This window comes from Manihot esculenta, chromosome 2, assembly GCF_001659605.2.
Source record: "Manihot esculenta cultivar AM560-2 chromosome 2, M.esculenta_v8, whole genome shotgun sequence".
NCBI classification, from domain to species: domain Eukaryota; kingdom Viridiplantae; phylum Streptophyta; class Magnoliopsida; order Malpighiales; family Euphorbiaceae; genus Manihot; species Manihot esculenta.
The window spans coordinates 37,975,053-38,047,141 of NC_035162.2; the positions used below are offsets into that span (position 1 = coordinate 37,975,053).

General features: G+C 42.6%; 1 protein-coding gene across 3 annotated transcripts; it reads right to left on the minus strand.

Moving 5' to 3' along the window:
* Window positions 1-12,831: 12,831 nt before the first annotated feature.
* On the minus strand, window positions 12,832-22,205 carry LOC110609380 (phosphatidate cytidylyltransferase 1). Of its 3 annotated transcripts, none has more exons than XM_021748922.2 (12): window positions 21,782-22,205; window positions 21,129-21,269; window positions 20,523-20,776; window positions 19,127-19,278; window positions 18,826-18,967; window positions 16,640-16,796; window positions 15,385-15,432; window positions 14,744-14,830; window positions 14,405-14,533; window positions 14,254-14,310; window positions 13,438-13,521; window positions 12,832-13,340 (listed from the first exon to the last, which is right to left on the minus strand). In XM_021748922.2, the coding sequence occupies exons 2-12, from the start codon at window positions 21,198-21,200 to the stop codon at window positions 13,251-13,253; spliced, it is 1,272 nt and encodes a 423-aa protein (XP_021604614.1). In that variant the 5' UTR covers window positions 21,201-21,269; window positions 21,782-22,205; the 3' UTR covers window positions 12,832-13,250. The 3 variants fall into 3 exon arrangements, with proteins under 3 accessions (XP_021604614.1, XP_021604613.1, XP_043808437.1); XM_021748921.2 differs by having other exon boundaries at window positions 21,790-22,204; XM_043952502.1 differs by lacking the exon at window positions 21,782-22,205 and adding an exon at window positions 21,487-21,684.
* Between the last annotated feature and the right edge of the window lie 49,884 nt (window positions 22,206-72,089).

A 72,089-nucleotide genomic window follows, 5' to 3' on the forward strand; every position in this document is an offset into this window, starting at 1 on the left:
TGAATGTTTAGGTTAGTTGAACCTTGTTAGGTTTTATGTGAGTATATGGACAATGTGTGTTGGATATGCATGTTTGATGTGTTTGAGTTGGGGTTTAGGATGGTTTTAGACCCCTAAGTGTTGTTGCAAGTGTCTATGCATGATTTAAGAGAGTTGGATGCTTGATTGGAGGGTTTGGGAGGAAAGTGTGCATTGAAGAGCTGAGTTTCTGCCCTTTGGGAGAAACCAGGTTCGGCCGCCGAACCTGTCTGTGAGGCAGGCCTTTCGGCTGTCGAAGCCTGCCCCCGAAAATGGACTTTCATCTCTGGAGGGCACTTTCGGCCGCCGAAGGTGCTGCCGAACCTGCATGACTTTCGGCTCTAGAGGGACTTTCGGCCGCCGAAAGTGCCCTGTTGAGCCCTCCTTTGCATGATTTATGTGATTGTTTTAAGGTGTTTTAGGGGGTTTTTGGGGAGTATTTTAGAGTCATGTTTATGAATGTTAGGTCCCTCATTTGAGTCCACCTGTGTAGGTTTGGACCTGAGGAACCGAGGACCCCAGCAGTGAGTCAGCTGCTTCAGTGTCTGTCAGAGCTAGCCAAAGGTGAGTGGAACTAAACTTAATATTTTAAATTGAGAAATTAAATGAAAGTTTTAGCATGATTCACGCATCATGAATGCCATGAGATATATTAGGGTGTTGCATTAGAATTCACGAATATGTTGCATTACATAATATGTTGTTGATGTGGATGAATGTTGAATGATCCATTAGCCCTCATATGTTATGACATGATGATATGATATGGAAGTCCAGGCGTGCCTGCACTACGCCCCTGGCACTATGTAAGAGAAAGACCGGGTGTGGCCTGCACTACGCCCCCGGCACAATTGGTTATGTATGATATGTTATGTATAAGAGAAAGACTAGGTGTGGCCTGCACTACGCCCCTAGCATGATTGGAATATGTAGAGGGCTAAATGGTGACAAGTTCATCCTTGATGTGATTTGTTTGTGCTGTGACGCATTCCATGTTATCATATGTTTTAAATGCTATGTTTTATTATTCTGCTCACTGGGCTCTAGAAGCTCACCCCTCTCCCTTAACCTCCAGGCTTGCAGGTACAGGGTAGACCAGGAGGTCAGCAGGAGTAGAGTTATGTTGTATGTAATAGCTAGATGTGGACATGAATGTAATGTAATGTAAAGGTATAGCATAGAAATGAAATGTAATGATGTCTATTGAGGTTTATAGTTGTGCTTGACCCTAGTATGATGTTAATCCCTTGGAGTACATGATTTTAATGATGCTTATGTAACCAAACTCAATACATGTTATGTCACCCCATTGGGGCATTGATGAGACTCCAAGGAGGGGTTAATGTTTATGATTATGTTATGTTTAGTGCATGCACAGGTTGAGTTTGGTGAATGAATGAAAGAATGAATGAATGTAAGGGAAAGTTCAAATTTTTATGTATGTTGTTGATCATGTATGGGATTAAACAAGTTCACAGGATGAAGGTTTGGCTTGCTACGGGTCCCGGCGGCCTTAAGCCGATCTAGATCCTAGCGCCGGTAGCGGTTCGATTTTCCGGTCGTTACAAAGCAGACCTGCTTAGTCGGTTGTCCAAAGAAGAATTAGAACAGCTCCCCGATGAAGTGTACATACAGCCTAGGGCAATGTCAGGACGAAGGCACTGATGTCCGTCGATCTGCACGATTGACTAGAGTCCCACCCCAGGACGAAGGCACTGATGCCCATCCTCCTGCATTGCTTAGGGCAATGTCAAGTAGGTCCAGCAGAGAAAGAGCAGTAAGAGACCCTAGAAGGTCTTTGGATCTGGGTAGAAGCAGATGAGTGAGGGGAACAGTGCAAGGGGATATGTCAGAGGATATGGGGGATCAGATGGATGTGGATCAGAGGAGGGATGGCAGTCTCGGAATAAGTATGTCGGAAGAGGGAGTGGGAGAGTCCCAAGGAGGCACTCAGGCCTCGGGATTTGTTCAGCCACCTTACTACCCACCCTTTTCGCATAATCCCGGGTATTCGATGGGAGGTACATCGGATTACCCCAGTTTCAACCCTTATCACTCTCAGATGCCATACCCACCTTTCTACCCACCGTACCCACAGCACCCTATGTATCCACCCCCACCCTACCATCCAGGTACAACAAACCCCACCCCAGGGGATGCTGCACCTCCTCCACCACCAGCAGCACCTACTGTCCCAGAAACCCAAATGCCTAAACCTAGCTCATCTGGAGGGAGCAAGGTCAAGATGACCGACTACATGAAGTTGGGTGCTCCCCAGTTTGAAACCGGTGATGACCCGTTTGTGTACCTCGAGAGGGTCAAGATAATTACAGATGAGATAGGAGCTGATGACAGTAGAGCCATTCAGATGGCTGGATTCACACTAAAATGCAAGAAAGCCCGTGAGTGGTTTAAGAACTATATGAACCCGAGGTTGGACAGCCTATCTTGGGAGGAGTTTGCAAATGAGTTTGCAGGATGGGCTTTCCCTGACAGTTCAAGAGAATTGAAGATGATTGAGTTTGAGCAGTTGAGGCAGACAGATGAGATGAGCATGGATGAGTATACAGACACATTCTTGGAGCTGTTGCCGTTTGTTGGGCAGAATCTGGACACAGATCAGAGGAAGTCAAGGAGGTATATCATGAGGCTCCATTCCAGGTATTCCTCCTTGATTCAGTCAGCAGAGAGGGAGAGTTTCCATGCCATAGTGGATATGGCTCGGAGGATGGAGGCTAGTGCAATAATCGAGGGAAAGGTTAAATAGTCAGTGGCACAGCCTTCTGGTTCCAAGACCCCAGGTGGGGGAAGGTTAGACCCTTCTTCTCTGAGTTCAGGCAGTAAGAAGTGGGACAGAGGCCCCAGGAAGTCAAAGAAGAACAAGTTCTGGAACAAGTAAGATTAGTATATATATGATCTAAAATATTAACTTATATGTAAGGCTCCGCATGCATGCCATGTTCGGCGACCGAACCTGGACTTCCCTCACTTATGCCTTCGGGGGCCTAAAGTACTCCCGAAGTGCAAGCATATTCGGCGGCCGAACTTGATTCTTCCTTCCAAGACTATTTTCATTCAAAACTTAATTTCTTTCTTGATTAAACCCATGAAATACATTAAAACATTTTTTAAAAACGTGATTTTACCCTTCTAGAGTTTGCCGACATCCGAGATTCCATCAAACGGTAGGAATTCCGATGCTGGAGTCTAGCTAGGTATTACATGCTTCCTCATTTTCTTCCCGAGGTATTCTTTGAAATTTGATGGTAACTCCCCGATCTATGAGTTCAGCCTCTATAGCTTTTACTTTTGCCAGGTAGCTCTGCATGGTTGGATCTCTGGCCTGATATGCTCCAGTTATCTAATTGACCACCAGTTGTGAGTCTCTATTTACTTCGAGGTCGGTTGCCCCTACCTCCATTGCCACCAGCATCCCGTTTATCAGGGCTTCATACACCGCCATATTATTGGAGGCTTTGAATTCTAAGCGTAGGGCATAGCAAACCTTAAATTCTCAAGGCTCCTTAAGCATTATTCCAGCACCGCTGCCTTCGGCGCCTGAAGCCCCGTCTACATATAACTTCCAGCTGAACTTTTAGAAGAGTTCTTCCTTTCTTTCCTTCCCCGATACTTCTGAAGATGATTGTAATACCCGGCTAGACTCCGGTACCGGAATTCCTACCGTCCGGTGGAATCTCGGATGTCGGAGACCTCTAGAAGGGTAGAACTATGTTTTATAAAAATGTTTTAATGTGTTTTATGATTTTTAAGCATTTAATAAAATGAGTTTTTACATGAAAAGTCTTTGGAGGAAAACCCAGGTTCGGCCGCCGAAAGTCAAGTTCGGCCGCCGAACATGCATGCGTTTTGGAGGCACGTTAGGCCCCTGAAAGCATGAGTTAGGGAAGTGCAGGTTCGGCCGCCGAAAGTCAAGTTCGGCCGCCGAACATTGCATGGATGCGGAGGCACATTCGGCCCCCGAACGTGGCCTGGCCAGCCACCTATAAAAGGGGCACTTAGCCGAAATGGGCGAGCTTTCTCCCATTTTCGGCCACAGCAAGCTTCCGGCCTTCCTTTTGCAACCCTTGTGTTCTTCTTCCAAATCTCTTCCATTTTTCTTGAGTTTTAAACTTACATTGCAAGTTTTGAGCGTTTAAAGCAAGTTTTGGAGCTTTGGGAACTCAGGAGCTCATTTTTGTGGATCTCCAAGTTTAGGTCGTCTTCCTCTCGATCTTCAAGAGGTAAGAGCCGATCTTAAGCTCCTTATGTGTTTTAAATAAGTTTTATGCAAGATCTATGAGTAGAAATGCATGTTAGGGTATATGTTGAGTTTATGGGTATATATTGATGTTTTGAACAATGTGGCTTGCTTGAGTATGTTTAAAGTGTTGTAGTTGGGGTATTTGATGTTTTGAGGCCCCTAGGAACTTGTATGCATGATTTGGTTGAGATATATGCTTGATTTGAGGTTTTGGGAGGCAAGGGGTTCATGTGAACCAAGTTTCTGCCCTTCTGGCAGAAACCAGGTTCGGCCGCCAAAGGGAGTTTCGGCCGCCGAACCCCCTTTGTGGAAGCAGCATTCGGCTGCCGAAGTTGCCCCCGAAAAGAGACTTTCGTCTCTGTCTGGGACTTTCGGCCGTCGAAGGTGCCGCCGAAAGTGCCTGACTTTCGGATCTGTCCAGGACTTTCGGCCGCCGAAGGTGCCGCCGAAAGTGCCCTGTTCAGCCATTTCATGCATATCTCTATGTGATATTTTCAGGATGTTTTAGGGGGTTTTTGGGGAATATTTTAGAGTTATGTTCAGGTATGTTTGGTCCCTCATTTGAGTCCACCTGTGTAGGTTCGGACCCGAGGAACCAAGGACCCCAGCAGTGAGTTCAGCTGCTTCGGTGTTGTCAGAGTCAGCCAGAGGTGAGTGGAACTAAAACTTGATCTTTTAAATTAAATGCTTTATCATGTTTCATGCATCATGATTATGCAATAGGATGATTGCATTAGTTTTCACGAATATGCCGCATTGCATAAGTTGTTGTTGTTGTGGGTGAATGTCGGATGACCCAGTTAGTCCATGACAGGAAGACCAGGCCCCATGCTACAGGCCTGGCACAGAGTAAGAAAGACCAGGCCCCAGTCTACAGGCCTGGCACAGAGTAAGGAAAGACCAGGATCCCATCCTATGGTCTAGCGCGGTTATGGGACTTGAAGACCAGGAGCCAGAGGAGGCCCTGGGAAAATGGTAAGCAATGTATGTTCTTACAGGAAAGACCAGGACCCCATTCTACAGGCCTGGCACAGAGTTAACTTGGACTAATTGGTGACAAGTTCACCCAACCCTTATGTGAATTGTCTGTGTTATGATGCACTTCATAGAGCATGGTGTTAATGTGTTTTCCATAGTTCTACTCACTGGGCTTTTAGCTCACCCCTCTCCCTTTACCCCCAGACTTGCAGGTACAGGATATAGCAGGAGTCCGGATAGAGTAAAGAAGTCATGTTTATGTAATAGCTAGCAATGGACATGATCAAATTTCAATGTAATAGTGCAGTATAGTTATGTAATGAGTTTTATGGATGTTAGTGTGTGCTTGACCATAGATTGTTGTATCCCTTTTATACATGATCTTAGAGTTTTATATGATGTTTATGTATACCAACTCAACAGATGTTATGTTGCCCATTGGGGGGGGCACAGATGAGATCCCACAGAGGGATCAATGTTATGAATGTCATGCACAGGTTGAGTTTGGTTGATGTTCATAGAAAGAAAAGTTTTAATTTTTATGCATGTTGTTGATCATGTATGGGATTATACAGGTTCACAGGTTTTATGTCAGGCTTGCTACGGGTCCCGGCGGCCTTAAGTCGACCCGGATCCTAGCGCCAGTAGCGGTCCGATTTTCGGGTCGTTACAATGATTCTCCTTGTTCCTCACTGAATGTGCACTCTGCTATGAAGTCAGCAAGGGCCTGAGATTTTATAGCTGTTCGAGGTCGATACTCTAGATAGTAAGGACTAATCTCAATGGACCACGCTAGCATCCGGCCTGAGGTCTCCGGTCTATGCAGAATCTTTTTTAAGGGTTGATCTGTCATTACTACTCCTTGGTGGCTTTCCAGATAAACCCTGAACTTTCGGACTGCCAGTAGTAGAGCATATGCTATCTTCTCAATATTCAAATATCTGACCTCGGCATCTTTAAGCACCTTGCTGACATAGAAAATGGGCTTTTGCTCTCCTTCTTCCACCCTTACCAATACGGCACTGACTGCTTGTTCAGAGACTGCCAGGTATATCAGAAGTTCCTCACCTTCTATGGGACTACTAAGCACGTGAGGCGAGCTAAGATAGCTTTTGAGTTCTTTGAAGGCTTCTCGATAGTCTTCTGTCCATTCGAAGTTTGGCACTTTCCTCAACTTCTTGAAGAATGGTAAACACTTTTCTGCCGACCTCGACATGAATCGATTAAGTGCCACTACTCTCCCGGTCAGTCTCTAGACGTCCCTCACACAGGTCGGTTTCAGCATATTTAATATGGCCTCTACCTTCTCCGCTTGGGCTCGATGCCTTTCCCACTCACCATGTATCCCAGGAATTTTCCTCCTCTGATGAAGAAGGCGCATTTCGCTGGGTTCAGCTTCATTCTGTACTGATCTAATACTCCGAATACCTCCCTCAAATCTGCCACGTGCTGTTGGAAAGTTAGGCTCTTGACCACCATATCGTCCACATAAACTTCTACGTTTCTGCCGATCTGATCTTTGAAGATTTTGTTCATCAGTCTTTGGTAAGTTGCCCGGGCGTTTTTCAATCCGAAAGGCATGGCTCTATAGCAATAAGTCCCATCTTCTGTTATGAACGAGGTCTTTTCTTCGTCCGACCTGTCCATTGGGATTTGATGATACCCAGACATTGCGTCCAAAGATGACATATAATCAAAGCCGGCCATAGAATCGACCATTTTATTAATATCAGGGAGGGGATAACAATCTTTAGGGCAAGCCTGATTCAGGTCAGTGAAATCTATGCACATCCTATATTTGCCATTGGCTTTTTTTACTAGTACAGGATTAGCTAACTACTGTGGGTACATGACTTCCCTAATAAAGCCTGCCTCTTCTAACTTTTGCACTTCCTCCCTGGTGGCTTGTTGCTTCTCTCTTCTTACCACCCTCTTCTTCTACTTCACCGGCCTAGTTTCGGGGAGGACGTTCAGCTTATGGGTTATCACCTCGGGATCAATTCCGGGCATGTCAGAAGGCTTCCAGGCGAAGCTTGACACGTGACTTCGGATCAAGGCCATGATCTCGGTTTTCTGTTCTTTGGTGAGGCCGGCGTTAAGACTAAAGACTTTATCTGTTTGTGCTTCTGTTAAAGGAAAAATCTCCAGTTCCTCCACCGACTCTGTCCTGGCTTCTGTTTTCTCGTCTCGGACCTCTAGGACTTCTGAATCCAACCTATCTTTTGTTGAGCTCGACTCTGCTACCGTAGCTAGGTACACTGCCCTTGCTTCCTCCTGGCTTCCCCGAACTATTCCCGCCCCTGCCTCTGTTGGAAACTTCATTGCCAGATATCTGATACTGGTGATGGCCTCAAAGTCATACAGCGCAGGTCTTCCCAGGATTGCGTTGTAGCTCAGGGGGAGTTTAGCCACCAGGAACACCATATAATGGGTGCGAGTCCTTGATGCTTCTCCCAAAGTAAGGGCTAGCTTTACCTTCCCTTCCACCGTTACTGGCGTTCCTCCAATTCCTTTAATCGGGGCCTGATCTCGAACCAGCTACTCTTCGGAGATTCCCATTTGCTGGAAGACTCGATAAGGTAGCAGATTCACCTTGCTCCCGTCATCCACCAAGATCTTCTTTACCCGGTAGTTGTGAATGACAGCTTCAACGACAAGAGCGTCGTCATGGGGCATCTGAACACCCTGGGCATCCTCTGGGGAGAAAGTGATGACCGTCGGAGAGTGTACGACGACTTGCATGACCTCAGCGTTGCTGCTTTCTCCCTCTCTACTCCTCTTTTTCCCCCTTCGACTCATCCGACCTCCTGTGCCTCCGACGATCATATTGATGGTCCCACTGGACCCGTCGTTTACGGGGTTAGCTCCCGTTCCCTTCGGCGCTTGGACTGCCGGATTGGGCTGGGGTCTCTGTCCTTCCGGTTTCTTCACGAAGTTCTTCAGGTGTCCCCTTTTTATCAGCCTCTCGATTTCCGTGATCAACTGGAAACTGTTATTGGTGTCGTGGCCATGAGTACGATGGAACTGACAGTATTTATTAGGATTTCGCTGGTCGGCTTCCGTTCTCAGGGGTCTGGGCCACTGAAAGAGTTCCTTGTCTTGGACGGCCATGAGCACTTCGGCTCTAGAAACGTTGAGGGGAATCGGTGTTTCTGGGACCCACGGGGGGAGTGACCTTTGTTCTGAGGCTCGAGGAGGGAAAGGTCTTTGGTCCCTTCGCTCCCAGGGCTGTCTGTAAGGTTCAGGCCTTTTGCCATGTCTCTTCCCTTGCTTCTCCAGCCTTCCCTCCTCCGATGCTTTCCTCTTATCTGTCGCTCCCCTGGCGAACCTGCTTGTCTCCAAAGCATCGTCCTGTCTTATATACTTTTCGGCCTGTTTCATTAACTCGGCCAGTGAGGTCGGAGGCTTCCTGCTCAACAAGCCAAAGAACTCTGCTGAGGTCGTCCCCTTCTGCATGGCTTCTACAGCCCTTCCTTCATCGAGCTCGGAGATCTGCAGGACCTCTGTGTTGAAACGAGCTACGTACTCCCTAAGCGATTCGTCTCCTTTCTGCCTGATTGTCTCCAGGTAGCTCGTCTTCCTATCTGCGGGCACTCCGGAAATAAACCGGCTGATGAAGCGAGTGGCCAGATCCCTAAAACTGCTGATACTCCCAGCCTCGAGGCTGTTAAACCACGCCCGCGCTGGCCCCGAGAGCGTCGTTGGGAATACCTTGCACATCAAGGCATCCGATAAAGTTTGCAGCTCCATGAAAGTCTTGTAGTTCATGACGTGCTCCCTCGGGTTGCCAGCCCCGTCATACGCTGCCATAGAAGGCATCATGAACTTCTTGGGAATAGTCTCCTGCTGTATCCATTTTGAGAAGGGCGAGGAAGTGGGTAGGAGGGTTTGGCTCTGATCCTTCTTTCCCAGCTCGGCCAAGAGCTGCTCTCTCAACTTCTGCAGCTTTTGGTCCACATTCTCATCTTCCAGCCTGGGTTTCTTCTCCAGGTGGTATTCCTCCTCCTCTGCTTCACTTCTCGTCCACCTGGTTGTCCTGGCGGAATAGTTGTCAGCCTCATCATTCTCTATCATCTCCCTCACCCTCCTTCCATGGACTCGAGCCTCCGGTTCTTCCTCTTCCCTGGCTCTTTTCCCCTTTTCTTCGATATCGCGGCTGCTGGTTTGAAGGCGGTCAAGGGCAGGTTGGGGCTCATTGGTTTGGGGTTCTTCTACCACTGGGAGTGTATTTACCGGGGTGCTGAGGCCCCTTTGTTGCATTATCTGCCCTAACCAGTGGGCGGTATTCTATAGTTGGAGGGCCATGGTTTGAAGGTCCTGGTTAGATAAGGTAGCGGTGGGAGCATTCCCTGCCAAGCTTGGCGAGGGATTGAGAGGAATAGGTGTTTGGTTATTTAATGTTGTAGGACTAGAAAAGGAGAACTGCTGCCCCTCCTGGGCAGAGCTCAGGTCATTTGGGATGTTAAGGTTGCTTTCATTATGATTAGCCATCGTGGATCTCAGTGGGTTTTGTTAAGAGTGGAACTCCGGTGATGAAAAGATCTCCTTCGGTTCCTATAGACGGCGCCAATTGATGATCTGAGATTTAGAGAAATAGGGTTTTACAGAGGTTTTTGGAATAATGAAAAACTTAGAGCTTAGGGGAGGATCATTTTCCTTTTATCTCTTTTCCTCGTCTGCCAGTGACGTTCAACGGCCTAGTTATCATTGGACCACCTGTCTCTGCCATATTGATACGATCGTACGAGTATATCCGGTACCTGTCTCATGCGTAACGGCCCCTGATTCCCTTCGTGCATGTGTGGATGGATCTACAAGGCTGAAGGTGGGGCCTTCTTCTCGATTCCGGGTTGGGCCGGGAGATAGGAATAAGACTGAGCCCAAGGAGGATCATCCTGAGAAGCCGTGAGGGCTGGGCCGGCCTGATTGAGAAATCCATATGGACCCTGTATCAAGGTTCGAACGGGCTGGACCTGTTTGTACTGGGATCGTGTGGGCCTCTGAGCAATGGGCCGCGATCGAGGGCTTGGCTCCTGACCGGAGTGGAGAAATCTAGCGGTCATCACAACCCAAAAAGATTAGGTCAAGCTGCTGGATGTTGCACAATTTTCTTATAATAAAGGAGTGAATCTACGCAACAAAGTACAATTGAGCTTGCTACTAGACAACAACCTTTGACTCCAAATGCTATTGCTATGGGATAAATAGGTGTGATTCCTTCGACTTATAAGTGGGCGAAAGGTTAGCAAGAACAACTTGACATTACAAAGATTTATCTTGACAAGATTGCCAAGAAAATGAAGAAATAGACTGATAAGAAATAAAGACTATTGGAGTTTCAAGTAGGTGATATTGTCTTGATAAAGCTGCTATCCCAACAATTCAAAGCCTATAGTCAAGTTCATAAGGATTGATAAAGAGATATGAAGGGTTTTTTCCTATCACAAAGAAGGTGGGGGAATGTGTCCCATTAAGTTAAGCTGCCACTCAAATTAAAGGTGCATCTTGTCTTTCATGTTAGCTTTCTCAAATCTTATTATGAAGACAAAGAGGACTTAAGTTGGGTCAATCACATATAGCACCATCAATTGTGATATCCCTATATGATCACAGGGTGTGAGAAGTGTTGGCAAATTGGGTAATTTCAAATTATATTGAGTACCTCATCAAGTGGAAGGAGCTACTAGACATAGAGGTGAGTTAGAAAAAAAAGGCAGAATTGTGGCAATTCAAGGATACAATTGAGGCCATCAAAGCTAGTAAAAAGGACGAAGGCGTCAAGAGCTTTGTTGGGGAGGATTATTAATCCCCAAATATTAATTGTACTAAAAATCCTAAGTGTGCTCAAGGCAAGGGAACACCCAAGTAATGCCTTAGAAAATTTTTCTTTATTGCCGCAAAATTGCCTAAGAGGTGTGGGCGCAAGAGGGAAGATTGACACTGGCAATGGGTAATAGGCAGGTTGTTGAAATGTTTTTGGCTGACTATCAAGCGCCTGTGGGCATACTACTGCGTGATAGGCCGCTGGAAGATGTTGGCGTGCTATAGATGGTGTTATGCATGACTGGTACTATGTTGACAAGAATTGACTATTTTAGACGCTACAATGATAGGCTGGTGGAAATCTGCAAGCTAGCTTAGACTTGAACGTGTGTTGACGGGCCAAAAGCTGTTGGGCTGATTTTCTCTTGCTGGCTTGGTGCTTGCAAGCTATTGTCAAGTGATGGAACCTTCTAGGCAGCCAAAGAAACCTACACAACAAGCTTCAACCATCTCCTCAGAATTTTTCCGCAAAGATATCTTACCACTTTGTGTCCTCAAGAAGTTTCATTCCTATGCACAAATTAAGAAGGATCCCTTGAGAACTCTTATAAAACACTTGTTGTACAATCATTTTTTATTAATAGAACTCTTTCTCCTTATGCCATTCTCTACTTGTTTGCAAATGTGTGGGTGATATTTTATATATTTGGTTTAAGGGCCGATTGTTAAGGCTTGCTTGTATAGATTTTAGGGAGATCAACTTCACAAATACCACATGTTGATAAGTTGTTGAGTATTGTAGCGTGACAACAAGTGAAGCTTCATCCATACTAATGAGGCTAGCAAAAAGCTCATCTATTATATCTATATTTTTAATATTTTAATTGTTTGAAAACAAATCATGCATTTAAATTCGAAAATGATTTTGGAAAGATCAACCACATAAGCACCGCCATGTTGACAAGTTATTGAGTATTGTAGTGTGACACCAAGTCAAGCTCTAGATGTTGATAAATTATTGAGTATTGTAGTGTGACACCAAGTCAAGCTATAATGATACTCTTCATCCATCCAAACGAGGCTAGTAAAAAGCTTACCTATTCATTTTCAATATTCATAGTTGCACCTTTTATGAAGAAATCCAGCTCCTAAATGGCGTTAACCCTTTTATCCTTTTATGAAGAAATCCAACTCCTAAATGGCTTTATCTAGAGGCCATATCTTAAGGACCAGTGGCCTTTTCAAAAATCATCCAGCTCCTAAATGCTTTATCTAGAGGCCATATCTTAAAGACCAAGGGCCTTTTTCAAAAATTATTTCTTTGTCCTGAGGGTCCTCAAAAAGCAAGATAATGTCGTCTCCGGGTCCTTCGACCAGGTGGATCAATGCCACATTTACGTTTATACCCATTGTTACACCATAGTTGGCATGTTAACGACGGAATAATTGTCATCACTTGTTCAACAGCCATTACTGTTTAAACCTATCAAAATTTATTGATTACCGTTACTGGTGATGCAAATATTCGGATAAATCAAATCAGAGGGTATTGAAAAGTTCATTTTGAATCAATTTCCAGCAAACATTTCGGACAGTGAACAATATCACATCTAGGAATATTGCTCTATGGTTTATGCAGCACCAAGTGGTTTCATGCACACTCCAATATTGATAAGAGATGCAACAGTCAATTTTTGGTTACTTACGTTCAACCAATATCAGGTGTGATAAAGATGTGGAAGTTCTGGCCCTACTTTGATGAAAAGTCAACAAAAACACCATCATACAACTTGATATTACCAACAACAAACTGGGAAATAAATCTCTCTTTTTCAAGATCAGGGAATTGCAAGTAAACAAACAGATAATTGGAACCTAACTAAAATCAACTCATTTCTCTAGCAAGAAGATTGCCGCCTTGACAATGTTAGTTGCTTCTTATCCTGCTTATGAGTTGCATCTCCGGTTCTTGCTCCCTCGAAATGACAACAATGCACTACAAATTTCAGCAATTAACAATACATGCCATGCCACTGACAGTTTTATGTATATAAATCGGTTATGCTGTACATATTGTACTAGCTAAAGAATGCCTCCACTTAGAGAACCTTGAGACTGAAATAGGAAACACGATTATACACAAACAAATCTTCTTTCTTTCACTGCTAGGCTAACATGTACTGAGACAGCTTCCCGTACTAGAAAAGTCAAAGATGCGGCCTTCACAAATCTAAGATTGCCCAACCAACCTTTCCCGAATGATTTCCCCAAGCTTGACGTACAAAGCATGCTGTTCCTCGAAAGTAAGGTTCGTCAAAATCTACAACACAGTGATGAAGCAAGCAAATCATCATTCACTATTTCAGATAAATATACTATGGGAATATGCAAGAAATATAGACCAATTATAGGCCTACCTGATCTAAGATAATTTCAACTGAGATGCTTTGAGGCACAACGAATGATTGATGATAGATGTAAGCAAACACAGCCATCACCATCTACAGAAAAGATCAAATCAATCAGTGCAGAAAACATGAATGTTGCAAAATAAACTAGATGGCAAGAATGAACCGAAGCATACATCTGCTCATTTACATGCTTCTAATTCAAATCCTGTGTTACAATGATGAATAAAAAGACTTGAATCAAATGGATGGAGCAAAAAAAGAATGAATGACATGGAAGAGATTTCTAACAATCCTACATCCCCTGAAAAATATTAAGAACGTAATGTTATGCACACCAAATATATAGAGAGCAGCCATCTACTATAAGTGAAAACTGAGCTTGCTAGTCTTCAATGGACAGTTGAATAACTACCACTCTACAGCATCAAAAGATCACGTTTTATATAATACATCTTTGAATGACAATTAACTTGAAAATATAAATTCAATTCATAAGCAAGACGAATGCAGGGGCTTCCAACAAAAGCATACTCAATTCTACAGTCATGCACCCATTCACATCATCCTTATATTTACAATATTTTGCATCTGATGACACATGGATATAATCATGGAGTGTTATTCATAAGACCATGAATTAGACAAAAGCCAACTTAATTACAACATTAAAACCGTACAGTCAAATACCAGTATGTAAAGATCCTAGAGTATAAAAGCAGCCCCTAACTCAATTCACAAATTCAAGGGCTTGAGAGTTTAAGTTTGTTATATAAGTTTTCTAATCAACATCCTTCATGAACGTGGAACTTTGTTAGAGCTTACCTGACAATCCATTCTGTCAGTAATACCCCCATGTCCAGGAATGCTGTCACCAAAATCCTGTTGAAAAGGAGAAAAACTCAAAAAATCATCCAATTTCATATCAACCCCCACGTCTCTCTATTTTGCAATGCTAAAAGCAAAATGAGTGCACCTTGATTTTAAAAGCTCGTTTGAAACCACTTGCAAAAAAGCCTCCAAAAGGTGCAATTATTGAAGCAAACAAACCAAGGCATAGAGCATGCCATTGAACTGGCAGAATGGAGATTTCTTTCCAAGGAAACTGCATAAACACAACAGCAAAGCATTAAAATTTTGATACTGATAATTACAAAAAGAAACCAAGTTCCAAAAATCATGATAAATTGCTAGTGCTACCAATAGGTTGACATAGATCGAAAGTGGCAAACCATTAAAATATATATATAAAAAAATAACAAATAAAAAGAATCAGGTTTTTCATCCAACTTCAAATGAATATTTGCTTACTCACCCATTGAGGAACCCATCCCGGTAGAGTAAAATACTCTGGCTTGAATAAAGGGCCAGGATCACATTGAAGCCAACCACTTGACAAATCCTGCAAGACCATAAGTTTCTTACACAATAACTAGCACATCTATGCAACAATGACTAACATTTTCTAGTTAGGCTTAATCATCTTAATTATCCTGTGGATGAATTTGTGCCAACTGACAATACCTTGGAACTGATTTTAAATTTATGCCATTGGTTTAGGGCATATTCAATTGCTTACATAGCATGAAAGTTGATGATAATTATGGACATAACTCCATAATTTGGATAAATGGGAATGGATCCCATTTGTCTTAAAAATCATAAAATGATAGTGTATCACAAAATTCACATCCTTCACGAAGTTGTTAAAATGCATTTGTACCATATTATTTTTCTTTTAAAGGAGGGCCAAAATGGCAAAATCTATCAAGTCAATATTATGTATTCATATTGATAATATTCATGAGCATTACATCATCAATTACACAATACCTAAACTCATTGGATAAATTTTGAAAGATGCTAACCCCAAATTGATAAAATTTTAGTTTAATATACATATAAGAAAAGGCAATTTTAATGACATTTCAGATCATTAAGCCTAGATTTAATTACCTTTCTTGGACATGTTAGCCATTGAAATCGCCCCATGATATTGGCAAGCTACATTAAAAAGCACAAATGAGAAATAAGTGGTCAACTTGCAAAAGTGTGATAGCAAACAAGTCACTGTAATAGGAAAAGCTTAAATGACAAAAGCAGATAAATACATCCTGATCATGGTTTTAAATCGCAGTCGCAGCCATGTTTGCGGTCGCAGTCGCGGGTAATGGAAACAGGCCTGTAACGGCCGTAACGGTAACGGCCTAGGGCTACGCAAATTTTTCAAAAGAATTTGCAAAGTTCATAAATGAAATGATATTGATTAGATTTAATTCAAAACCATGTATACAAATGCATAATGAACATAAGTATATAAAATATAGATTATTTAACTCAAGTTAAACATCATATAGTTTAAAATAAGAAAAATCAACATAATCTTTATAGATCGAACAAACTAATAGCTCAAAGTACAATTTTAACTCAAAACTAACACTTTAATCCACAAAACTTAAAAAAAAAAAAGGAAAAAAACAACAATTAAAAACTAAAATAGATAATAATTTAACTTTTTAAAAGAAATATGCTTGGAAATATAGTTTATGATGGATCTAAGCTTATATGAAAACTATGCAGGGAAGATTGAAATTTGAAAGAGAAAGGGAAAAAAAAACTTAAAAAATATAATCTTTGAAGCTGCAGAAAAGTGTAGAAACTAATGAAAATGAGAATAGGGAGCATAAGATGAAGGATATAAAAGAATTTTAATTATTGATAACGGTCGTTACCGTTACGTAGCGGCTGTTACGTCTGCAAATCAGGAGGGGCCGTTGTATAATGGGGTAATGGGTAACGGCCCCCAAAAATCCGTTACGTAACGGCCGTTATTTAAAACCATGATCCTGATAGTTATGAGCATGAAGGAACTATCTGTATAACTTCCTCTGATTACATTAAACTGCATTATTCCCTAGAATTTAGACAAACCAATAAATTTTCCACACACGACACAAATTACTAGAACATGAGTTGGAAATCTTTACATGTATCAAATATAGAAGCAATACTCATAAAAACATTATACTTCTATGCAACCATTATAATTGCAATTTCACTCCTCATAAGTCAAATTCAAAAAAGCACAAGATTGATGCAAGCACAACAAGCATAATGATCACTGCATGTTGACTGAAACTAACTAATAAAATACATATTAAAACAATTAAATTCATCAAAATTGTCAATAGAAAGGAGCAAAAATGCTCACCACAAATGCAGATATCATAGTTGTAATAGATGCTCCAATGAATCCCTCCCAAGTTTTCTTTGGTGATAACTTGATCAAAGGGGTTCTTCCAAAGAAGAAACCAAAGATATAGGCGAAAATGTCATTGATAACAATTAGTGTGGCTGGAAGAAGAAACCTACATTGACAAAATATATACATGCTAAGTTAATAAAAACTGAAGCAAATATGAAGAGAAATATGGAAGAACCAAACTGAACCACAATAAAAAATTTAGCTATGTTTGGTTTGGTCCTCCTAATTTATAAGTTGCTGCTGAAATATTGTCTTCCTGACTTATTTTATAAATTTTGAATAGTCAAACAAGTGTCCACATGTTAAGGAAAGAGGACCTGTAGTATGAAAAAAAGGTATATATTTCAACAAGCATTACGTAAATTTCTTAGGTCCTAAATATTTGGCTTATGGTGTCCACTCAAAAATTCGATTTCAAGAAAAATCTGAAGAAAGGAGTGAGCAGTGCCTTGAAGAAACTTCAGATAAGCTGGAAGTGCTATGAAAAGTTCTCAAAGATGTAATTACAACTCAAAAGGATGGAAGGGAATAATTTCATAAAAAATCACGAGAGTAGCTTGAAAAATATGAAATTTTGATTACTGAAAATTTAAGATTAATATGTTAAAGCCAAGATGCTAAAAAATGAGTTGAAAATTTTTATGCGACCTATTCTAAAGAAAGAGGCCAATGATAATCAGTGTGAAAATTTTGAGTGATTTTTCCATGTAAAGAAGAAAAAAGACCATGAAGAAGACAAAAGTTTAAAATTTATTGCATTCACATGTTCCTAGTCAATTGAAGAGCCTCTCCATTCAGTAGTGACTGATCCTAACATCTTATCCACTCAAATTCTCAGAGAAGTGAAGGAAAGCATAAAATTCATCATTCCAACCTTATTGCTAGCATCAAAAAGATAAAAGAGTTAATTGCTCTCCAAAGCAAATTATTGATTCTCCAACAAAACGAGAATGACGGAGTTCAATCTGAGTCAAATAAAACTAATTTTAGGAATTATTTTGATTTAATTTTACATTGTAAAGTTAATAAGTTTAAGTTTATGTTATTTATGACATTTAATAACTAATAACTTAATTATTTTGGATTCTATTATTTAAAATTTTCCAGTTCCTTAATATTCCTAATTATATTGGTTTAGTATTTTCTTATTCTGGGATTCATAATCCTACTACTAATAGAACTAGTTATTATACTATTAAGTAACGGTTAAGTATTTTCTTATTTTCGGATTCATAATCCTACTATTAGTAGAACAGTTATTATACTATTTACTACCTATTCCCTCGGTATCTTATTAGGGCTGACTATGACTGTTATCTAGAACTCTCAAGTATTTTAGAATTTTATTCATTTCCCCTTAGATTTTCAATTGGTTTGAATCATTACCTATCTATGGAAATAGAGTTTGCTTAATGAACAAAATGAGGGGAAAAAAGGATTTGGCATAATGTAGCAGTCACATATAAAGCATAGCATCAAAGCAACTATGGCAACAATGACTAGTAACAAATTTATTATTGTGCAGATATACATTCTTATTGCTCTTTCAGAGCCAAAAAAAAAAAGAATTTGCCTTTGGATCAGTTCTGCCCCATAGTCACTTTTCAGCTTCATTAAGTAATGAGTAAATTTGAAAACCTCGCCTGTTCACACTCAGACTCAGTAAAGAAGACTCCCAAACTCATTTAAGAATAACAATTAGAAAACCTTGAAATGGTTGTCACTAAGTGGGATGGCTTTCACCTAACATTCATAGATCCTACAATGATAAGGATTACATCACAAAGAGAACACAATGAATATACCAGCTTTAATATTCCATTAAAACTTATTTCCAAGTTAGAGAAGAGACAAGTGTTGTATGATGTAATTGCTAGTAGTGGATCATAGTAAAATCTAAATACAACAATCAAAAGGATGGAGTTCAAAAGCTAAAAATAGCTTTAAAGAATATAAAAAAAGAACACTCCACCTAAAGAAAGCAAGACAACATCAAAAACTAGAATGATATGTTTCACAGAATCCAATATTAGAGTAACCAATATCATAAACATAAAAAAAAAGGGAATAACTTTAACCTATAAATTCCAAAGAAAAAATTCATATTCATTGCCTTGAGAGTTTTGAGTTACCAGAAAATTCCCTCAAAAATATTTGCCACAGTGAAAGAGGATTGAGTGAACACCACGATTAGAATCATGTGCGTCCATGCGTACTGACCAAATTGATACTTGTACATCTTCTTCTTTAGTGTAAGAATGAACCACATAAAACCTGAGCCAATTTTATAAAACTATCCATATCAAAAACATGCTAAGCACAAAAGCATACAAAAAGGCAAACTCAGGGAAGAACACAAAAAGAAACCCTCATCACAGATGCTAGTTGCACATCAAATAAATATGAAGTACAGAGACGACATATAAAGCCAACCTGCAATATACAAGAAATAACAAATAACCATATGATACTTGATGAGGCTGTTCACAAGCTGATACAAGAATTTGTCTGAAGTTACAGTATTGACTAGCCGTTGACTGAGAATGCGACCATACACAAATAGCATTGCAGTGAAGAAGAAGTGCCTGACAATAAAATATAGAAATCAGTAAAACTTTTTCCTTTTGCGGAATAGAAATCAGTAAACTTTGCATGTTTATAAATTGAAATAATGAATTTTAAGTGCCAAGAAATTTAGGGATTTCCATTTGAATGTATAGCTTTTCTTCTGCAATTAATAGCTAACTGAAATATATCTATATATGTGAGTGCGTGTAAATATATATAAAACAAAGATCCTTTGCACATTTTTAGTGACCATGCCAATATAATTATAGGCTAAAACAATTTTTTAAAAAAAAATTCTTGCTTGCTGTGTCCACGTGCACAATTGATTTTTCACTTGAAACATGTCTAAAATGCATTCTCACATGTTAGAAATTCACATTGGAAAAATAATATTTTAATCCATAAGTAACAAACACACAGATATGTATGAACAAGCATACAATGGCACTTGCAATTTCTTTGAAGTTAAGAAGCAATTGGGAGAAAAAAAGTCCATGCATTCTTATGACAACACCCAAAATGTTTAGGCACTTAATATTTCTTTACAGATATCACATATGGATGTGCATTGCACAGTATGTTTTGTTTTGTACAATTGAAAGAAGGTTTTTTAAGAAAATATTTGATTCCAATACAAATATGCTTACATATAAATAGTTATTACCAATTTAATTTTCGAAAACATTGTTTTGTATAATATATGAGCAATTTTAATCGAAATAAATTTTTTAAGAAAAGATTTTAGTCCAATACAATTTATTACCAATTTAATTTTCATAAGCATTTTTTTCGAATTCCTACACAAGATTTTTTTTTCATAATAGCAATTTATAAAATACGTAATAGATGATGAACGATGACTTTTCCCCTTTGTTGAGAATGATGCATCAATAATAACATCAAAAAGATTTATTCTATACCTATTATTCAGAACTAGAATAGGCAATGAAGAAGTGTTTACACATAAATAGGATTCCATTTAAATTAGATAATTAACCATTAAATAAGTCTTTATCATCAATATATAATTTTTATTATCCAATATTAAACTAAATTAGATTGTTAATGATTAAGAAATCTTTATCATTGATATAGAAGTCTTTGTTGTGATTCATTTTAGGTAATAAAAGTCTTTTATATATATCATTATAGATAATTTGCTAGTCAACGTGGTTTTAAATAAGATATAGTTCTAAGCAATTAATAGAACAAAAGACAAAATATTTTCTAGAAGACATGATGGATGATGTACAATTGTTACCAATTTAGAAGTCTAAATCCCGGGAGATGCCTATCTTCATGTGCTTTCCTAAGTAGATTGAATAGCTCTTTTGCCATAAATATTTGAATCACAACCACCATAGCTGTGATACAAAGATGACCCATGTAGACAACCAAAGCAAAGCCCCCGATCATCCAAATAGTGGAGTACGCACGGATCCACATCGACTTGTATTTGTTTCTATCATTAACCAGTAAATGGCCTCCATTTTCTTTACTAACCTCTGGAACAACCTGACAACCAGATGGAAGACACAACAAAATTAAACTTTACTCCACCTTTTAAAAAAAGCACATAAGGAAAAAAATAAAGATGCTTATATTCTTCAAATATCTAAGCAAGCCTTCTGGGAAAATAGTAAAGAACCAATAGTGATATTGATCTCACTCGAGAGGTAAACAGTGCCAAAATGCAACATAAAAAAATCCACATGGCAAAAGATTAGTAATCGTTTTCGTCAAATAGTACACATTTCATATTGTAGACAGCTTTCTAAGCAAATACATGTTTATACAAAACAATTTGAAAAGGACGCTATTAGCACAAAAACCAAACCACATAATTTATTGAGATAGAATAATCAACCTCATTGGAGCGCCTGCGATTACGAAGGCGAGCAGGTGTTGATGGGGCACTAGTGCTTTGATCCTTTTGCATGATTGTTCACTTCCTTTCACTTAATTAGAAGTCTAGCAAAAATGCATGCAAATGTAGCACAGGAAATTGCTGCATGACATCAACATCACAATTAGTCCACAATGAATGTTGCTACATGAATACTGAAGAAAAAAAAAATAAAAAATAATGTAGGCAATATTAATGGTAGAAGTAAAGTCAGGACACGTGTTTTCCTTAAAGAATAAGGACGGAAACCGAACCGAAGTTAGACAAGAACCGAATCGAATCGAACCGAACCAAATCGGTTCGGTTGTAAAATACGAACCGAAATTAAAGATAGAACAGGCTTTTTCCCTTTCCCTTTCCCGATTTCTTTTTTTTCTCGGATCCTTCCCCGATTTCAATCTCCAAATCAATTGCAATATCACTCAAATTGAACAATTTCATCAACAATTTCTTCAATCCAAACGCAAAACAACTAATTAAAATTACAATAATCATAAAAGAAAGAGAAACTAAACACAAAACATTTCCTAAAGCAATGGCTGTAAAGATAAAGAAATACTCTCAAAATAAATAAAAAAAAACATAGATATAAACACAAACACAAAATCAGTTACTGAGTTACAAGATGATGCCGCTGAGATGAAGCCGCGGATCGTCCAGAGAGAAGCGACAGAGCAGCCGTGAGAAGCGACGGTCGGGGAAGAAGCAGCGAGTAGCAATGGCGAGCAGCGACGAGGAGCGTCGTAGCAGCAACTAGTCTTCGAGCTGCTGCTGCGTTCGAGTTCGAGGCTGTAATGGTTGCTGCGACAGATGCGAACGTAGCTAGGACAGATGCGAACGGGCCTGCGTGCGACGGACGGCCACTTGAGCTGAGCTGCGGCGACTTAAGATGAGGCGAGAGAAGAAAGGGTCAGAGGGAGGAATTTCTTCGGGTGAGTCACGGGCAGAAAGAGCAAGGAGAGAGAAACCGCAATTGGGGACTTTAGGGATTTAAGTTTTAAGGTTATGGGGCGAGTGGGTTCACTGGGTTGAGCTATTTGGTTGGTTCCATCGGTTATTGGGTGGTTTGGGATTTAAGGTTTTGATTTAGGGGCTTCCTTTTTGGTTCTTTCGGTTTTTGGCTTTTTAACGCGAACTGAACCAATAACCGAACTTCTTCAATAAAAGGTAATTGAAGCAAACCTAATAAGTTGAAAAACTGAACCTAATAAGTTTGAAAAAAACATAAAATAAAGAGTGCCTTTGATTGTGCAAGCTCATCCTTGGCATGTAGATGCAATGGCTCGCCAGCATTGAGAGACTATTGATGTGTTATAGTCTCTCCTTGATGCTCAATAAATTCGTTTTGCATGCAAATACGGGGGAGCTCATTCTTAGTATGTAAATGCAGCGGCTCATCAACATTAAGAAGCGAATAATGGGGCTTTTTGCAAAATTAGGGTCCGGACTAATTTTATTTCCGAATTTGGGTTGGAAAAATTTTATTTGCGATTTTGGGGTTCGACTGCCACGTGGCAGCCGAAAAGAACGCCTGGCGCCTCTTTGACAGGCGCCACTTAAAGTGGCGCCAGGCTTTTTTTTTTTTTTTTCCAATGTGGTCTGGCGCCACTTAAAGTGGCGCCAGATATTTTTTTTTTAATTTTTTTTTTATTTTTTAATTATTAATATATTATAATAAAATATTTATATTATATTATTTTTTTATTTATATTATATTTTTATAATAATAAATATTTTTTATAATTTTAATATATTAATATTTAAAAAATTTTATTATTAATATTTAAATAAAAAATTACTGGAATTATATTTCAGGATTATAAAATTAATATTATGTTGCGATTAGATGTATAAAAATAATTCAATTATATCGTATACATTTATCGAGTGATAAATTTTTTTATTATTTTAATATATTAATACATTAATTCTGCAATTAAATAGTATAAATATTTTGTACACGTTTAATGTTATTTTATAATTTTACAAAATACTAAGCGTAGTTATAAATAATTATTATATTATCTTACTATTAGATGTTATATGAGAATTGAGTTATTTATAATTTATTAAAAAAATAATTAATTAATCTAATTCAAAGTAAATTAATTAAATTTATTATATACGATCACTTCATTATTTTTTTTTTTGAAATAGGGGGTTGAGGGAGTCGAACTTTAGACCTTTCAAGACTACAGGATGCACTTTCCACCAGGCTAAGCCTTGGAGTGCGATCACTTCATTATTTATAATTTATTAAATATAATAGATCTAATTAATTTATTTTGCGATTAAATTAATTAATTAATTAATTTTTTTTGATAAATTATAAACAACTCAGTTCTCATATAATATTTAATAATAAAATAATATAATAATTTTAAATATTTTATACGAATTGCTTATAATTTATTAAAAATAAAAAATAACTAAATTAAATAATTAATTCAATAAAGCTATCTTATACAGATTTAATAGCAGTATAATATTATAATTCTAAATATTTTTTTTGGAATCACTTTACTATTAATTTTTATAATATTCTTACATATTAAAAATATTTTTATAAAATATAATAATTATTTATAATTAGTCTTAATATTTTATAAAATTATAAAATAATATTAAACATGTATAAAAATATTGATATTATTTAATTACAGAATTACTGTATTAATATATTAAATAATAAAAAAATTTATCCATCTAATCGCAATATAATATCAATTTTATAATTCTGAAATATAATTCCAGTAATTTTTTATTTAAATATTAATAATAAAATATTTTAAATATTAATATATTAAAATTATAAAAAATATTTATTATTATAAAAATATAATATAAATAAAAAACTAATATAATATAAATATTTTATTATAATATATTAATAATTAAAAATAAAAAAAAACAATTTAAAAATAAAAATATTTGGCGCCACTTTAAGTGGCGCTAGACCACATTTAAGAAAAAAAAAAACCTTGCGCCACTTTAAGTGGCGCCAGACTCTGGCGCCAGGCGTCCTTTACGTGGCAGCCGAACCCCAAAATCGCAAATAAAATCTTTCCAATTCCAAATCCGGAAATAAAATTACTCTCGACCCTAATTTTGCAAAAAGCCCCGACTAATGTGTGATAGTCTCTTCTTAATACTCAATAAATTCCTTTTGGATGCAGATATGGGGAGCTCATTCTTGGCATGTAGATGCAGCGACTCGTCAGCATTGAGAGGCAATCAATGTGTGATAGTCTCTCTTTGATGCTTAAATAAATTTCAGTATTACGATAAAGAGAATGATGAATAAGATGATTAATTCTAAAAAAAAAATGAAGAAGAAGAATAGAAGGAATACTATATTTTATTTTAACAGGAGAAGAATAAAAGAAAATAAAAGAGAAAACGAGAACAACGAGGCAAATAGTCAAAGGCAAGGAAAATGAAGAGTAACATAACTAAAAGATATTTAGGGTTAAGCTGTGATAAAATAATATATAGGTGCTCAAATTTACATACTTTTAAGATTTTATTCGTTTTTTTTACTTTTTAATAAAAAATTATTAAAAATATAAAATTAAATTATTAAATGAAAAATTAAATAAATCAAATCGAATTGATTTGGTTATTTTTTGATTTATCCGAAAATTACTATGTCTAAAAGGAAAGAGAACTAAAAAGAGCAAAAAGAATTTTTCATGTGATGGAAAATGAAGTTTGTGAATAAATAGTTATATGATAATAAGCAAAGAATATCCATATTTTCTGCTAAATGCGGTGATACTTACCCAAGGTTGCACTCTTCCGTTCAAGACCCAATAGTGTTTCCACAGGACAGAATTCAAAGGCAGGACAAAAAGTTTTATACCATGAAGCATGGTTGTCAAAATGAATTCTAAATTGAAATCTTCATTTTGTAAATTGAGCATCAAATTAAATTGTAAGATTTGGAAAAAATTTTAAAATTAATTAAAAATGGTAATATGTGGTAAAAATAATATAAAAAATCACAATAATATATTTTAACAAACATATAATTATCATTTAACTAATTAGAAGTATACTTTATGATAGAACTATCTAGTTTGACTATCGCATACAATTCTACGGTTTCATATAATAAATTATCTTTCAAAACTTTCATTTAAATTTAATCAAATAATTAATAAGAAAAACATAGCAGGTTTAAATTAAAATTTCAAAATATATTAACATAAAACTTCACGTTTGACAACTATAATTAGAGAAGTAAATAAAAAAAATGAAAAATGAAAGAATAAAATTAAGCAAGGTATTATATTTAGTTAAAAAACTGGTTTAACCATTCTCTAGAAAAGGATTGAATGAAATTAGCCAATTCATAATCATTCTGTCACTATTGATTCTTAAAATTCAATAACAATTCAACTGATTTACTATTGATTCTTACAATTTAATAACAGTTTAAATACAACCTTGAATATTCAATTTAATGGAATGAGTATTATCATTTTAAATCATGATAGATAACAATTCTAAAAAATTTTAAATAGATAAGAAAATATCTTACGAGATAAATATAAGTTAATTTCACTTAAACTATTATAAACTCTCATAATAGGACTTCCAACTAAATCAGTAGAGTTTTTTATTGTTTAATTTTTGCTAAACTAAACCAAATTAATAATGCACTTTTTATAAAATAATCAAAAATTGACATCAAATAAAGTCAGAAAATGGATAAAGTTAAAAATCCCAAAGAAAATAAATACAAAAACCAACCTAAACAGAATATAAATGACCTATCGTACTATTAATTCTCTTGTATATTATTTTTCTTTTCTTTTTCTATTTTTGAATAATCTCTTGTATTTTTCATTTTTTTATTTCATTTTCTCAACTTATTATGATAACAATAGTTGTTGTTGTTTGAACAATATAATGTAAATAGGTTTATGGGTAAGAAATTAGGCAAGCGTAAGGTTTTCAATCAGATTAAATATATTAAAATATCAATTTATTTTAGTTTGATTCAGTTTAATTACTTGTATTATTTGGTTTGATTTTTAATTTAAATGAAATTTAATTTTAAATTTTTTTAATTTGGTTCGTTTTTAAATTGAATTGACCAATTGTTTAATCCTATTCAAACGAAAAAAGTAATAATACTGAGGAGAAAATAAATTTTTACAGAAAAAATACGAAATCGCTTGTCTTTGTTAGATTGTCGCAAAACATAAACCATTCATATATTCAATTTCTAACGATGTCCATATAATTGAAAAATCATAAAATTATTTTAAAGGTTTAAGAATGAGAGATATTTTGAATGCTAGTTCTTTTCCTATAAATTCTGGAGGTTGTAAAAAATGTTTCTCTTAGAGAAACCATAGGTTCTCATAAAATATCATTTAATACTCAAACCCTAGAGTTTTAATATAATAATATTTGATGATCTGAGATCCAATGGAATAGGGTTTTACAAGGGTTTTGTATTACTGAATAAGGCCTAAGTTTCCTGAGGAGGAGACTCCTCTTTTATACATTGTCTTGCTTACTGGTGGCGTGTGAAGGTCTCTCCAGGATTGGGCCACGCGTCTCTGCCATGCGGATTCGGAGGTACTAGGGTATCAGCCGCCTGCTCCATGCGTAACGGCCTCTGATTCTCCTCGTGCGTACGTTCGAGCGGATCTGCCAGGCTGTCTGGTGAATATTATTCCGGATCCTGGGCTGGGCTGAGAGTTGGGCCGGATATTAAGCTTGAGTGGAGAGGGTCTGCTTCGTGCGGGCCGGGCCAGCTTGAGTGAGGAAGATGGGCCGAGCCCGGCCTTGAAGGAAGGAGACGAGCCAGGCTTGTTATGCATATCAGGTGTGTGGACCCCTACATCGTGGGCCTTGGGCTGTGGTCAAGCCCTTGGTCCAGGGTGAAGGAATCCAGCGGTCATCAATTGCCCCTTCACCTTCTCGGCAGTTATTGCTCCAACTGCCGAGGGGGTGAATACCAAGAACTATTATGATCGCGTCTGTTCGGGTTCAGGTGCCTTAATAACATCCTTTCATCTTTCAGTCGTTGCGCAGTTTCTGAATTCTATCTGCTCTTTCTTCTTTCTGTCTTTTCTCTATTTTTCTTGTCCTCTGCCGCCTTTACTTTCTTATCATCATTATCTGGACATCTCCTTTCTTTCCTTTTCTGTGAATATCCTTTTAAAAATCTGACGCCATTAGCTTAGAGTCTAGTGTAGCTCTGTCCCGTACTAAGTCTTCAGGCTCCGAGTATATATCAGCGCCAGCTTTTATTCATTCTTGAGCCTTCTGTTGAAGCGAGAAATTCTCGTTTTATCTGTGGCAGGTTTATCCGACGCCTTCTTCAAACAGATTGCCTTGTGCCCCAGAGGTTTGCCTTGATTATGCTCTTATCATCTCAAGGGAGAACTGTTTCTGACTTGTCCCTGTTTTGAAACTTTTTGCCGTTCCTGAGATAAATATGGGTCAGTTCAAAATTCTTGAAAATTTGATGTTACCTCTAAGGCATCTGAAGGGTGCATTGAAGATCCTTCGGGTATGGCAGGCGAAAGGCGGGACCATCCAGCAAGCTGTTGAAACTGCTTTACCCAGGTCGTCTGGCCGGCCTCCTCCTCTGCTTGTTGTCCGGGCTCCAGAGAAGTTCTGGACTGTTGAGGGGTTGGATCTAACTTCGCCTCTTTCCGTAGAGAAACAGGGAATTTCCTCGATGCCCCTGTTGTCCTCTTTTGATATAAATGGGAGTGGCGCCAGCGCTCAACTTGTTGTTCTTTTTGGTGTGAAGTACCAGTATTATTATGCCCTTTGGTGTGAAGTACCAGTATTACGTGAGACTAGGATCTGCTGCACTCAGTCAGGTCTCCAGTGATTTTTTCGAATGTGTACTTCGCGATCTCTTCGGGGTCATAGCCTCGAAGACTTATGTTTTTCATGTGTGGTGCACGGCCGGCATACCATATCTGAGCTTGTTCGAATGTACCGTGCATCACATTTGGGTAACCGGACGTTCGCCCGGGGGAACAGTGAGAAATGCTTATGGGAATCAACTTGTTCAGTTCCCCTGTAATAGCGAGACAGATCTTGGCCTTTTCTGAAAAACTCTCATTCCGAGCTACGAGAAATCCTCCGAGCTGAAGACTAGAATAGTAGGGTAGGTGATAGTCGTAGATGAGGAAGTATCTGGATATGTAAATTCTTTAAGGATAGTCTTTCATCCCGTAGTGTAGGCCTTTGTAACGTGCTGTAATGTGCTTTTCTTTTAATGAAGCTCTTGTTCTGATCTAATGCTTAAGCTGTTCTTCTTTTATCATGTGTGAAATACTTTAGGTTGCTCGCCTTATAATTTTAACCGACTGAGCTCTGTCCTGCTTTTTCCCGAGCTAATCTAACCTATCTGCGAGCTCTGATGAGTTGAACTCCGGATCCACTTAGTCGACTGGGCTTCCCAGTTTTCGAACTGGACTGTCTGACCGACCTGTGAGCTCGGTCTTTACTTCGATGAATTGAGCTTTGAGTCTCCTTCATCCGTCCGGGCTCTCAGGTCATGTTGTCCAAGCTGAATTGACCGACCTGAGAGTTCTGTCCTTGCTTAGTGAAATGAGCTCTGAGTTTCCTTTAGCTGGCCGAGCTCTCAAGTCATGCTGTCTGAGCTGGACTAATCCGACCTCTGAGCTCGGCTTCTGATGAGTTGAACTCTAAGCTCTTAGCTTTGTATGACTCCGAGGTGCTTTTGGCGCTCCTTTCCGATCTCCCACCCTTTGTTTAATAGCAGTAAATCAAATCTTATAACTTTTTAAGTGATGCACAAGTCTGACCTTTATCATGCTCCCATTTGCTTGTACTTTTGAGTCTTTTCATAACTTGCCCCTCTGTTTCCTCGGCATTTACCATAGGGATGGTGAAGTAGTAGGCTAAGTTGCTCTGACTGATGAGTTGGGCCTGTATTATGTGGGTGGCGAATGGGCTTTTAAATGATGGACTGTCATCGTATACTTGGCCCTTGATAGATGTAGAGAAGCCCAGCGATCATCCTTTTGCCCCTTTACCGTCTCGCCGGTTATTTCCTAACCGTCGAGAGGGTAAATTTCGAGAACAATTAATGATCGCACCGCTCCAAGACAAAACTGTTCAGTATCAACGCTTTGCCTCATAATAGCCTTTCTTTCTTTCTTTTCGAATTCCTTCTGTCCTTTGAAGAACTAGCTCTTGGTTGCTCTCTGTCTTCCTGCAATTCCTTCTACGTCTCTTTTTTCATCCCATCGTGTTCTCAGGTACGCTTCCTTGTTCTTCTATGGCAAGTTTAAAGCTTCCTGATGTTTTTGACCTTGAGTCGCATATTACCCCTTCCAACATAACTAATCACATTTCCCGGAGGCTTTTAGATACTCCGTTGTATCTTATTCGAGCACCTCTTCCAAATGAGAGGATAGTTCTTCCTTACCCTCGCCCTCCTGGTTTAGTGGATCCTCAAGAGGTTCGTAGCATAGTGTTTTTCCTGAAGCAGAGAGAATTTGGTCTACCGCTTCCTTTTACCCCGTTCTTTGTTGAGGTTTTTGAATATTTTGGGGTAACTCCTCGAATGTTATCCCCAAATTCCATTTTATTCATGTCCTGTTTCGAGTCTATCTGTCTGGGTTGGGGTTTCGCCCCTACGGCCTGTCTGTTTGTCACTTTTTTCCGCCTGGTTAGGGCGAAACAAAACTTCTATTACTTTTCCCCCCGTAATGGGTTGTCTCTTCTTACGGGCTACAAGGATTCTATAAAGGGATGGGTAGAGAATTTCCTTGTGGCGGAGTTGAAATTAGGGTCCTGCCGATCGTGGGATGTGGACCTGAGGTGGGGGGAGATCTTTCCGGGCTGCAACGATCTGCCTGAATTGAGTCTTATTGAGCAGGTTGGGCTGCTTCGACTGACTTCCGTTGAGAGGAAGTATGATGTCGAGAAGTGTATGTTTGCGTCAAACCTTAGGGATATCCAGGACACGGGTATAGTGCTTTGTCCGGTTATTCTGTTTTTGTTTTTTCTTTGCTTATGATATCAGGAAGTATGCTGACTCTTTATAACTTCTTGTTTTTTTTTGCAGCTTCTGAGGTTAGAATGGAGGGCATCAAATTCCCCAAAAATTTTGACCTGTCTCGGGAGAACATGCATGCAATTTTTGACGCCTTTGGGGATGGTCGCTCTGTAACTGAGATTGCTGCAGAGCTGGCTCAGGCCGCTTCTTCCAAGAAGATCAGCCGACCTCTTGTCAAAGCCTCTGCTCGGACTTCCAAGCCGAGCTCTCGCAGCATTAAATCAGCTTGGACATCTGGCCAAGGTGGGTCGAGCTCAACCTCAGAGGTCGTGAGGGAAACTTCCCTAGCTGTTATGGAGCAGACCCAAGCTACTGAACAAGTGGGGCAAGGTGCCGTCCATTCTACTGAGGAGGTGTTAGGGGGGAAACTTAAGTCCCCTGTTGAAGATAAGGAGGCCTCTGGGACAGGGATGGAGATCATCCTCCTAGAGGATCAAAGCCCGGAGGTTTCTGGTGAAGGTGCCCCTGCCCCTGTGAGGACTGAGCCTGAGGGATCTGAGGGTGTCCCCTCAAAGACTGGGGGCAAGCGTCCGACCTCTTCTGGAACGCCTGTCCCATCTCCTGCTCGGAAAAAATCCCGGACTGCTGTGGGTCTTTCCCCACCTCTTCCTCCCATTGGGAAAGGGAAGGGCGTTTCTGCTGTTCCTTCGTCGTCCCCTACTGACAACATTCTGGACCTGTCAAGCATTTCCTCGGAGTCTCCGGCCTCCGCTGTTGCCGCACTTCTCCGGGAACGGATGTTCGGCGGGATAACAGAGGCTTCGGATCCTCGTCTGCTGGCCCTGACTGGTCAGTTGGCCAGTTCTACCAAGGAGCAGGTGTCCTTCCAATCTCGCTCTCGTGAGGAGCTCGGATCCACGATTGGAGAAATGCTGCTGATGGTAAGTTATGTTTTCACCTTTCTTTTGAGTTTGCTTTGTGTCTTTTCTTGACAATTGTTCTTCCGTAATTGTTCTTCCGTCCTAGGTGTTAGGCCTGGTTATGGAGGTGGATGCCCGTGATCTCTCTCTCTGGGAGTCCGTGGACCGCCGGATCGAGGAAGCGCGTCGTGATGAGAACCTGACTGCCACCAGCGATGCGAGGGGCCACCTGGCAGCTGCCCGGGAGCAGATCCAGTCTCTCCGAGTGGAGTTGCATTCTGCCCAGAGAGGCCTCTAAAAGAGCTGAGGACAAAGTAATGGAGGCGGCAGAGCATAGCAAATCCCTGGAGTCAGAGCTGTCTCGTACTCGCAGAGTTCTCCAGGAGTCTGATGAGAGGGCAGCTGAAGTGGAGACTCGTTGTGTAGAGGTTGTAAAACAGCTGTCCTCTATGACGACGGCCCTTCAGGAAAGGGATGAGGCTGTAAGCCAAAGGGCTGAGGTCCAGCGCCAACATGAGGCCTTAAAGGCTGATTTTGAGGGGCTTCAAGCTCACCTGAGTGAGGTGAGGGCTCAGAAGGAGAGTGCCCTAGCCCGGGTGGAGGTCCTTGAGTAGGAATTGGGCACAAGTTCTGAACGTATCAAAGATCTGTCTTCATCGGCGGAAGAGTTCAACCTTCGCCAACAACAGCTGAAGAATGAAGTCAGGGCTTTGGAACATAAATGTTCAGCCCTGCTTGAGGTGGTAAAGTATGCGGAAGGGAAGGCTCAGCTGAAGCGTGAACAGTATATAGCGGAGTATCAGGAGTCTGATGAGCTGAAGGTTAAAATTGATCAGGCCTGTGAAGCTCATCTTCAGGACTACAAAGACTCTTCTGAGTTTAAGGAATTTGTGGCTGAGGCTTGTGAAGAACACCTTGATGAGTATAAAGCTTCGGGTGAGATGAAAAAGGCTATCCTTGATAAGGCCTACCGCATGTATGTAACTGGCTACAATCGCGGTTTAAGAGAAGCTAGACAGGCTCCTGATGTTCCTTTGGCCGAGCTTCGTAGGCGCGAAGTGGACTCAGATGGCGAGTCAGTGCTATATGGGGAGGATGATTGTCCTTTGCCCCGAGGAGATTCTCGGAGGAACATAGACCGGCCATCTGAGTCTTCGTCAGAGGAATCCGAGGTTGGGTCGGAGGAAGATGATCTTGATTCTGAGAAAGACGGCCTCCACCCTAGGTCAGAGGTTGCCCCCACTAGCAATGTTGAGAGCTCAGGCCCCAGGGACACCGAGCTTCCTTCGGGGGTGGCAGTAAATAGAGATAATGCAGGCGAGGATGTACTTACTGATATAAGTCCTTTAAGGACTGTTTATCCTCCGTCCTCACCAGAGAAATAAAATGTAATAGTCATTAATGCAATATTAGTTTCTTTCTTGTTTTTCATATTTCTTGACATTTTATCTCTACGCTTCGTATATGTGATGTAAACTATATATTTTCATTCAGAAACTCTGAATTAAGCTTAAGTTGTGAGCTCAGCTCTTAGCTGATGTTTTGGGAGATCAAGTCTCGTACCTTTGTAATGACAACTATCATGTCAGTTTTTGGCTTTTAGTCCTGCATTCTGCGCTGTGATTTCGTATATGTGTTTCAGATAAACTGATTTAGGCTTTGATTATAGCCCTTTGTTATCTTTCTAAGGATATCTTCATTTATGAGTCCTGCTATGGAGGGACTTCGGCCGTTCTCTTTGGCCTTCGTATCTGGATCCTTTAAGGATATAAGTCTATCTGAGTTGAGAGCTCGGTCTTGGGCCTTTGCTAACATCAGTCCGAGCTGGGAGCTCGACCTTGAGCGTCGTAAGAATATAAGTCTGTTCGAGCTGTGAGCTCGGTTTTTTTTTTTTTTTTTTTTTTTTTAGGTCGGAATTGGATTTTATAAGTTGTTCTGGTGGATTTTTTATTTCGGGATCCTGTTTTGTCTTTGAATTTCCGGGACGACCTCGAGGCCTCGCCGGTTTTTTGTTTCCAGGAGATCTTACGGGATCCTATTTTTCTTTGAATTTCCGGGACGACCTCGGGGCCTCGCCGGTTTTTTGTTTCCAGGAGAGCTTACGGGATCCTGTTTTGTCTTTGAATTTCCGGGACGACCTCGGGGCCTCGCCGGTTTTTTGTTTCCAGGAGATCTTACGGGATCCTGTTTTTTCTTTGAATTTCCGGGACGACCTCGGGGCCTCGCCGGTTTTTTGTTTCCAGGAGAGCTTACGGGATCCTGTTTTGTCTTTGAATTTCCGGGACGACCTCGGGGCCTCGCCGGTTTTTTGTACAAAATTCAGGCTCATTGGCCTTACTATCGCTTCGTCATCTCAGCTGGTTTTTGTGCCTAACTGAGGTCTTGTTTGCAAGGGATCTTTCTGAGCCCTGTTCTTTTCTTTAGCATGAAAAATGTTTTTCCACAAAGATAATCACATTGTATAAACAATTTTCATTTATTCACATTTGTCAAAATACGATTTTTTTTTTTTTTACAAATATTTCAAGGAAAATACCTTTTTAAGTGCTGGATGTTCCAAGCATGGGGCTCGGGGTTTCCTTGCATATCTTCAATTCGGTATACCCCGGGCTTAACCACTTTTGTCACCTTGAATGGACCTTCCCAGGTCGGTGCTAGTTTGCCTGCAGCTGCTCTTTTTCCAGTAGCTTCCAAGTTTCTTAAAGTCAGGTCTCCCACCTGCAAGCTTCTTTCTCTGACCTTTTGATTGTAATATCTTGCTGCTCGTTGTTGGTAAGCAGCAGTTCGGACTTGGGCTTCTTCCCTAACTTCTTCAAGAGCATCTAGGTTGCTCCTTAATTTGTCCCCATTAGCGTTCTCACTAACGAATTGAACTCGATGAGTGGGGATCTGCAATTCAACTGGGACTACAGCCTCTGTGCCATAAGCAAGTGCAAACGGGGTTTCTTGAGTGGGCGCTCTGGGAGTGGTTCGGAGTGCCCATAGAGTGCTATTGAGCTCTTCTGCCCAATTCTCCTTTGCGCCATTCAGCCGTTTCTTTAATCCTTGAAGGATAGCTCTATTAGTGACTTCCGTTTGGCCATTAGTCTGAGGATGAGCCACGGAGGAGAACTTATGCCATATGCCCATGTTCGTCGTGAAGGCTCTGAAAGTGCTGCAGTCAAATTGTCTGCCGTTATCTGAGATAAGTACTCTTGGTATGCCAAATGTGCAGATGATATGCCCCCATACGAAATCTATCATTTTGCGAGCTGTGATTGTGGCTATTGCTTCTGCCTCTGGCCATTTCGAAAAATATTCCACAGCCACCACTACGAATTTCCTTTGCCCCGTAGTCTTGGGGAAAGGTCCCAGGATGTCAATTCCCCATTGTGAGAAAGGCCATGGACTGGATATGCTTGCTTGAGGAGTGGCAGGGGTCCTGATGGCATTAGCAAATCTCTGACATACGTCACACCTCCGGACAAACTCTTCTGCTTCTTTTTTAACAGTGGGCCAGTAGTATCCTTGCCTGAATATTTTGTTAGCTAATGTCCCTGCTCCCTCGTGAGCCCCACATAGGCCTCTATGTATTTCCTCCATTACCTTTGCAGCTTCTTCCGGACTCACACACCGGAGCCATGGGCTGGATTTCCCTTTTCTGTATAAAGTTCCCCTTATTACTTGGTAATTGGCAGCTCGAGCTGCTATCTTTTTGGCTTCGACTTTATCTTCGGGGAGTTCGCCCTTTTCCAAGTATCTCAAGTATGGAGTCATCCAAGTTGGGCTCTGCTCCACCTGTAGTACTGTGTTTATCTTCTTGAAAGCAGGTATGCTGACATGCTGTATGTAGACTTCATCAGGGAGCTGCTCTAACTCTTCTTTGGTCAGCCGACTAAGCAGGTCTGCCTCCTCATTTTCATTTCGAGGTATCCTCTGAAATCTCGTAAATACTCCTCGGCTCGTGAGGTCGGCTTCCACAGCTTTTACTTTATCAAGATAACTCTGCATGATGGGATCTCTGGCCTGATATATTCCCGTCACCTGGTTGATCACCAGCTGAGAGTCACTATTTACTTCGAGGTCGGTTACCCCTATTTCCAGAGCTACCAACATTCCATTCACCAAGGCTTCATATTCGGCCACATTATTAGAAGCTTTGAATTCTAGCCGTAAGGCATAACATACTTTGAAGCCCTCCGGCCCCTTAAGTATTATCCCAGCGCCACTGCCCTTAGAGCCTGATGCTCCGTCTACATATAGCTTCCAGCTGGACTCTTGGGAAAGCTCTCCCTCTCCTTCTTTGCTTGGTATCTCCGGGGATGATCCTTCCTTCTCCTTGTTGAATGAGCATTCTGCTATGAAGTCAGCCAGCGCTTGAGATTTTATAGCTGTCCGAGGTCGGTACTCCAGACAGTAAGGGCTGATTTCCACGGACCATGCTAACATCCGTCCTGAAGTTTCCGGCCTTCGTAGGATCTTCTTTAACGGTTGATCCGTCATCACAACTCCTTGGTGGCCTTCCAGATAAACTTTGAATTTCCGGACTGCTAACAACAAGGCATACGCCAATTTTTCAATGTTCGAGTATCTGACCTCAGTATCTCTGAGTACCTTGCTGACGTAGAAAACCGGTTTCTGCTCCCCGTCTTCCACTCTTACTAGTATTGCGCTAACTGCTTGCTCTGAGGCTGCCAAGTATATCAAGAGTTCTTCCCCTTTTGCGGGGCTGCTGAGCACGTGAGGCGAGCTGAGGTATTCCTTAAGCTCTGTGAAGGCTTTTTGGCAGTCTCCTGTCCATTCAAAATTCGGGACCTTCCTCAATTTTTTGAAGAATGGCAAACACTTTTCTGCCGACCTTGACATAAATCGATGAAGCGCCACCACTCTCCCGGTCAATCTCTGGACGTCCCTTACACAGGTCGGCTCTGGCATATTCAATATGGCTTCCACTTTCTCCGGATTGGGTTCAATGCCTTTTCCACTCACCATGTACCCCAAGAATTTTCCTCCCTTGATGAAGAAAGCGCACTTTGCTGGATTCAGTTTCATCCTGTATTGATCTAATACCCCAAATATCTCCCTTAAATCCGTTATATGTTGTTGAAAAGTTGAACTTTTAACCACCATGTCATCCACATATACTTCTACATTCCTGCCGATCTGGTTTTTAAAGATTTTATTCATTAATCGTTGGTAAGTTGCCCCGGCGTTTCTTAGTCCGAAAGGCATAGCTCTGTAGCAGTAAGTCCCGTCTTCAGTTATAAATGAGGTCTTCTCTTCATCCGTTTTTTCCATTGGGATTTGGTGGTAACCAGACATAGCATCCAAAGAAGACATATAATCTGTAACGCCCCGGAAATCCGGACCGTTACCGGCGCTAGGATTCAGGTCGGCTTAAGGCCGCCGGAACCCGTAGCAAGCCTACATACATCCTGTTTACCTGTTTAATCCCATACATGATCAACAAACATACATAAGAATTAAAAACTTTTCTTTTTCTTCATATACCAAACTCAACCTGTGCATGCACTGTATTCATCATATACATAAACATTAATCCCTCTGTGGGATTTCATCAAAGCCTCTATGGCAATATACATTCAGTGTTGAGTTGGTTCACATATTCATCATAAAATAAGATCATGTACATACCAAGGGATTAACAAATACTATGGTCAAGCACAACTCTATCCTCAATAACATAGTTACATAAACATAACTGTTTCAAACTTTACATTACATTCTTATCATTTGTCATGTCCACATACTCTAGCTATTACATATATATGACTTTTCTCTTCTTTTCTTCTCTATCACTCCCGTACCTGCAAACCTGGGGGTTAGGGGAGAGGGGTGAGCTAAAAGCCCAGTGAGCAGAAACTAAAAACATTATATTAAAATTCATGCTTTCATGAAATGCATCATATCACAGACAATTCACATCAAGGGTGAACCTGTCACCAATTAGTCCCAACATAGTCTCGTGCCAGGCCGTAGCATGGGGTCCTGGTCTTCCTGTCATACATACATAAAGTCTCGTGCCAGGCCGTAGCATGGGGTCCTGGTCTTCCTGTCAGATCATATATAAAGCCTCGTGCCAGGCCGTAGCATGGGGTCCTGGTCTTCCTGTCATACATACATAAAGTCTCGTGCCAGGCCGTAGCATGGGGTCCTGGTCTTCCTGTCATACATACATAAAGTCTCGTGGACTAATTGGATCATACAGCATTCACCCACAACCACAAAATAAAATGCAATGCGACATATTCCTGTACTAATGCAATCAGCCTATTACATGTCATCATGATGCATGAAACATGCTCAAAACATTTAATTACTTGATTTAAAACATTAAGTTTGTTTCCACTCACCTCTGGTTAGCTCTGACCAGACACTGAAGCAGCTCACTCACTGCTGGGGTCCTCGGTTCCTCGGGTCCGAACCTACACAGGTGGACTCCAATGAGGGACCAAACATATATAAACACAACTCTAATATATCCCCCAAAAACCCCCCTAAAACATCATGAAAACATCATAGAAAATATGCATGAAATGGCTGAACAGGGCACCTTCGGCGGCACCTTCGGCGGCCGAAAGTCCTGGACAGAGACGAAACTCAGCTAGGTTCGGCGGCACCTTCGGCGGCCGAAAGTGCCAGACAGAGACGAAAGTCTCTTTTCGGGGGCACCTTCGGCAGCCGAAAGCTGCCTTCACAAGAGGGGTTCGGCGGCCGAAACTCCCTTCGGCTGCCGAACCTGGTTTCTGCCAAACGGCAGAAACTTGGTTCAAATGAACCTCCTGCCTCCCAAAACCATAGATCATGCATATTTCTCAACCAAAACACACATACAGGTTCCTAGGGGTCTCAAACATGTAAATACCCCATCTACAACACTCCATTCACACACAAACAAGCTACATTGTTCAACAAACCTCAAAAACCTAACATATGTCCTAACATGCATTTCTACCCATAGATCTTACTTAAAACTTGTTTAAAACATAAAAAGGGTTCAAGATCGACCCTTACCTCTTGAAGAAACGAGAGGAAAGCGATCCTAGCTTGGAGATGGAGAGATTAAGCTCTTTGAACCTCCAAGCACTCAAAACTTGCTCAAAGCTCACAAATCTTCAAAACAAAGTTATAAACTTGTTAAAACCATGAAAGATCTAGAGGAAACACTCAAGATCGAGGGAGGAACGGTGGAGACTCACCTTGGCCGACAATGGGAGAGAAAAAGCTCGCCCGTGCGGACCAAGGGGACCCTTTTATAGTGGCTGGCCAGGCCACGTTCGGGGGCCGAATGTGCCTCCGCATCCATGCAATGTTCGGCGGCCGAACATAAGGTTCGGCGGCCGAACCTGCACTTCCCTCACTTAGACTTTCGGGGGCCTAACGTGCCTCCCAAAGTCCATGCATGTTCGGCGGCCGAAAGTGAGTTTCGGCGGCCGAACCTGAGTTTTTCCTTAAAGAATTTTCATGCAAAAACTTATTTAAAATCATACTTAAAACATTAAAATACATGAAAACATTTTATAAAAACATGCTTTTACCCTTCTAGAGGTTTCCGACACCCAAATTCCATCGGACGGTAGGAATTCCGATACCGGAGTCTAGCCGGGTATTACATTCTCCCCCCCTTAAGAACATTCGTCCCCGAATGTTCCTCAACTAACATATAAAGCATGGCATCAATCATAACATACAACATATCATACATGCAACACATCTCAACTAACCTTAGAAGAGGTGGGGGTACTGCTGGAGCATGGACTCCCGGGTCTCCCAAGTGCATTCTTCCAAATTGTGGTGGTTCCAAAGGACTTTCACCATCGGGATTTCCTTGTTCCTCAACTTTCTGATCTGAGTGTCAAGAATCCGCACTGGCTGTTCAACATAAGTGAGATCCTCTTGGATCTCCACATCAGGCTCGCTAAGAACCTTGCCCGGATCTGACACGAACTTCCTCAACATGGAAACATGGAAAACCGGATGGATTCTCTCCATAGAAGCAGGCAAGTCCAGCTTGTACGATACATTCCCAATCCTTTGCAGGACTTCAAAGGGTCCAATGTACCGCGGAGCTAGCTTACCCTTCTTACCAAATCGAACCACCCCTTTCATCGGAGACACCTTGAGCAATACTAGATCCCCCTCCTGAAACTCTACCTGTTTCCTGCGGATGTCTGCATAACTTTTCTGCCTGCTGGTGGCAGTCTTTATCCTTTCTCTGATAATGGGCACCACCCTGCTGGTGATCTCAACAAGCTCAGGCCCTGCTAAGGACCTCTCTCCAACCTCTTCCCAGCAAACGGGTGACCTGCACTTCCTCCCATACAAAGCTTCATACGGAGCCATCCCTATGCTAGCATGATAGCTGTTATTGTAGGCAAACTCCACCAAAGGTAGATGTTGCTTCCAAGAACCGCCAAAATCTAGCACACACATTCTGAGCATATCTTCTATGGTCTGGATGGTCCTCTCTGACTGTCCGTCTGTCTGTGGATGGAAGGCAGTGCTAAAATCCAACCTAGTACCCATAGCACTCTGCAGACTCCGCCAAAACCTGGAGGTAAACTGGGGCCCTCTATCTGACACTATAGATACCGGGACCCCATGTAGTCTGACAACCTCCTCAACATACACCTGCGCTAACTTATCCACAGAGTAGTTGCTCCTAACTGGAATGAAGTGAGCAGATTTGGTGAGTCTGTCCACAATCACCCATATGGAGTCTAGTCTGTTGGATGTTGCCGGTAACCCCACTACAAAGTCCATAGCTATGTTCTCCCATTTCCATTCTGGAATAGGTAGCGGGTTAAGCATTCCAGCCGGCTTCTGATGTTCCAGCTTCACCCTCTGACATATTTCGCAGGCTGACACGAATTGTGCCACTTCCCTCTTCATAGCTGGCCACCATTACACCCTCTTCAGATCTTGATACGTCTTGGTGGCTCCAGGGTGAATGCTGTATCTTGCATTATGAGCCTCTCTCATAATGTCTCCTTTAAGCCCGATGTCATCTGGTACACATAGTCTATTCCCATAGCGGAGGATCCCCTTATCATCGAATCTGAACTCACTACCTTTGCCTGACTGAACAGTCCTGGCAATCTTCACTAACTCTGGGTCCTCGTGCTGTTTCTGAGCCACCTGCTCCAGAAACACGGGGGTTACTTTCATCTGTGCAATCAAAGCACCTGTACCAGACAACTCCATCTGTAGACCCTCCTCAATGAGCTTATAAAATTCCTTCACCACCGGTCTCCTCTCTGCCGTGATGTGGGATAGACTGCCAAGTGATTTCCGGCTTAAGGCATCAGCTACTACATTAGCCTTACCCGGATGGTACTGTATCTTACAATCATAGTCACTGAGCAGTTCTACCCATCTCCTCTGCCTCAAGTTCAAATCTCTCTGACTCAAGATGTGCTGCAGGCTCTTATGATCTGTGAAGATCTCACATTTTACCCCATAGAGGTAATGCCTCCACATCTTGAGGGCAAAGATAACTGCTGCCATCTCCAGATCGTGTGTGGGGTAATTCATCTCATGCCTCTTTAGCTGTCTAGAAGCATAAGCGATCACCCTACCATTCTGCATCAACACACAACCCAAGCCTACTCTGGATGCATCACAGAATACTGTGAAGTCCTCATTGCTGGTTGGCAGAGCTAACACTGGTGCTGAAGTCAACCTCTTCTTGAGCTCCTCAAAGCTTTCTTCACATCGATCGGTCCACTCGAACCTCTGATTCTTTCTGGTCAATCTGGTTAAAGGAGCTGCAATTTTGGAGAAGTCCTGTACGAACCTCCTGTAATAACCAGCCAAACCCAAGAAACTTCTGATCTCTGTCACTGAGGTGGGTCTGGGCCAGTTAGTCACAGCCTCTACTTTCTTGGGGTCTACCTCTATTCCATTCTCTGACACTATATGCCCCAAGAATGATATGCTCCTTAACCAGAACTCACACTTGGAGAACTTGGCATACAAGCCATGTTCCCTCAAGGTCTGCAAAACTATCCTCAGATGATGGGCATGCTCCTCTGCATTCCTGGAATACACTAGGATATCATCTATGAAGACAATAACGAAGTGATCCAGGTATGGTCTGAATATTCTGTTCATGAGGTCCATGAATGCTGCAGGGGCGTTGGTTAACCCAAACGGCATTACAAGGAACTCATAGTGCCCATATCTGGTCCTGAAGGCCGTCTTTGGCACATCCTCCTCTCTGATTCTCAACTGATGGTACCCGGATCTCAGATCTATTTTGGAGAAACAACCCGCTCCTGCTAGCTGGTCGAATAGATCGTCGATCCTTGGCAATGGGTACTTATTCTTGATGGTGACTTTGTTCAACTGCCTGTAGTCGATACAAAGCCTGAGGGATCCATCCTTTTTCTTCACAAAGAGTACTGGAGCACCCCAAGGTGAGGTACTCGGTCGGATGAAACCCTTGTCTACCAGTTCCTGCAACTGTTCTTTTAACTCTTTCATCTCGGCTGGTGCCATCCTGTAGGGAGGGATAGAGATCGGTCTGGTACCAGGCATTAACTCGATTTCGAACTCTATCTCCCTAGCAGGTGGTAACCCTGGCAGCTCGTCTGGGAAAACATCTAAGAACTCACTCACCACAGGCACTGAGGCGGGCTCTCTAACATGACTATCCAACTCCCTCACATGAGCTAGAAACCCCTGACATCCCCTCCTAAGCAACCTACGAGCCTGAAGAGCTGAAATTAGACCTCTAGGTGTACCCCTCTTGTCTCCTCTGAAGACGACCTCTGACCCATCCTGACATCTGAACTTAACTACTTTGTCCCTACAGTCCAAGGTAGCACCATGGGTAGATAGCCAATCCATCCCTAGAATGACGTCAAAGTCTGTCAAATCTAGAACCACAAGGTCGGCGGACAAGCATCTTCCCTCTATAAAAACTGGACTACACTGGCAGACTGACTCTGCAACTGACGGGTCACACTTGGGTCCACTGACCCATAGGGGACACTCTAACTCAGAGACCATCAATCCTAACCTCTGAACGGCTCTCGGTGCAATAAAAGAGTGAGATGCACCCGGGTCCATTAATGCATACACATCAGAACACCCAATGATGAGATTACCTGACACCACGGTGTTGGATGTGTTAGCCTCCTGCTGCGTCATGGTGAAGATCCTAGCTGGAGCTGACGGACCCTCACCTCTGAACCCTGCTGAAGAAGAGGCTGACCCTCTCCCTCTGCCTCTGCCACTGGCCTGTGTAGCAGCTGGAGCTACTGGCTGTGCCACACTTCCTGAAGCTGTCTGCTGTGTCTGTGCCGTAGGAACTGCTTTAGGACATTGCCATGACATATGCCCCTCTTGCCCACATCTGTAGCAGGTCGTTGTCCCAAATCGGCATAAACCCCTGTGTGGCCTACCACACTTCGCACAAGCTGCATTATCTGCCCCAGAACTAGAACCACTGCCAAATCCCAGACTAGACTTGACCTTGTTCCAGAACTTATTCTTCTTACCCTTGGGCTTACCCCATCTCTTACTGCCTGAAGCTGCTGCACTCAAGGTAGAGGGATCTAACCTTCCCCCACCCGGAGTTTTAGAACCAGAAGCTTGTGCCACTGTCTGTTTGACTGTCCCCTGAACGATGGCACTAGCCTCCATTCTCCTAGCCATATCCACTATGGCGTGAAAACTCTCTCTATCTGCTGACTGTACCAAGGAGGAATACCTGGGATGGAGCTTCATGATATACCTCCTCGACTTCTTCTGGTCTGTGCTAAGGTCTTGCCCAGCAAAAGGCAGCAACTCCATAAACCTGTCAGTATATTCGTCTACACTCATGTCATCGGTTTGCCTCAACTGCTCGAATTCTATCATCTTTAATTCCCTTGAACTATCAGGGAAAGCCCATCCTGCAAATTCATTAGCGAACTCCTCCCACGATAGGCTATCCACCCTCGGCTTCACATAGTTTTTGAACCACTCACGGGCCTTTTTGCATTTCAAAGTGAAACCAGCCATCTGAATGGCTCTACTATCATCAGCTCCGATCTCCTCTGTGATCATCTTGACCTTCTCCAAATACACAAACGGGTCATCACCTGACTCAAACTGGGGAGCACCCAACTTCATGTAATCTGTCATTTTAGCCTTGCTTCCCCCAGATGAGCTAGGCTGAGGTATCTGGGTATCTGGGCATGTAGGTGCTGGTGGTGGTGGAGGTACAGCATCCCCCGGAGTGGGGTTTGCTGGATTTGGATAGTATGGTGGAGGTGGGTACACTGGGTACTGTGGATATGGTGGGTAGTATGGTGGGTATGGCATCTGTGTGGGGTAGGGGTTAAAACTAGGGTAATCCGATGTACCTCCCATCGAATACCCGGGATTTTGGGTGTAGGGCGGATAGTGAGGTGGCTGAACAAATCCCGAGGCCTGAGTGCCTCCTTGGGATTCCCCCATACCCTCTTCTGACATACTGACGCCCAAACTGCCATCCCTCCTTTGATCAACATCCATCTGATCCCCCATATCCTCTGACATACCTCCCTGCACTGTTCCTCTGACTGATCTGCTTCTTCCCAGATCTAAAGACCTTCTAGGGTCTCTCACTGCTCGGTCCCTGTTGGACCTACTTGACATTGCCCTAGGCAATGTTGAAGGACGGGCATCAGTGCCCTCGTCCTGAGGTGGTATTCCAGTCAATCGCGCAGATCGACGGGTTCCTCTCATCCTGTTTTCTGAGAAACAGTAAACATCACATAAACATCAGCATTAAATGGTTCATGTCGGCAAACATGAACCTACCAGCTACATTACACACATAGCATAACATCATGGCATACCATACAATCATACAAGACAGGACTCCACATCCTATCCTAGTGGACATGATTTTTGCCTATTGTGCTTGACCTTCTATAACATCTATGAGCCCGACACTCTAGGTCCGACCATATGAACCTAGGGCTCTGATACCACTCTGTAACGCCCCGGAAATCCGGACCGTTACCGGCGCTAGGATTCAGGTCGGCTTAAGGCCGCCGGAACCCGTAGCAAGCCTACATACATCCTGTTTACCTGTTTAATCCCATACATGATCAACAAACATACATAAGAATTAAAAACTTTTCTTTTTCTTCATATACCAAACTCAACCTGTGCATGCACTGTATTCATCATATACATAAACATTAATCCCTCTGTGGGATTTCATCAAAGCCTCTATGGCAATATACATTCAGTGTTGAGTTGGTTCACATATTCATCATAAAATAAGATCATGTACATACCAAGGGATTAACAAATACTATGGTCAAGCACAACTCTATCCTCAATAACATAGTTACATAAACATAACTGTTTCAAACTTTACATTACATTCTTATCATTTGTCATGTCCACATACTCTAGCTATTACATATATATGACTTTTCTCTTCTTTTCTTCTCTATCACTCCCGTACCTGCAAACCTGGGGGTTAGGGGAGAGGGGTGAGCTAAAAGCCCAGTGAGCAGAAACTAAAAACATTATATTAAAATTCATGCTTTCATGAAATGCATCATATCACAGACAATTCACATCAAGGGTGAACCTGTCACCAATTAGTCCCAACATAGTCTCGTGCCAGGCCGTAGCATGGGGTCCTGGTCTTCCTGTCATACATACATAAAGTCTCGTGCCAGGCCGTAGCATGGGGTCCTGGTCTTCCTGTCAGATCATATATAAAGCCTCGTGCCAGGCCGTAGCATGGGGTCCTGGTCTTCCTGTCATACATACATAAAGTCTCGTGCCAGGCCGTAGCATGGGGTCCTGGTCTTCCTGTCATACATACATAAAGTCTCGTGGACTAATTGGATCATACAGCATTCACCCACAACCACAAAATAAAATGCAATGCGACATATTCCTGTACTAATGCAATCAGCCTATTACATGTCATCATGATGCATGAAACATGCTCAAAACATTTAATTACTTGATTTAAAACATTAAGTTTGTTTCCACTCACCTCTGGTTAGCTCTGACCAGACACTGAAGCAGCTCACTCACTGCTGGGGTCCTCGGTTCCTCGGGTCCGAACCTACACAGGTGGACTCCAATGAGGGACCAAACATATATAAACACAACTCTAATATATCCCCCAAAAACCCCCCTAAAACATCATGAAAACATCATAGAAAATATGCATGAAATGGCTGAACAGGGCACCTTCGGCGGCACCTTCGGCGGCCGAAAGTCCTGGACAGAGACGAAACTCAGCTAGGTTCGGCGGCACCTTCGGCGGCCGAAAGTGCCAGACAGAGACGAAAGTCTCTTTTCGGGGGCACCTTCGGCAGCCGAAAGCTGCCTTCACAAGAGGGGTTCGGCGGCCGAAACTCCCTTCGGCTGCCGAACCTGGTTTCTGCCAAACGGCAGAAACTTGGTTCAAATGAACCTCCTGCCTCCCAAAACCATAGATCATGCATATTTCTCAACCAAAACACACATACAGGTTCCTAGGGGTCTCAAACATGTAAATACCCCATCTACAACACTCTATTCACACACAAACAAGCTACATTGTTCAACAAACCTCAAAAACCTAACATATGTCCTAACATGCATTTCTACCCATAGATCTTACTTAAAACTTGTTTAAAACATAAAAAGGGTTCAAGATCGACCCTTACCTCTTGAAGAAACGAGAGGAAAGCGATCCTAGCTTGGAGATGGAGAGATTAAGCTCTTTGAACCTCCAAGCACTCAAAACTTGCTCAAAGCTCACAAATCTTCAAAACAAAGTTATAAACTTGTTAAAACCATGAAAGATCTAGAGGAAACACTCAAGATCGAGGGAGGAACGGTGGAGACTCACCTTGGCCGACAATGGGAGAGAAAAAGCTCGCCCGTGCGGACCAAGGGGACCCTTTTATAGTGGCTGGCCAGGCCACGTTCGGGGGCCGAATGTGCCTCCGCATCCATGCAATGTTCGGCGGCCGAACATAAGGTTCGGCGGCCGAACCTGCACTTCCCTCACTTAGACTTTCGGGGGCCTAACGTGCCTCCCAAAGTCCATGCATGTTCGGCGGCCGAAAGTGAGTTTCGGCGGCCGAACCTGAGTTTTTCCTTAAAGAATTTTCATGCAAAAACTTATTTAAAATCATACTTAAAACATTAAAATACATGAAAACATTTTATAAAAACATGCTTTTACCCTTCTAGAGGTTTCCGACACCCAAATTCCATCGGACGGTAGGAATTCCGATACCGGAGTCTAGCCGGGTATTACATAATCAAAACCAGCCATTGAGTCGACCATCTTATTAATATCGGGAAGGGGGTAACAATCTTTAGGGCAGGCCTTATTCAGGTCGGTAAAATCTATACACATCCTGTATTTGCCATTGGCTTTTTTGACTAACACAGGATTTGCCAGCCACTGTGGGTACATAACCTCCCTAATAAAGCCTGCCTCTTCTAGCTTCTGCACCTCTTCCTGGGTAGCCTGCTGCTTCTCTCTTCCCACTACTCTCTTCTTTTGCTTTACTGGTCTGGCCTCGGGGAGGACATTCAATTGGTGTGTCATTACTTTGGGGTCAATTCCCGGCATGTCTGAGGGCTTCCATGCGAAGGTCGGTGAGTGACTTCGGATCAGGGCCATGGCTTCACCTTTTTGTTCTTTGGTGAGGCCGGCATTGAGACTGAAGACCTTACTCGTTTCTTCTTCTGATAGGGAAAAAGTCTCCAGCTCTCCAACGGGCTGTAACAGCCCGGCCCCGTACGACCGGCCCTGTTACCGCTCACAGCCCGTTACACCTCCTGGGGGCGGCCACTGTGAGCAGCTCTTAACATCCCTTCACCCTCACGGGTTCCAGGCAGGATTTGTCCCTCGGGGGAGCCAATACGGCCCGCCCTAGCCCGAGTGGATTTGGCCCAATTCCTTCCTCTGGGAATTAGGTCGCCTCCCCCACTACTCGAACCCTTGACTTCCCACTTTAAGGGAATAGTCTGGTGAGAGTGAGTACCAATTCTTCTCACCAGACTATTCCCTTAAAGTGGGAAGTCAAGGGTTCGAGTGGTGGGGGAGGCGACCTAATTCCCAGAGGAAGGAATTGGGCCAAATCCACTCGGGCTAGGGCGGGCCGTATTGGCTCCCCCGAGGGACAAATCCTGCCTGGAACCCGTGAGGGTGAAGGGATGTTAAGAGCTGCTCACAGTGGCCGCCCCCAGGAGGTGTAACGGGCTGTGAGCGGTAACAGGGCCGGTCGTACGGGGCCGGGCTGTTACATAAAAAGGCGCTGTAACGACCCGGAAACCGGTACCCCTTAGTAACGGTCCGAACCATCACTGGCACTAGGATCCAGATCGGCTTAAGGCCGCCAGGACCCGTAGTCAGCCAACTATACTCTCTGTGTACCTGATAATCCCATACATGATACAAACTGACTCAACAATCCTGTAAAACTCTGTAGGCTTAACTGCTGCTACTCAGATATGTCAATCTGAAATGGCCCTCAGGGCCTATACCAGGGACTACTATCTGCTGTGGGCAAGGGAGTGAAACCCTTTTACTCTATAACACATCCCATTGGTATCTCATCAAAGCCATATGTTAAGCCCAACTCACACATTTCTCATCAAGAAACGTAAAACAGGATGCATGTACAAAGGGATTAATCATACATCACACTATAGCAATAACACTAGGGAAAGCACAAATCTATCCAGTATATGACAGTACATATCTATACATTACATTACAACTAATCTTTTAATTACATCATGTCCACTATGCTATTACAAACATACATTCATGCATTACTTTCCTCTGTACTCTTGCTGACTTTGACTTCCCATAGCTATCTCAGAACCTGCAAAACTGGGGTTAAGGGAGTGGGATGAGCTACTACAGCCCAGTGAGGAGGAACAATAAAACAATTCATTCATTATATGCTCACATGGAATGCATCACATCACAAACATATCATCAAAAGGATGAACTTGTCACCAATAGCCCTTCAGTGTATACATATAACAATATGTCCAACTTGCCAGGGGCGATTAGGCCTCACCTGGACTTCTCTTCCCTGGCTCTATCACAAGGCCAACTGTGCCAGGGGCGATTAGGCCTCACCTGGACTTCTCTATCTGAGTCAGGTCAAACTGTCTATCTCATAGTACCAGGAGCGACCTGGACTATCCAGGGGCGACCTGGTATGGCTATCTCATGCCATATCTCTGTATCTGTACTCTGTGCTTGATCAAGGGCTAAGGATCATCCAACATTCATCCACATAAACAACATCTTATGCAATGCATCATCTTCGTGAATTCTAATGCAATACAACCTAATTCATAACATGGCAGTTTATGATGCATGGATCATGCTAGAATCGTTGTCATTTTTCAAAATAAAATAGTCAGTTTAGTTCCACTCACCTGTAGCCTCTGCTTGGCTAACTCTGGGCTAACTAGCTCTGGACCAATTCTAACTCTGAAGCAGCTACTAAAATACCTCGTTTTCTCGGGTCCAATCCTACAATGGAGGACTTAAATGAGGTACCAAATATACTCTATATAACTGATAAACATCTCTTATACAACTTCCCAAAACCCCTCTAAAACACCTCAAAACATGCATGCAAAACAAGCAAAGGAAAGCTGGACAGGGCACTTTCGGCAGCACCTTCGGCGGCCGAATGTCTCCTCCAGAGACGAAAGTCAGGCATGTTCGGCGGCCTAACTTGGACTTTCGGCGGCCGAACCTGAGTTCATCCAGAACTCAGTTTCGTGCACAAGGACGCCTGCCAGTCCCTCCATCATCTGCTCAGCCCTCAATACATGCATTTAACCCCTCTAAAACATGCATAAACACTTTAACAAACACAAAGGAGCTTAAAACAACTTAAACTCCAACAAAACAATACACATAACACATAATCATGCATAAACCATGAAAACACTAAAACGAACCTATCTAAGCAACTCTACCCTTATCCTTTGTAAAAGCTGGTATAAATCATTAAAACAAGTTAAAAACTTCCCTTACCTTTGGACAACAGAAGCTAAACAATCTGAACTCAAAGCTATGCACCACCACCTCTTCTTCTTCACTACCCCACCAAAGCTCTCTCTTTTTTCTCACAAACGTTCACAACACTTTACCACCCTCAAACCTGTGCATGGGGCATTAAACCTTTGCAGATGAGTCATAGGAGACGTGGCCTAACCTCTGAGAATGATTTAGAGGTAAACACCTGGCCAAACCACGGACGGAGGAGTGTGCACAACTAACCGACCACCTCAGCTTCGGCTGCCGAAACTGCATGCAAAACCATGCAACTTTCGGGGGCCGAACATCACCTTCGGGGGCCGAACATTGGGCACTTTCGGCGGCCGAACTTAACCTTCGGGGGCCGAACATGACAGAAACTCCTTTGGCCAATTCTCCACAAAACTCAATTCTTTTTCACTCTAAACCTTTAAAATACTTAAAAATCTTTTAGAAAATCGTCACTCTACTCTTCTAGAAACCTCCGACATCCTCGAATTCCACCGGACGGTAAGAATTCCGATGCCTGAGCTAGCCGGGTATTACATTCTTCCCCCCTTTAAGAACATTCGTCCTCGAATGTTCGCACAACAAACACATATGCAAAAAAAACAATTAAGGAAAGTCTAACACTTTCCTCTGCGAAGAGACACAAATATTACTGGAGTCAAACTCCTGGGTGCTACAATTCCTGACTCTGCTGACGCTTAACTGCTGAATCTGTGTCTATACTCTACACTGATTGCGTCTCACTGTTTCCAGTACCCAACTGACTTGGTTCTTTCATCTGATTACTGACTTTTCTCAACTTAGGCACACTATACTGATTACACTAACCTTTCCTTTTCTTTAGTCAACCCGGTCAGAAGAGCCATACCTCTAAGGAAAAACTAGATGCCTTGCCTATAGCGTCAATGCTACTGACTTTAAAACAAAAACGTCTTATGACACCTCATAATCATACGGACATGCCCCGAAACTGAACTTATGCACTTGGCCTCTATGCCGTGTTCTCTTAGAATCTACACCATTTAGTAGATCATGGGCATGCTTCTCTGTTTTTCTGAACTATTCTACCTTTTTTTTTTTTTTTTTTTTTTGCTGAGCACTCTGATCCTTGCCCACCTTTCTTCTTCTTTCCTATACTGGTTTTTGTTTTCTTTAACTCTCTTTCTAACTCTTAATATCTAGTTCCCAACTCTAAGATCTATCGTGGAGGATACACAGCTCCTACTCGTTGTCTCCACAGAGCATTCATCCTGTGTGGGAACACCTATCCTTAGTAGTGATTTTGTTCAACTGCTTACAGTCGTTACAAAATCTCAAGGTTTCATCCGTCGTTTCTCACACTGACACTGGAACATTCCAGAGTGAGGTACTAAGTCGAATGTAACCTTTCTCTACCAAGCTTTCCTATCATACTCTGATCATGCTCTCTCTCTCTCTGTAGGTGCCATCCTGTAGGGTAGAAGGAAAGAAATGGTTCCGCGTCCAGACACCACTTCTATTCCACACTCTGACTCCCTGACAGATGGTAAACCTGACAGCTCATCTGGGAAACCATCTAGAACTTACTAACTACGGGTATTGAGGCTAATTCCCCGATCTGACTACTAAACTCACTCACACGAGCTAGAACCCTCTGATAACCTTTCCTGTGTATCTAGGAGCCTGCTGGGCTGACATCAAACCTCTAGGCACCTATACTCTGTCCCTTCTAAGGACTCTCTATGATCCATCCTAGCCTCTGAACTCTGAACTCTCCTACCTTGTCTCTATAGACACAGGTAGTACAATGAGTAAGTAGCTAATCCGCCCTAGAATGACATCAAATAGTCAACTCTAGAACCATAAGGTCAGCTGGATAGCTTCTACTCACTACAACTCTAAACTGATCTGATTAACTGACTCTGCTTCAGATGGATCATACCCGGGTCCATTAACCCAGAGAAAACACTCTAAGCCTAGAAGTCATCAAACCCACTCTAGTAACAGCTCACTAAGCCACAAGGAAGTAAAAACATGCGGGTTCAAAACGAACAGCATACACATCTGAACATCCACAAGTGAACATACTTGATGTCACTGTGTTCAATGTGATAGCTTCCGACTGAGTCAGGGTGAAGATCCGAGCTAAAGCTAACGGAACTTTCCCTCGGGAATTTACTAATGGAAAAGCTAACCCTTTCCTCTGCCTCAATTACCACCTAATCCCAGACTAAACTGAAATCTTCTCCTGAACTTACTCTTAATCTTACTCTTTTCTTTCTCTGTTCTATTCTAGTTTACTTATTCTTCTCTTTTCCTTAATCTGCTCACTTTCACTTACCCTTTTATTCTTTTCTTACTCTTCTATTTCTTACTCTATTCTCTGCCTTATTTCTTTTCCTTGAGGGCTGCACTCGGAGATGAGAGATCACTCTCCCTATACCTGGATAAAAGCTAAGGCCATAGCATCTCATAGCAACACTCTCGAGTATCTTTCCTAGCTCACGAACCACTAGCTATTACTCGGTTGGCTTTTACCATCTCACTTATGCTACTGGTACCATCCTACAGAGAAGACTAGAAATGATGGGTATAAACACCATTTCTATCTCTCATTGAACTCTCTTAGCAGGTAGTAAACCTGATGACTTGTCTGGGTCAAAATCCAAAACTTTTCTTTAACTGCGGGCACTAAAATTAATTCCCCTCCTAATCTAATTACCTGCTATGCTCTCTGACACAAGCAAGAAACCTCTCCTGAACAGCTTAAGAGCCTATAGGGCTGATATCGAATTCCAGGCCTCTCTATATTGTCCCCTCAACAAACTACCTGTGATCCATCCTGATCTCTAAGCATGACTACTCTGTCTATCGAAAACAATACTATGAGTAGCTAGCCCATCCACCCCTAGAATGACATCAAACAGTCACTCTAGAACCACTAGGTCAGCTGGAAGGCACCTACTCAAAATTCGCATTAAACTCTAATGGCAGACTGACTCTGCCACTGATGGATCACACTTGTCTATTGACTCAAAGAGGACATTTTAATCCCAGAAGTTATCAAACCCCTACTCTCTATAGCTCTCAAAGCACTAAGGAAAGCGAAACATCAGAGTCTTTAATAACAGACACATCAAAACATATGGAAGTGAAAAGTACCTGTCACCGCCATGTCTGATGTGTAGGCCTCTTGCTGTGTCAAAGCGAAGATCCGTGCTGGTACTGATGGACCTTCATCTGGGGAACTTGTGAAAGAAGGAGTGATTTCGCTCCCTCTGCCTCTGCCCAAAGTCATAGCTAGAGCTCCTGGTTGCGTCACTCTGTTTGAGGCTGTCTGCTGGGACTGTGTTATCAATGTCACAGTGGAACACTCACGTGCTATGTGTCCCTCCTGTCCACACCTGAAACATGCTGTTGTCCCCACTAAACAGACTCCCTTGTGCATCCTACCGCACCTCGGACATTTGGAGTTGTTCAAACCAGAGCTCGATCCCTCACCTATTCCCAGACCAGACTTGATCTGCTTCCAGAACTTGTTCTTCTTTGATCGTCTGAGGCCTCTACCTCCCTTCTTCCTTTCTATACCAGCCTCGTGCAGAGGGGAGAGATTCACATCACTTGTCCCTACAAGTTTGGCACTAGCTTCTCTCTTCTGTGCCATAGCTACTATATCATGGAACCTCTGCCTTGCGCTATCTAGAAAAGTCCCTTCGGCAAACTCTGTTGTAAACTGCTCCCAGGATAAGCTTTCTACCCTCGGGTTCACATACTGGTTGAACCATGCCCTTGCCTTTTCACATTTCAATGTGACCCCTGCCATCTGAATGGCTCTACGCTCACTGGCTCCCAACTCATCAGTTATCATCTTGACCATTCTGAGATACTCAAAAGGGTCATCACCAGTCTCAAACTGGGGAATATCTAACCGCAAATAGTCTGTCATCTGTACCCTACTTCCTCCAGGTGAACTAGGCTTAGGTATTTGGACAACTGGGGCTACTGGTTCTAGTGGTGGTGGAGGAGGTGCAACATTCCCTGAGGTAGGGTTTGCTAAACTTGGATAACCAAAGAAGGGTGGAAACATGGTATACTGTGGCTGTGGCGGTGGATATGGCGGATAAAAGGAAGGATAGGGCATAAGGGTGGGATATGGGTGATAACTAGGAAACTCTGATGTACCTCTCATCGGGTACTCTGCCCCCCACTGGTAGGGTGGATACTGAGGTGGAACAAATCTCGAGGCCTGAGTGCCTCCTTGAGACTCACCCATATCTCCTCCTAACCTGCTCCTGCTAAAGCTACCATCTCTGCTCTGCACATCCTCCTCTAGGACTCTCCTAAACCCTGACATACCACTCTGCACAACTCCCCTTCTACTCTCATCACTAGACCTTCTAGGGTCCCTTGATGTACCTTCTCTGCTTAAACTATCTGATGTTGCCTTTTGCAGAACTGGGAGATGAGCATCCATGTCCTCATCCTCCGACGGAGCTCCAGTCAATCTCGCAGATCGACGAGTTCCTCTCATCCTGCCTCTGAAAAGCACAACATCACACACAATATCATCAAATGATCCATGTGAAAACACATGAATCCTTAACACATATCAAACATATCAATAATGCACATGCAACTCATCATGGCATTTCACATCATCATGCAAGACAGGACTCCACATCCTATCCTAGTGGACATGATTGTACCTATTGTGCTTTCCTTCCTATACAAGACAACACCTCTTTCCGGTGTGGGCTATCCCAACACACCGTACTCTTGAGGCCCTATGCTCTGATACCAATCTGTAACGACCCGGAAACCGGTACCCCTTAGTAACGGTCCGAACCATCACTGGCACTAGGATCCAGATCGGCTTAAGGCCGCCAGGACCCGTAGTCAGCCAACTATACTCTCTGTGTACCTGATAATCCCATACATGATACAAACTGACTCAACAATCCTGTAAAACTCTGTAGGCTTAACTGCTGCTACTCAGATATGTCAATCTGAAATGGCCCTCAGGGCCTATACCAGGGACTACTATCTGCTGTGGGCAAGGGAGTGAAACCCTTTTACTCTATAACACATCCCATTGGTATCTCATCAAAGCCATATGTTAAGCCCAACTCACACATTTCTCATCAAGAAACGTAAAACAGGATGCATGTACAAAGGGATTAATCATACATCACACTATAGCAATAACACTAGGGAAAGCACAAATCTATCCAGTATATGACAGTACATATCTATACATTACATTACAACTAATCTTTTAATTACATCATGTCCACTATGCTATTACAAACATACATTCATGCATTACTTTCCTCTGTACTCTTGCTGACTTTGACTTCCCATAGCTATCTCAGAACCTGCAAAACTGGGGTTAAGGGAGTGGGATGAGCTACTACAGCCCAGTGAGGAGGAACAATAAAACAATTCATTCATTATATGCTCACATGGAATGCATCACATCACAAACATATCATCAAAAGGATGAACTTGTCACCAATAGCCCTTCAGTGTATACATATAACAATATGTCCAACTTGCCAGGGGCGATTAGGCCTCACCTGGACTTCTCTTCCCTGGCTCTATCACAAGGCCAACTGTGCCAGGGGCGATTAGGCCTCACCTGGACTTCTCTATCTGAGTCAGGTCAAACTGTCTATCTCATAGTACCAGGAGCGACCTGGACTATCCAGGGGCGACCTGGTATGGCTATCTCATGCCATATCTCTGTATCTGTACTCTGTGCTTGATCAAGGGCTAAGGATCATCCAACATTCATCCACATAAACAACATCTTATGCAATGCATCATCTTCGTGAATTCTAATGCAATACAACCTAATTCATAACATGGCAGTTTATGATGCATGGATCATGCTAGAATCGTTGTCATTTTTCAAAATAAAATAGTCAGTTTAGTTCCACTCACCTGTAGCCTCTGCTTGGCTAACTCTGGGCTAACTAGCTCTGGACCAATTCTAACTCTGAAGCAGCTACTAAAATACCTCGTTTTCTCGGGTCCAATCCTACAATGGAGGACTTAAATGAGGTACCAAATATACTCTATATAACTGATAAACATCTCTTATACAACTTCCCAAAACCCCTCTAAAACACCTCAAAACATGCATGCAAAACAAGCAAAGGAAAGCTGGACAGGGCACTTTCGGCAGCACCTTCGGCGGCCGAATGTCTCCTCCAGAGACGAAAGTCAGGCATGTTCGGCGGCCTAACTTGGACTTTCGGCGGCCGAACCTGAGTTCATCCAGAACTCAGTTTCGTGCACAAGGACGCCTGCCAGTCCCTCCATCATCTGCTCAGCCCTCAATACATGCATTTAACCCCTCTAAAACATGCATAAACACTTTAACAAACACAAAGGAGCTTAAAACAACTTAAACTCCAACAAAACAATACACATAACACATAATCATGCATAAACCATGAAAACACTAAAACGAACCTATCTAAGCAACTCTACCCTTATCCTTTGTAAAAGCTGGTATAAATCATTAAAACAAGTTAAAAACTTCCCTTACCTTTGGACAACAGAAGCTAAACAATCTGAACTCAAAGCTATGCACCACCACCTCTTCTTCTTCACTACCCCACCAAAGCTCTCTCTTTTTTCTCACAAACGTTCACAACACTTTACCACCCTCAAACCTGTGCATGGGGCATTAAACCTTTGCAGATGAGTCATAGGAGACGTGGCCTAACCTCTGAGAATGATTTAGAGGTAAACACCTGGCCAAACCACGGACGGAGGAGTGTGCACAACTAACCGACCACCTCAGCTTCGGCTGCCGAAACTGCATGCAAAACCATGCAACTTTCGGGGGCCGAACATCACCTTCGGGGGCCGAACATTGGGCACTTTCGGCGGCCGAACTTAACCTTCGGGGGCCGAACATGACAGAAACTCCTTTGGCCAATTCTCCACAAAACTCAATTCTTTTTCACTCTAAACCTTTAAAATACTTAAAAATCTTTTAGAAAATCGTCACTCTACTCTTCTAGAAACCTCCGACATCCTCGAATTCCACCGGACGGTAAGAATTCCGATGCCTGAGCTAGCCGGGTATTACATTCTTCCCCCCTTTAAGAACATTCGTCCTCGAATGTTCGCACAACAAACACATATGCAAAAAAAACAATTAAGGAAAGTCTAACACTTTCCTCTGCGAAGAGACACAAATATTACTGGAGTCAAACTCCTGGGTGCTACAATTCCTGACTCTGCTGACGCTTAACTGCTGAATCTGTGTCTATACTCTACACTGATTGCGTCTCACTGTTTCCAGTACCCAACTGACTTGGTTCTTTCATCTGATTACTGACTTTTCTCAACTTAGGCACACTATACTGATTACACTAACCTTTCCTTTTCTTTAGTCAACCCGGTCAGAAGAGCCATACCTCTAAGGAAAAACTAGATGCCTTGCCTATAGCGTCAATGCTACTGACTTTAAAACAAAAACGTCTTATGACACCTCATAATCATACGGACATGCCCCGAAACTGAACTTATGCACTTGGCCTCTATGCCGTGTTCTCTTAGAATCTACACCATTTAGTAGATCATGGGCATGCTTCTCTGTTTTTCTGAACTATTCTACCTTTTTTTTTTTTTTTTTTTTTTGCTGAGCACTCTGATCCTTGCCCACCTTTCTTCTTCTTTCCTATACTGGTTTTTGTTTTCTTTAACTCTCTTTCTAACTCTTAATATCTAGTTCCCAACTCTAAGATCTATCGTGGAGGATACACAGCTCCTACTCGTTGTCTCCACAGAGCATTCATCCTGTGTGGGAACACCTATCCTTAGTAGTGATTTTGTTCAACTGCTTACAGTCGTTACAAAATCTCAAGGTTTCATCCGTCGTTTCTCACACTGACACTGGAACATTCCAGAGTGAGGTACTAAGTCGAATGTAACCTTTCTCTACCAAGCTTTCCTATCATACTCTGATCATGCTCTCTCTCTCTCTGTAGGTGCCATCCTGTAGGGTAGAAGGAAAGAAATGGTTCCGCGTCCAGACACCACTTCTATTCCACACTCTGACTCCCTGACAGATGGTAAACCTGACAGCTCATCTGGGAAACCATCTAGAACTTACTAACTACGGGTATTGAGGCTAATTCCCCGATCTGACTACTAAACTCACTCACACGAGCTAGAACCCTCTGATAACCTTTCCTGTGTATCTAGGAGCCTGCTGGGCTGACATCAAACCTCTAGGCACCTATACTCTGTCCCTTCTAAGGACTCTCTATGATCCATCCTAGCCTCTGAACTCTGAACTCTCCTACCTTGTCTCTATAGACACAGGTAGTACAATGAGTAAGTAGCTAATCCGCCCTAGAATGACATCAAATAGTCAACTCTAGAACCATAAGGTCAGCTGGATAGCTTCTACTCACTACAACTCTAAACTGATCTGATTAACTGACTCTGCTTCAGATGGATCATACCCGGGTCCATTAACCCAGAGAAAACACTCTAAGCCTAGAAGTCATCAAACCCACTCTAGTAACAGCTCACTAAGCCACAAGGAAGTAAAAACATGCGGGTTCAAAACGAACAGCATACACATCTGAACATCCACAAGTGAACATACTTGATGTCACTGTGTTCAATGTGATAGCTTCCGACTGAGTCAGGGTGAAGATCCGAGCTAAAGCTAACGGAACTTTCCCTCGGGAATTTACTAATGGAAAAGCTAACCCTTTCCTCTGCCTCAATTACCACCTAATCCCAGACTAAACTGAAATCTTCTCCTGAACTTACTCTTAATCTTACTCTTTTCTTTCTCTGTTCTATTCTAGTTTACTTATTCTTCTCTTTTCCTTAATCTGCTCACTTTCACTTACCCTTTTATTCTTTTCTTACTCTTCTATTTCTTACTCTATTCTCTGCCTTATTTCTTTTCCTTGAGGGCTGCACTCGGAGATGAGAGATCACTCTCCCTATACCTGGATAAAAGCTAAGGCCATAGCATCTCATAGCAACACTCTCGAGTATCTTTCCTAGCTCACGAACCACTAGCTATTACTCGGTTGGCTTTTACCATCTCACTTATGCTACTGGTACCATCCTACAGAGAAGACTAGAAATGATGGGTATAAACACCATTTCTATCTCTCATTGAACTCTCTTAGCAGGTAGTAAACCTGATGACTTGTCTGGGTCAAAATCCAAAACTTTTCTTTAACTGCGGGCACTAAAATTAATTCCCCTCCTAATCTAATTACCTGCTATGCTCTCTGACACAAGCAAGAAACCTCTCCTGAACAGCTTAAGAGCCTATAGGGCTGATATCGAATTCCAGGCCTCTCTATATTGTCCCCTCAACAAACTACCTGTGATCCATCCTGATCTCTAAGCATGACTACTCTGTCTATCGAAAACAATACTATGAGTAGCTAGCCCATCCACCCCTAGAATGACATCAAACAGTCACTCTAGAACCACTAGGTCAGCTGGAAGGCACCTACTCAAAATTCGCATTAAACTCTAATGGCAGACTGACTCTGCCACTGATGGATCACACTTGTCTATTGACTCAAAGAGGACATTTTAATCCCAGAAGTTATCAAACCCCTACTCTCTATAGCTCTCAAAGCACTAAGGAAAGCGAAACATCAGAGTCTTTAATAACAGACACATCAAAACATATGGAAGTGAAAAGTACCTGTCACCGCCATGTCTGATGTGTAGGCCTCTTGCTGTGTCAAAGCGAAGATCCGTGCTGGTACTGATGGACCTTCATCTGGGGAACTTGTGAAAGAAGGAGTGATTTCGCTCCCTCTGCCTCTGCCCAAAGTCATAGCTAGAGCTCCTGGTTGCGTCACTCTGTTTGAGGCTGTCTGCTGGGACTGTGTTATCAATGTCACAGTGGAACACTCACGTGCTATGTGTCCCTCCTGTCCACACCTGAAACATGCTGTTGTCCCCACTAAACAGACTCCCTTGTGCATCCTACCGCACCTCGGACATTTGGAGTTGTTCAAACCAGAGCTCGATCCCTCACCTATTCCCAGACCAGACTTGATCTGCTTCCAGAACTTGTTCTTCTTTGATCGTCTGAGGCCTCTACCTCCCTTCTTCCTTTCTATACCAGCCTCGTGCAGAGGGGAGAGATTCACATCACTTGTCCCTACAAGTTTGGCACTAGCTTCTCTCTTCTGTGCCATAGCTACTATATCATGGAACCTCTGCCTTGCGCTATCTAGAAAAGTCCCTTCGGCAAACTCTGTTGTAAACTGCTCCCAGGATAAGCTTTCTACCCTCGGGTTCACATACTGGTTGAACCATGCCCTTGCCTTTTCACATTTCAATGTGACCCCTGCCATCTGAATGGCTCTACGCTCACTGGCTCCCAACTCATCAGTTATCATCTTGACCATTCTGAGATACTCAAAAGGGTCATCACCAGTCTCAAACTGGGGAATATCTAACCGCAAATAGTCTGTCATCTGTACCCTACTTCCTCCAGGTGAACTAGGCTTAGGTATTTGGACAACTGGGGCTACTGGTTCTAGTGGTGGTGGAGGAGGTGCAACATTCCCTGAGGTAGGGTTTGCTAAACTTGGATAACCAAAGAAGGGTGGAAACATGGTATACTGTGGCTGTGGCGGTGGATATGGCGGATAAAAGGAAGGATAGGGCATAAGGGTGGGATATGGGTGATAACTAGGAAACTCTGATGTACCTCTCATCGGGTACTCTGCCCCCCACTGGTAGGGTGGATACTGAGGTGGAACAAATCTCGAGGCCTGAGTGCCTCCTTGAGACTCACCCATATCTCCTCCTAACCTGCTCCTGCTAAAGCTACCATCTCTGCTCTGCACATCCTCCTCTAGGACTCTCCTAAACCCTGACATACCACTCTGCACAACTCCCCTTCTACTCTCATCACTAGACCTTCTAGGGTCCCTTGATGTACCTTCTCTGCTTAAACTATCTGATGTTGCCTTTTGCAGAACTGGGAGATGAGCATCCATGTCCTCATCCTCCGACGGAGCTCCAGTCAATCTCGCAGATCGACGAGTTCCTCTCATCCTGCCTCTGAAAAGCACAACATCACACACAATATCATCAAATGATCCATGTGAAAACACATGAATCCTTAACACATATCAAACATATCAATAATGCACATGCAACTCATCATGGCATTTCACATCATCATGCAAGACAGGACTCCACATCCTATCCTAGTGGACATGATTGTACCTATTGTGCTTTCCTTCCTATACAAGACAACACCTCTTTCCGGTGTGGGCTATCCCAACACACCGTACTCTTGAGGCCCTATGCTCTGATACCAATCTGTAACGACCCGGAAACCGGTACCCCTTAGTAACGGTCCGAACCATCACTGGCACTAGGATCCAGATCGGCTTAAGGCCGCCAGGACCCGTAGTCAGCCAACTATACTCTCTGTGTACCTGATAATCCCATACATGATACAAACTGACTCAACAATCCTGTAAAACTCTGTAGGCTTAACTGCTGCTACTCAGATATGTCAATCTGAAATGGCCCTCAGGGCCTATACCAGGGACTACTATCTGCTGTGGGCAAGGGAGTGAAACCCTTTTACTCTATAACACATCCCATTGGTATCTCATCAAAGCCATATGTTAAGCCCAACTCACACATTTCTCATCAAGAAACGTAAAACAGGATGCATGTACAAAGGGATTAATCATACATCACACTATAGCAATAACACTAGGGAAAGCACAAATCTATCCAGTATATGACAGTACATATCTATACATTACATTACAACTAATCTTTTAATTACATCATGTCCACTATGCTATTACAAACATACATTCATGCATTACTTTCCTCTGTACTCTTGCTGACTTTGACTTCCCATAGCTATCTCAGAACCTGCAAAACTGGGGTTAAGGGAGTGGGATGAGCTACTACAGCCCAGTGAGGAGGAACAATAAAACAATTCATTCATTATATGCTCACATGGAATGCATCACATCACAAACATATCATCAAAAGGATGAACTTGTCACCAATAGCCCTTCAGTGTATACATATAACAATATGTCCAACTTGCCAGGGGCGATTAGGCCTCACCTGGACTTCTCTTCCCTGGCTCTATCACAAGGCCAACTGTGCCAGGGGCGATTAGGCCTCACCTGGACTTCTCTATCTGAGTCAGGTCAAACTGTCTATCTCATAGTACCAGGAGCGACCTGGACTATCCAGGGGCGACCTGGTATGGCTATCTCATGCCATATCTCTGTATCTGTACTCTGTGCTTGATCAAGGGCTAAGGATCATCCAACATTCATCCACATAAACAACATCTTATGCAATGCATCATCTTCGTGAATTCTAATGCAATACAACCTAATTCATAACATGGCAGTTTATGATGCATGGATCATGCTAGAATCGTTGTCATTTTTCAAAATAAAATAGTCAGTTTAGTTCCACTCACCTGTAGCCTCTGCTTGGCTAACTCTGGGCTAACTAGCTCTGGACCAATTCTAACTCTGAAGCAGCTACTAAAATACCTCGTTTTCTCGGGTCCAATCCTACAATGGAGGACTTAAATGAGGTACCAAATATACTCTATATAACTGATAAACATCTCTTATACAACTTCCCAAAACCCCTCTAAAACACCTCAAAACATGCATGCAAAACAAGCAAAGGAAAGCTGGACAGGGCACTTTCGGCAGCACCTTCGGCGGCCGAATGTCTCCTCCAGAGACGAAAGTCAGGCATGTTCGGCGGCCTAACTTGGACTTTCGGCGGCCGAACCTGAGTTCATCCAGAACTCAGTTTCGTGCACAAGGACGCCTGCCAGTCCCTCCATCATCTGCTCAGCCCTCAATACATGCATTTAACCCCTCTAAAACATGCATAAACACTTTAACAAACACAAAGGAGCTTAAAACAACTTAAACTCCAACAAAACAATACACATAACACATAATCATGCATAAACCATGAAAACACTAAAACGAACCTATCTAAGCAACTCTACCCTTATCCTTTGTAAAAGCTGGTATAAATCATTAAAACAAGTTAAAAACTTCCCTTACCTTTGGACAACAGAAGCTAAACAATCTGAACTCAAAGCTATGCACCACCACCTCTTCTTCTTCACTACCCCACCAAAGCTCTCTCTTTTTTCTCACAAACGTTCACAACACTTTACCACCCTCAAACCTGTGCATGGGGCATTAAACCTTTGCAGATGAGTCATAGGAGACGTGGCCTAACCTCTGAGAATGATTTAGAGGTAAACACCTGGCCAAACCACGGACGGAGGAGTGTGCACAACTAACCGACCACCTCAGCTTCGGCTGCCGAAACTGCATGCAAAACCATGCAACTTTCGGGGGCCGAACATCACCTTCGGGGGCCGAACATTGGGCACTTTCGGCGGCCGAACTTAACCTTCGGGGGCCGAACATGACAGAAACTCCTTTGGCCAATTCTCCACAAAACTCAATTCTTTTTCACTCTAAACCTTTAAAATACTTAAAAATCTTTTAGAAAATCGTCACTCTACTCTTCTAGAAACCTCCGACATCCTCGAATTCCACCGGACGGTAAGAATTCCGATGCCTGAGCTAGCCGGGTATTACACGGGCTCTGTCCGGGCTTCCTTTGTCTCATCCCTGACCTCCAAAACTTCCGAATCAAGCGCTTCTCCGGTTGAGTTCGGTTCCGTCACTGTGGCCAAGTATACTGCCCTTGCTTCCTCCTGGCTTCCCCGGACCATTCCCACTCCTCCTTCCGTTGGGAACTTGAGTGCCAGATACCTGATGCTAGTGACAGCTTCGAAACTGAACAACGCCGGCCTCCCCAAAATCGCATTGTAGCTCAGTGGGAGTTTGACCACCAAGAACACCTCATAGTGGGTGCGAGCTTTGGGTGCTTCTCCCAAGGTGAGGGCCAGCTTCACCTTCCCTTCTACAAGTACCGGTGCTCCTCCGATCCCTTTGATGGGTGACTGGTCCCGAACCAGCTGTTCCTCTGGGATTCCCATCTGCTGGAAAACCCGATATGGCAATAAGTTAACCTTACTCCCATCATCCACCAGAACCTTTTTCACCCGAAAATTATGAATGACTGCTTCAATGACAAGCGCGTCATCATGGGGCATCTGAATGCCCTGTGCATCCTCCGAAGAGAAAGCGATGGTCATGGGAGAGTGTTCAACGATCTGCATAACCTCGCCATTGCTGGTCTCCCCTTCCCGGTTTCTCTTCTTTCCTCGACGGTTCATCCGTCCTCCAGTTCCTCCAACGATCATATTAATAGTCCCACTGGACCCATCGTTCACTGGCCCCGTTCCAGTTCTCCTGGGCATCTGGGCTGCCGGACCGGGTTGAGGCCTCTGCCCCTCCGGTTTCTTTACAAAATTTTTGAGATGCCCCCTTTTTATCAATCTTTCAATCTCTGCGATTAACTGAAAACAGTTATTTGTGTCGTGGCCATGCGTTCGGTGATACTGACAATACTTATCAGGATTCCTCTGATCTGCTTCCGACTTCAAAGGTTGGGGCCACTGGAGAAACTCTTTATTTTGGACAGCCATGAGCACCTCGGCTCTAGACGCATTTAATGGAGTCGGTTTCTCCGGAACCCAAGGAGGGAGCGTTCTTGGTTCGAGAATCCGAGGAGGAGGAGGCCTGTGATCCCTTCTTTCCCAGGCCTGCTTGTACGGTTCAGGCCTCTTTCCATGCTTCTTCTCATGCTTCTCCGACCTCCCTTCCTCCGGGGCTTTTTCTTTTCCTTCCGCCCTTTTGGCAAATCTACTCGTTACTAAGGCGTCATCCTGCCTTATATACTTTTCCGCCCTCTTCATCAACTCGGCCAGTGAGGTCGGAGGTTTCCTGCTTAGTGAATCGAAGAACTCGGCAGAGGTTGTTCCCTTCTGCATGGCCTCTACCGCCCTTCCTTTGTCAAGCTCGGGGATCTGCAGGGCCTCCGTATTGAAACGGGCGACATACTCTCTGAGGGATTCACCAGCTTTTTGTCTCACTGTTTCCAGATAACTCGTCTTCCTATCTGCAGGCACCCCAGCTACGAACCGACTAATGAAGCGAGTGGCCAGATCTCCGAAACTTTGAATGCTTCCGGCCTCCAGGCTGTTGAACCATGCCCTCGCTGGTCCCGAGAGCGTTGTTGGGAACACCTTGCACATCAGAGCATCTGACAGGGTTTGTAGCTCCATGAAGGTCTTATAGTTCATGACGTGCTCTCTCGGGTTACCAGCTCCATTATAGGCCGCCATCGGTGGCATCATAAACTTTTTGGGAACGGTCTCCTGCTGCATTAACTTTGAGAAGGGAGAAGAAGTAGGCAAGGAGGTTTGACTCTGATCTTTCTTACCTAGCTCGGCTAGGAGCTGCTCCTTCAACCTTTTCAGCTTTTGGTTCATTTTCTCGTCTTCCGGGTTGGATCTTTTGCCCAAACTGCATTCTTCCTCCTCTGTTTCAGTTCCCGTTTCTATGGTTGTTTCGGCAGAATAGTCGTTCACCTCTTCATTTTCTATCAACTCTCTTGCCCTTCGCCCATGAATTCGGGCCTCCGGTTCTTCCTCTTCTCCGGTATCGTGGTTGTTAGTTCGGAGGCGGGCAGAGGTAGGTTGAGGTTCATCGGTTCTGGGTTCCTCCACTACTGGGAGTGCGTTTACTGGGGTGCTAAGTCCCCTTTGTTGCATTATCTGGCCCAACCAGTGAGCAGTGGTTTGTAGCTGGAGAGCCATGGTTTGAATGTCTTGGTTAGACAAGGTCATGGTGGGAGTATTCCCTGCCAGGCTTGGCGAGGGATTAAGAGAAATAGGTGTTTGGTTATTCAACATTGTAGGACTAGAAAAGGAGAACTGCTGCCCATCTTGGGCAGAGCTCAGGTCATTTGGAATATTAAGGTTACTGTCTTGGTGGTTTGCCATCGTGGATCTCAGTGGGTTTTGAAAGTGAAAACTCCGGTGATGAAAAGATCTCCTTCGTTTCCCACAGACGGCGCCAATTGATGATCTGAGATCCAATGGAATAGGGTTTTACAAGGGTTTTGTATTACTGAATAAGGCCTAAGTTTCCTGAGGAGGAGACTCCTCTTTTATACATTGTCTTGCTTACTGGTGGCGTGTGAAGGTCTCTCCAGGATTGGGCCACGCGTCTCTGCCATGCGGATTCGGAGGTACTAGGGTATCAGCCGCCTGCTCCATGCGTAACGGCCTCTGATTCTCCTCGTGCGTACGTTCGAGCGGATCTGCCAGGCTGTCTGGTGAATATTATTCCGGATCCTGGGCTGGGCTGAGAGTTGGGCCGGATATTAAGCTTGAGTGGAGAGGGTCTGCTTCGTGCGGGCCGGGCCAGCTTGAGTGAGGAAGATGGGCCGAGCCCGGCCTTGAAGGAAGGAGACGAGCCAGGCTTGTTATGCATATCAGGTGTGTGGACCCCTACATCGTGGGCCTTGGGCTGTGGTCAAGCCCTTGGTCCAGGGTGAAGGAATCCAGCGGTCATCAATATTTATTTATTTAACTAATTAAATAAATAAATTATAATTGTGGTCTAAAACTTTAATAAGTAGAGCTATACAAATTTTAAATAATTTTAATTAAGTTCCAATTTAATTAATTAAACCAATATTGTAATTCTTTCGGATTACAATTTTATTTTAATATCAATTTATATACAATCAAGTCTTACATGATTTAATTTCTCATTTTATTTTCTCATATATTTTTTTATGTGTGTGACCCATTAAATTCTAAATATGTTAGCAATAAATATAATTAACTAATTAATTAATTTAAAAATCAAGAACATTATCTAGTAACACGTCAAGACTGTCTAAATATTCGGAATATCAAAAGTGGTTTAACTTAATTTTTCAGTGTAAGTATAATTAATATCACTTCATTACAAATATTTTGATTTAACATTTAATGTATGGAATATGTTTGCAATCTTAAATCATATTAAATCTCATTTATTAGCTATTAATCGATTGAATAAAATTTCAAATTACATATACTAATTTCATTCCACTTTTTGAAAAAATTTCATGATAAATTCTAGTAGAGAATAAATGAGACATTTCCTAGTTTAACATAGGGTGATGAATCATATCTCAGTTATATAAACACCTTTATACAGTTTCTAATATATTCAATTTACCCTCATTTATTACTCATGAACTAAGTAACGTGTAAGATAAATCAAAACATAAAAAGTAGGTTATTTATTAATTTCAAGTCAAAGGATCGTTTACACAACCATCACTGAGTAATCTATAAACACAAGTTATTTTCGAATGAATTTTTCAATCGGATCAGTTCAGTACACTTATTTATAAAATAAACACTAGCATATTAGTTCTAGATATCTCACATATCTCAACCTATAAGATCAGTTGTTTTCTCTAAAAGAAAAGAACATAATATGTATTAGTCTCAATAGCTCTAATCATTGTCCAATCATGATAAAAATATCGACCAAGAATATTTGGAGACATTACTTAAATGCAATAGAAATCTCACAATTATAACCACATTATAATTTTCTTTGCATAGTAATATAGTCTCATAGACTTTATCTTTACTCGAAATTCAAATAAATTAATACTAAAGATAAATAACAGCCTTTATATAATGTATTTAAATACTTAAAATATATAAAAAGTAATATCCAACTACAACTAACAGATTGATTACAAGGTATATTACTAACAATCTCCCATTTGCATTAAAGCCAATCACCCATGTGACTTATCCCATAAGTATAAATGCAGTAATTATATTTCTATTAGAACGCTGTCTTAGTAAGAGAATCTTTAAGATTCTTATTAGTGGTACTTGCTTTATTTCCACGTCTTTGCTTTCAATGATCTCTCTAAATATTTGGAATTACCTAAGTACATACTTGGATCTTTAATAAAACCTGCATTTCTTTGCTTATACAATGACTTCATTGTTATCACAGTTCAATGTAACTAGATTAACAATGCTAGGAACTATACCAAGTTCAGAAATGAACTTCTTGATCCAAAATTGTCTCCTTTGTTGCTTGGGATACAGATGTGTACTTGGCTTTTGTTATAGGATTTGTAATGGTCTCTAGTTTATAACTTTTTTAACCACTGCCCTACCATTTAGAGTAAAATTATAACCAAATTGAGATTTGTTGTAACGACCCGAAAATCGGACTGCTACTGGCGCTAGGATCCAGATCGACTTAAGGTCGCCGGGACCCGTAGCAAGCCTTCTATACTCTCTGTGTACCTGTAAAACCCCATACATGATCATACATTTTCTGTCAAAACATAAAACTTTGCTCTGGACTAAGGCTCAACCTGTGCATGCACTATCTCTGTACTACAGAACCCCCTTACTAGAGCTCTCATCAAGGCTCTAGACGGGTTCAAACTCATAATATGTTAAGCCTGGTTTTCATACTCAGAAAAACACATTTACATAAAATAGACCATGTATACAACAAGGGATTTACAATACAATTGGGTCAAGCACCCGACTATACTCTATATAATACTAAAACATTTCTTTATAAAATTACATGTCCACACTATACTATTACACAACTCTTTACTCTTCATGTACCCTGCTGACTCCCCCCTGCACTCTGATCCTGCAAGACTGGGGTTAAGGGAGAGGGGTGAGCTATACTAGCCCAGTGAGTAGAACAAAATAATCATGCTCACATGAGATGCATCACATCACAAGTAATCACATATCGGACGGACGGAAACAAAACTCCCTCAAACTGTGCCCGGCCCGCGAAGGAGCTCCTCAGGTCTTGATATGTCCGGCCCTCTATGGGGCTCCTTAGGTCTTGATATGCCCGGCCCTCTATGGGGCTCCTCAAGTCTTGATGGGAGGGCTAATGAATCGAAACTATGTCCGTCCGCAAGTTCAATAAAGAATGCAATGCACATATTAGTGAATTCTAATGCAATCAACCTATTGCATAATCATGATGCATGAAACATGCTAAAAGCATTTGATTTCTCAATTAAAACGATTAAGTTTAGTTCCACTCACCTCTGGCTAACTCTAAACTGACTCTGAAGCAGTGCTCACTGCTGATCTCTTCGGTTCCTCTGGTCCGTTCCTACACAGGTGGACTCAAATGAGGGACCAAACTAACTCAAGCACATCTCTATAAACTCTCCAAAAACCCCTAAAACATCCTAAAACAATCAAGGAAAACATGCAAAAGAAGGCTGGACAGGGCACTTTCGGCGGCAGGTTCGGCGGCCGAAAGTCCCTCCAGATCCGAAAGTCAGACACTTTCGGCGGCACCTTCGGCTGCCGAAAGTCCTTTCCAGAGACGAAAGTCCCTAACCTTCGGCGGCATATTCAGCGGCCAAAACTCCCTCCAGAGCCGAAAGTCCAAACTTTAGGGGGCGAGCTTAGGCAGCCGAAACCACCTCCTTAGCATGTTCGGCGGCCGAACCTTCCTTCGGCGGCCGAAACTGGATTCTCCAGTAGGTAGAACCCTGCTCTGCTTCATGCAAAACGTCACCCAACTTCACTCAATCATGCAACCAACAACATAACAACAAGCATATACTCAAGTACATGCACAAAGGGGTCCAAAACTACCTTAAAACCCTACCAAACATCACAACTCAACACATAAGCATGCTTTCTCCAAAAATCAACCAAAAACTCAACTTAACCTAATCATGCATCTCTACCCATAAACCTCTATAAAACCTTCATAAAACATGAAAAGAAGTTAAGGATCTACACTTACCTCTTGAAGATCTAGAGGATAGGTGATCCTAACGTGGAGATATGGAGCAACTCTCTCCCAAAGTCTCCAAGCTTCAAAACTTTGGCTTTTAGCTCAAAAGCTTCAAAACAACATAAAAACTCATCAAAACTTTGAAAGATTTGAAGAACACATGAAGATCACCCAAGGAAGATCATGGTCTCACCTTTGTCCGTGGAAATGGAAAGAAAATCTTATCCATTCACCGACCTCTGGCCTTTTATAGGTGGCTGGCCAGACCACCTTCGGCGGCCTAACGTGATTCCAAACTCATGCATGTTCGACGGCCGAACTTCACCTTCGGCGGCCGAACCTGGCATTTCTTCCTTTTGCTCTTTTCTTTCAAAAACTCATTTTCTTTACACTTAAAACATTAAAACATATCAAAACTCTTTAGAAAAACATAATTCTTACCCTTCTAGAGAGTTCCGACATCATGGATTCCGCCGGACAGTAAAATTCTGATGCCAGACTCTAGCCGGGTATTACAATCTCCCCCCTTAAGAACATTCATCCCCGAATGTTCCTCAAACAATCAAACACATAAAAGGAGGAAAAATTAACCTTAAAACAGATATGGATATTGCTGGAGCATAGACTCTCGTGTCTCCCAAGTGCACTCTTCTAGATTGTGGTGGTTCCAAAGGACTTTCACCGTCGGAATTTCCTTGTTCCTCAGCTTTCTGATCTGCGTGTCTGGGATCCGCACTGGCTGCTCTACATAGGTGAGATCTCGAAGGATCTCTACATCAGACTCACTAAGAACCTTATTCGGATCTACACGAACTTCCGTAGCATAGAAACATGGAACACCGGGTGAATTCGCTCCATAAAAGCAGGTAAATCCAGCTTATACGACACATTCCCGATCTTCTGCAAGATCTCAAAGGGTCCAATGTACCGTGGAGCTAGCTTACCTTTCTTCCTGAAACGAACCACTCCCTTCATTGGAGACACCTTCAGCAATACCATATCACCTTCCTTAAACTCTATCTGCTTTCTGCGAATATCTGCATAACTTTTCTGCCTACTCACAGCAGTTCTGATTCTCTCTCTGATTATGGGCACCATTCTGCTGGTAATCTCTACTAGCTCTGGCCCTGCAAGAGCCGCCTCTCCTACTTCCTCCCAGCAAACAGGTGATCTGCATTTCCTCCCATATAAGGCTTCATAAGGGGCCATCCCTATGCTAGCATGATGGCTGTTATTGTAAGCAAACTCCACCAAAGATAGATGCTGCCTCCAAGAACCGCCAAAATCTAACACACACATTCTGAGCATATCCTCTATGGTCTGGATGGTCCTCTCTGACTGTCCGTCAGTTTGTGGATGGAAAGCAGTGCTAAAATCCAATCTTGTGCCCATAGCACTCTGCAGACTCCGTTAAAATCTGGAGGTGAACTGAGGTCCTCTATCTGACACTATAGACACTGGGACCCCATGCAACCTTACTATCTCTTCCACATAAACCTGTGCCAACTTATCCACAGAGTAATTACTCCTAACAGGGATGAAATGAGCAGATTTAGTCAGTCTGTCCACGATCACCCATATGGAGTCTACCCTATTGGACGCTGCCGGTAACCCCACTACAAAATTCATAGCTATATTCTCCCATTTCCATTTTGGAATCGGCAATGGGTTAAGCATTCCAGCCGGCTTCTGATGTTCCAGTTTCACCCTCTGGCAAACCTCACAGGCGGACACAAACTGTGCCACTTCTTTCTTCATAGCTGGCCACCAATATACTCTCTTCAGATCCTGGTACATCTTGGTGGCTCCAGAGTGAACACTGTATCTTGCATTATAAGCTTCCCTCATAATGTCTCCTTTCAGACTTATGTCATCTGGTACACATAGGCGATTCCCATAGCGGAGGATCCCTTTGCTATCAAATCTGAACTCTGCACTGTTGCCTGACTGAACAGCCCTGGCAAGTTTAACTAACTCAGGGTCCTCATGCTGTTTCTGAGCCACCTGCTCCAGAAACACTGGTGTCACTCTCATCTGTGCTATCAACGCACCTGTACCAGACAACTCTAGCTGTAACCCTTCATCGATGATGTAATACCCGGCTAGACTCCGGTATTAGAATTCCTACAGTCCGGTGGAATCTCGGATGTCGGAAGCCTCTAGTAGGGTAGGAATATGTTTTCATAAAATGTTTTAATGTATTTCATGATTTTAAGTAAAAAGGAAATGAGTTTTTGCATGAAAACAACCTTGGAGGAAAACTCAGGTTCGGCCGCCGAACATGCATACATTTCGAGAGTGCTTTAGGCCCTCGAAAGCATAAGTGAGGGAAGTCCAGGTTCGGCCGCTGAACCTCAAGTTCAGCTGCCGAACATGGCATGCATGCGAAGGCACTTTCAGCTCCCGAACGTGGCCTGGCCAGCCACCTATAAAGGGGTCCCTTAGCCGAAAACGGGCGAGCTTTTTCCCCATTTTCGGCCAAGGTGAGCTCTCCACCGTCCTTCACCGATCTTGAGTTTCTTCCTTCCATTCTTCATGATTTTTATGAGTTTGCAACTTTGTTTTGAAGGTTTTGAGCTTTTGAGCAAGTTTTGGAGCTTGGAGGTTCAAGGAACTCTCTCTCTCCCATTTTCCGAGCTAGGGTCGTTCTTCTCTCGATCTCCAAGAGGTAAGGACCGATCTTGAGCTTATGGCATGTTTTAAGTAAGTTTTAAGTAGATCTATGGGGTAGAATGCATGTTTAGCTTATGGATAGGTTTATGGGTTTTACATGTGTTTATGAGCAATGTGGATGCTTGATGTGTTGTAGATGGGGTTTAAGGTAGTTTGATGCCCCTAGGACTTGCATGCTTGAGTATGTATGTTGTAGATTAGGAGAAATGCATGTTTGGATGGTTTTGGGAGGCAATGTGCATGAGGAACCAAGTTTCTGCCCTTTGGCAGAAACCAGGTTCGGCAGCCGAAGGACTTTCGGCCGCCGAACCTGCCTGGGAGGCAAGCCTTTCGGCTGCCGAAGCCTGCCCCCGAAAGAGGACTTTCGTCTCTGTCTGGGAGTTTCGGCCGCCGAAAGTGCCGCCGAACATGCATGAGTTTCGTCTCTGTCTGGGAGTTTCGGCCGCTAAAGGTGCCGCCGAACCTGCCTGACTTTCAGCTCTGGAGGGACTTTCGGCCGCCGAACCTGCCGCCGAAAGTGCCCTGTCCAGCCTT

Coding starts and splice junctions, on each gene's coding strand:
- LOC110609380 (XM_021748922.2), bottom strand. CDS start 21,200: ATGCAAAAGGATCAAAGCACTAGTGCCCCATCAACACCTGCTCGCCTT. Junction 20,777..21,128: donor ATCGCAGGCGCTCCAATGAG/GTTGATTATTCT, acceptor TCTGGTTGTCAG/GTTGTTCCAGAGGTTAGTAA. Junction 16,797..18,825: donor ATTTTTGAGGGAATTTTCTG/GTAACTCAAAAC, acceptor TTGTCAATGTAG/GTTTCTTCTTCCAGCCACAC.